General features: G+C 35.7%; 4 protein-coding genes and 1 non-coding gene across 5 annotated transcripts; 1 reads left to right on the top strand and 4 right to left on the bottom strand.

The window, feature by feature from the left end:
• Positions 1-3,134: 3,134 nt before the first annotated feature.
• Positions 3,135-7,743, bottom strand: LOC116108678 (F-box protein SKIP16). Its single transcript, XM_031394920.1, has 5 exons — positions 7,445-7,743; positions 5,851-6,561; positions 4,773-4,991; positions 4,042-4,148; positions 3,135-3,495 (listed from the first exon to the last, which is right to left on the bottom strand). The coding sequence occupies exons 1-5, from the start codon at positions 7,649-7,651 to the stop codon at positions 3,417-3,419; spliced, it is 1,323 nt and encodes a 440-aa protein (XP_031250780.1). The 5' UTR covers positions 7,652-7,743; the 3' UTR covers positions 3,135-3,416.
• Positions 7,744-38,509: 30,766 nt separating this feature from the next.
• On the top strand, positions 38,510-38,616 carry LOC116108694. Its single transcript, XR_004124668.1, has one exon. It is a non-coding gene; the product is annotated as a small nucleolar RNA R71 (small nucleolar RNA).
• Positions 38,617-46,823: 8,207 nt separating this feature from the next.
• Positions 46,824-50,271, bottom strand: LOC116108627 (zinc finger BED domain-containing protein RICESLEEPER 1-like). The gene is made up of 4 exons (XM_031394873.1): positions 50,044-50,271; positions 49,794-49,937; positions 48,754-48,831; positions 46,824-48,531 (listed from the first exon to the last, which is right to left on the bottom strand). Exons 1-4 carry the CDS (start codon positions 50,086-50,088, stop codon positions 47,014-47,016), a joined length of 1,785 nt encoding a protein of 594 aa, XP_031250733.1. The 5' UTR covers positions 50,089-50,271; the 3' UTR covers positions 46,824-47,013.
• A 1,663-nt stretch (positions 50,272-51,934) lies between these two features.
• Positions 51,935-54,606, bottom strand: LOC116108655. Its single transcript, XM_031394899.1, has 5 exons — positions 53,428-54,606; positions 52,687-53,239; positions 52,549-52,594; positions 52,102-52,178; positions 51,935-51,987 (listed from the first exon to the last, which is right to left on the bottom strand). The coding sequence occupies exons 1-5, from the start codon at positions 54,604-54,606 to the stop codon at positions 51,935-51,937; spliced, it is 1,908 nt and encodes a 635-aa protein (XP_031250759.1).
• A 12,304-nt stretch (positions 54,607-66,910) lies between these two features.
• On the bottom strand, positions 66,911-71,770 carry LOC116108628 (F-box protein SKIP16-like). The gene is made up of 5 exons (XM_031394874.1): positions 71,422-71,770; positions 69,863-70,559; positions 68,803-69,006; positions 68,188-68,294; positions 66,911-67,340 (listed from the first exon to the last, which is right to left on the bottom strand). Exons 2-5 carry the CDS (start codon positions 69,974-69,976, stop codon positions 67,328-67,330), a joined length of 438 nt encoding a protein of 145 aa, XP_031250734.1. The 5' UTR covers positions 69,977-70,559; positions 71,422-71,770; the 3' UTR covers positions 66,911-67,327.
• Positions 71,771-72,089: the final 319 nt, after the last annotated feature.

Here is a 72,089-nt window from a genome sequence, read left to right as displayed (position 1 = left end):
CGGCCAACTCTTACTTGATCATTACCGGGGTATACATCGCGTACATGATTTGTTGAGCTAGACAAGCCATCCGTTGAAGAGTTTGTCCACTTGTACAGGCTCAAAAATGGGCAAGGTCAAACGTACTATCTTTCCAAGGTGAGAAAAGTACATTTCAAAGGGCTGGTCGATGTCCTGAAAAAGGTCCCACATTGGAATTCCCAATTCTTCTTCTACCAAGCTGAGACGAGCGGTGTCTTCGCTCTAGAAGCAAGTAAGGCTTTGGTAGCTTGCGTACACAGGGACAAGTTTCGAGCTTTGCTTCATTATCTAACCGAATTACTTTCTATTGCAGTTAACTTCGAGTAGAACTATCTCCCAATGGTGAGCTTGCAAAGGCTGCAACGTTTCAACGATCTTCCTGACAATTCGTGCAACGTCCATGAGCTTCTTACGTTTCCTCACCTAAAGGCGTACGGCTTTTGTAGGGACGAGGCTAGATTTTTAGCGCTTTTGGAAAAAGGTAAGTTGTTGCTTGCTCGCGTTTGATTTCCTTCGCAAATTGATTGCTAACTCGTTTCCCTTTTTCCTTGCAGAAATATGGGTTGAAAAACCCAAAATCCTTAAGAAGAAAACGGCGGCCTCGGTGGTTGCCTAGAAGGCGCCGGCTGCTCCAGTGACAAAACAGCCTGCGGATGCTACCGGCACGAAGCGCAGCGGAGGCGAGCTTGTGAAAGGCCCAAGCGTGAAGAATCCACAATTGCCTCTAAGGCGGTTGGTGGGAAGAGCGCCATCGGGCCCACTGTAAAGCATCGAGTAGCATGATGTCTTAGGGAAGAAGAAGGTGATTGAGCCTTAAGGGCGCTTGGGCAAAGAGGTCGCCACGCAGGCTGGCGGCCTTCAGAAAAGCGTGGCCAAGAAAAATCCCGCCCCTGCCGGTGCGGCAACTACTACAGAGGGGAGTAGACCTGGCTCGTCCAAGCCAAAGGATGGGGAGATGAGCTAAGCGAGCAAGGCTGACGTCGATGCTTTGATCAACCAACTCCTCGACCATATCGGTGTTAGGGCCGTGGTGGCTAGGGATTGCATCACCTCGCGAACATTCGCTGTCATCAGAGACTCGACACCCTCCCAAATATTGGCCTTAACCTGTAGCTACGTGGCTAAGGTACTGGTAGCTCGCTTCCTTTTTTTGAATGATATTTTTGTTTCTTGCTCGCTTCTCACCTTTTCATTTTTAGGTTGCCACAGCGAGCCAACTCTTGTATGAAGAATGTGGCCAAACCTTGGAGGGAACTCACAAGGGATGGATGTTGGCGGAGACGGTAAAGGAGGATGCCTTGGCTAGGGCCGAGGTTGTAGAGAAAGAGAGAGAGGCTAGGCAAGCCGAGCTTGAACGCTTTAAAGAGGAAGTTGCGGCCTTTGAGGTCAAGGAAACAGAGTTCCTTGACAAACTCAATGCGAGCGAGGTTGCTTGGGGTAAAGCTGAAGCCAAGGCAATAAAGGCTGACCAGAGTTTGGCTCAACAACGAGGAGCTAACAAGAAGCTAAACTCTGAGCTTCCTCGGCCTAGAAAGCAGTAGCGAGCTGAAAGGCCAAATTCAAGCAGACTTCGCTCGACCTTACCTAGGAAACGGTAGGTTGGCAAAATCCCGAAACTGAGGCCGAGCAACTCAAGCTTAGGATTGAGGAGCAGAACGAGGCCGTCACTACCCTATCTTGGGAGACATCGATCTTCCTCATGTAGAAATTATGGGAGGCTCATCCGTCAATCGACTTTTCTTTCCTTCCGCGAGCTTATCAGAAATAGGTCGAAAGGATGTAGGTCGAGGCTCAAGAGATGACCTACGTGTACTCGGATGACTCCAAGGATGACGGCGAGGGCTAGGAAAAGGTCGAGGAGGGTGGCGAGAAGGCTAGGCCCAAGCTGGAGGTCGAAGACCTGGTTCCTCTGACCATAGTCCTCCCAAGCGAGGTTCCTAAACAAGAGGTCAAAGACGAACGCCCTGCGCCCCCATCAGCCTGAAAAATCTTAATCTTTTTTTTTTGTTGCTCGAATGTTATTAAACTTTTAGTTAATGAAAGAACATTTTTCGACGTTTCTCTTTCGAATAATGATTGTTTCATTTCTGTAGATTCATTTAATTCGTTCTAATTGGACTTTGGGATCCGAATTTTGCTCCAAGTCATGCGTAGTTCGCTTCTTTAGGAGATTTTCGGATTTTTTGCGAAAAAACCTTTATGCAACGTTTGGCATCAATTTCGGACTCGTCATCCTTTTCGGGCTTTCGTCGCTGGCTTAAGGCCGATTTTTTCTGATGTGTTTTTTCTTAGATTTTTCTAAGTTTAACTTCGTCGACCTTTGATTTTTAATCCCGATTTATGTGAAGAAATCTGATGCGACGATAAACTTCAATTTTAGACTTTACTGTCCCTTTCGAGTTCTTTGGTCGCCATTATTTTTGGGATGATGGTAAGGGTTGTTGACACCAACATCGATGAGATCTAGACGAAATCGAACCGATTTCGACTAAATCTTAAATAGATTTTCTGGGGAGTGGGCTTAAAGAATGATTGAGATTGCATTTGGAGTGTCGCCGCTGCTAACCAGTCGTTAGCTAATTTGTATTGAGGATATGTTTGTTAAATTTCAAACCTATAAGGGTGTATATGTGAATTTTTAAAGTTGTCACCCGATTTGACTAACCAATTAAACTGGTCAACCCAAAACCTAACAACTTTTCCGAGTTTCGCCTAGGATTGGTTATTAAAACATTATCTTATTAGTTAAAATTGTATTTATATAATATTCAAAAATTGTTTTCAATTTATAAACTATAGGAAGCCGTGAAAATTTTAATCATTTTCAAATTTCACACTACTTTTTAAAATTGTGATCGAAAACTATATTCAAAAACATTTCCACCTCATGAGATTTTTGAAAAAAACAAAAAATGTATTTAAATTCTACATCAACCCGCCAAGTTATCGGTATTCCCACTCTTTCTTATTTATTCCTAATCTCAAGCCAATATGCACTTGCCCTTAATCCCAACAAAACACTTCCACAGAAAAAGGCACTAAAAGTGATTCTAAAAGTACTTCAAACAAATCACTTCATGAGATGAAACACAACGAGCAATAACACATTACCTCACAACACTCAATCTGGCAAATCTGAAAAGAAAGTAGAAAAGACCAACATGGTTCCTGAGCAAGGACTCTTCCGCCACTGACTTAGCCCAATCACATTCGCACAATCAATAGAGAAGGCTGTTGGCTGCATACACACCATGTAAACGATGTCTCCTGGACCTTCATTCCATTGAATGTGAGGGCAAAAGTCAGTTTCCAATAGTCCAGTCAAACTGAAATCAAGCCCTGGTAACTGAAATGAGGGTTTACATGTAAACAGGCTATAACCATGTACATGGTTCTCAGAAGATGTAGTCTGGGCGAAGGAGGGAGAACTCTGCCACCTCAGCTTCAAATGGACCACCTTCTGGGTCTGCCAATCTGCAGGAACAGGATATCGACACATTAGGAAATAGCATTAGAGGTTACTAATATTAATACGAACAGACATGAACGGTTCAAATGGAAGCAAAGGAGAAGTAGATTAATGATGAAAATGATAATGACAATATTAATATGATATGATGTTCAAGGTTGAAGGCTGGCATTAACAATATGAAAACTTCAACATGTTGCCTCCCCAGCCCGGCCATTTTAATAGTAGAAGCCGAGGAGCTTAGACATTCTCCTCTTCGCTAGGCCAATAAATGCAAGCGACTAACTCAGGCTCACTTTGACTGAGTAATGGACAAGCCTGAATAAGTTTATTGATTAACATATCATGAACTATTCATTTCTTGAACAGAATTCTCTTCAGAGATACTTTTTCTGAACACAAATATGTGTTCTTTTTAATTGCTTCTGAATGCGGACTGAAAGGTAGCAGTTGGTACATATCAATGGGGCCCCTTTTTTAAAAGTCGGACCAATAATAAAGGTTCAATTGAAGAATGCTGCTTCAACATGTAAAGGATTTATATGAATTACCTGCCAGGGACAAATGTAAATGAACCTTTGACGGAACCTGATGAAGTTGGTAGGGGTGTGCCGCTCTCATAAACAAATTCTTTCTCCCCTGGACGCAGGAGTGGAAACTGCAAACATAAGTGAAGAATGAGATGGCCAAGGCTTCTCATAGAAGCAAATCTTCATTATAGTCAATGTAGGGTTACGGATTTATAATGAAGAAACTGGAGATCTGAAAAACCTGCCAGGAGAATCAGGAAGTGTATGATATTTTCTTTTTCTTTTCTCTCCTATAAACAATAGAATATGTTAAATACTATGATAGGATGTTTGATCTGGCGGTGAGTTGTGTGACTTGAATTACACACAACATTTGTGTATTATGACGGTCCAACCTAAAAAGACATTTATCAAAGGCAGAACTATTTTGAGATGAAAAAGCCCAAATTCTCCTCAGTAAGAAAAAATTCTAACATGACTCTATCACCAGAATGATTTCCTATTGATGTTGAAAAACACCACCTTCCTATGCAGCAAGAACATGTTGACAATGATAACGAAAAAGCACTCGTTTATTGTCAATAAGGCTTCAAACTAAGGGTGGCCATATAATTTAATAAAGCACCAAATAAGATGAAAATATTAATGTAATAATTGAGTCCACTTAAATTTTTTGAAAGAAGAAATACAAGTAACACAGAACTTTCACTGAACATGCACAGGGAAAAAATAACAAGTGAATTGAGTCATACCATTCCAATCACAGCCTCTCCACCAATGTCCGATACTACAACATCATTAGCATGAATAGCCCAGTGCCTCCGGAGCAGCTGGCAGGAGCTGAAATTCATACCACCAATGATGCATCCTTCAGGCATGAGGGACATGCGGATTGAAAAAGCAAACAAGTACTTCTCAGAATGACCTCGAAGGTCAGCCGCCTCCGGAGTAAACACAGAAGACGCACGAACCTGCAGTAGATAATAATTCTTACTAGGTTTATAACAACAAGATGACTTTGAAAATTTTATCTTTATATCACCTATAGAATTTTCATAAAAGAAATACCTTCTATATGCCATAGATTTAATATATAGGAGCTGCTAGAGAGTGCAAATATCCAATGTTGTCCTAGCTTAAATAGTTAAATTGCTAGGATGATAAACACAAAAATTCTAGGCTCAAAGGAACACAACAAATGCAATTCATCCAAAACTCCTCAATTATGCAACATGTGGAATAGATAATATTTACTTATTAAAAAAGCACAATTTTTTTGAAACTTGAAAAGGTGTAACCCTATAAAAACATAGCTAGGATTTGCTTGTTTGACTACAATTTATGGTTCTGATTAGGAAAATTAATTTACGAAATAACTTAAAATGATTCTACACCAATTATAAAATAACATGATCTTATAACAGAGTGTTTTCAAAAGTTCAACAGAATACATATCATCCATCAATTTGGTTGTATATGCACATCAGACTCATTGTGAACGGTATGTACATAATTGCAATGCATGCTGCAGAAAGCAGCAACGACATAGCAGTCTAGAACCAATAAGAGTGCGTTTTTTTAAAAAATTTGCAAACTAGACAAAACTTTTCCATATGAGTAGATACATTACAAGAAGCAGCACCGTCACTAGACATTACACATGATAAAATACACTCTGCTAACTTTAAGAAAAGGTTTCAATTTAGTAAGGTTATTGGATTTCACATGGAATTATCAATGATAAATGTGTCATGGTACACATATTAATATACAGTACAATAAAATCTGAAAGGCAAAAGAGCTACATATGAAAGGCAATGCAGTACATACCTTCACACCATTGGTTATAGCAGTGGAACAGAGGGGAGGTTCCTCAGGAAATAGGTTAATACTTCGGATACCTCCTTTTTCACGAATTTTGATAATCCCATTTTCTAAGCGTCGGGCATGTTCTTCTAACCATAGTAGCATCGCATCCTGCTGCTGATCACTGCTAGCATTTTGCAAATTTATCAGATCATTTGGAACGCATGGAAGCATTTCTCCATCTGGGACAAGATTCGTAGTACCAACATAGAGTTGGCCATTGGTACAGTTGAGGAAGAACAACTTATAACTAGAGGTCAAAGAAGCAGCCACAAGGATATACTTAGATCTGCTGTTAAGAGATATGTCACCTGTAATCTTTCGTGTGTCCATGATTATTCGACTTAAAGGCAACAGGTACACATTAACCAGATGTCCATAAACACAGTAGCCACCAAGAAGACCCAAACCAACTCGACTATCAAAATCTTTAGCTGAGCATTCCTGACCATCACAAAAGCGATACAGAATCCTTGTTGGGACAGGCAATTTCACTTTCAAAATTTTCTCTAACTCTTGGATATCTGCTTCTGATGCACCCCTTCGAAGTGTAGCCTTTGCCTCTGGAAGGTTAATGGTCAACCAGTTTTTAAGTCTATCCCAACATCTTTTAACCCGTTTAACAAGAGGCCATGGATACATATTAAAAGACTCCCGCCATGTCTGGTATGTTGCCTGTGGAGAGAGGTTGAGAGAGCAGTCAGCAAACTGTTACTTCACGACTTAGGGAAAAGTACTAATAAATCCTATAAACTAACGCTTGACCTGAAAGCTTAAGTTGATAGATCTAACAAATCCCATCAGCTTCAAAGCACGCCAACACAACAAAACCACAACAACAAAATTTTCAGAAATTACAATGTCACAATAGTCGCATGGTGACAGTTAATGTTAATTGGTAACAAAATGACATAGTAACATTTATGTAAGCTGATAACACATTGTTGAGTAACCAAACACATTGAGTATCACTAATGACTAGTAATAAGATACTAATGCAATGTCACATGTCAGTAAAAGCTGCTACTCCAGTAACATTACCATGACTTTTTTACTCCCTATAACAAAGTAACACATTGTTGAGCCGCCAATACACATTGAATAATACTAATATCACACTATAGGATACAAATGCAATTTCACAAAGCACTTGAGGTCATTATTCCATTAACGTTACCAGGACTTTTACTCCCATCAGCCAAAGTAAAACATTGTTGAGTACCAATACACATTGAATATTACTAATATCAGAAGATACAAATGAGATGTCACGCGTCAGTAAAAACCATAATGCCGGTAACGTTACTGGGATTTTCACATCTGGTAACATACAAACTCTCCCTAAGAGCACACGCCACATCTACAAACACACAAGCAAAACAGAGAGACCCACATCAACATTTCCACCAAAAATCTCTTCTTTTTTCAATTTCTTTAATTCTCTACCCAAAACCATAAAAATCAAACAAACAAACATGAAACAAACCAATAAAAAACAGAACCCACTAGATATATCACCTATAAAAACAAAAACAATTAAATTAAATCAAAATAAAACCTTAAAGGAAGGAAGAGAGTTGCCATGAAGATCAAAGGGGGCATGAAGACCAAGTTCATCCAAGCAGATTTTGGACCACTGGAGAGACTCTTCAGAAACAGAATTCCTGAACCTTCTGTTAACACAAGCTACCATAGCGGTGTGTTTTGGGTCTAATTTTGATAGAATTTTGTTCAAAACTAGATCTCCAAGACTCTCCAAACCCATTTCTCTATCTCTCTGATTAGGGTTTTGCCTAACTTCTTTCACGGTTTCTAGGCTCTCTATCTATCCGCTTTCTGCTCTCTTCAGGTGGAAATTGTTGTGTTGCAATTCTTCAAGATTTGACTTTGTTTCTTTTTTTTTTTGATAAATCCTTCTAATTTAGGAAAATTATTATTTTCACCCTCTATCCATGGTGAAAAGACAACCTCACCCTTAGTTTTACTAACTTAACAGATGTCTTCTTTTATGAATTTTGTGTTTCCAGAATTCCAGTTTTTGTATCTTTGAAAGTATTGCAAACGATCAAAAAATACCAAGGCAGAAATTGGAAACGCATTCGGCATGGATTAAAAACATACACACACACAAAAAAAATAAATAAATAAATAAAACTCATTCTAAGTATCATTTATTTTGTTAGTCTCGAGAAGCTTGTTCTAATATATCAATTTTTTATTTTTGTTTGTAATCTTTTGTTCAAAGAGAGAAGATAAAATATAATAATTTTTTTTTTTTTTTAAACTGAGACCAACCTTTTCTCTTCTCACAAGACAAAACCATGTCACACTCATTTTCTTCGTTCTTTGTACTCAAATTGTATGGAAAACTTAAACGAACGTAAATTATTTGAATTCCAAAACAAAAAAAAAAATGAAAGTAAAATGGTGAGTTTGTAAACAAACAGACCCCAAGTTACTCTTTTTTCCTACTTATTATAACACTTAACTTTGAAAATTGAGGCTAATATTGTTGGTTCATTAATGGAAATAGAGCGAAATTGTTATTGATTTGGGTTCAAATTTTAAAAGGTTGAGCCAAGTCGAGCGGAACCTAACCATATCGAATACTTGGATATTAGGTCATTGGATGAAACCATCAACTTTTTCATGTTTAGAGGTCATTGTTTTATTAATTTGTGACATCAATAATTGTTGAAGCTTGATTGTTTGATCATACCCATCTTATACATCTTAAAGATTATTACAAATTCCATCATATGCAGCCAAGTAGTCAATATATGATCGTTGTATCTAACCTAATTTGGTAGATTGATAACTATCAATCTAACACACACTGATCGTGTTGTTGGATGTATGATGGTTTTATTGGTTTATCACTTACTAATGATTCATGCTGAAATATTTTTAATAATTCTTATTTGTAATAAACAACTATTCTTTATATATATATATATATATAGTTTATAATTATAATTCTGATTATTATAATTAAATTATATTTTAATTTGATATCTAATAACATAATCAAATATGTTGTTAAAGGGTACAATAGTAAATCTATATTTTATTAATCATTGATATACCTTTTATCAATAAACATTATAGTGATATTAAATAGTCATACATGTATCATGTATATATACTTGAATTAGATTTGTGAATCTCTTGATGTATTTAAATTCTACGTCAAACCGCCGAGTTATGGGTATTACAACTCTTTTTATTATTTATTCCTAATCTCAATCCAATATGCACTTGCCCTTAACCCACCGAAACACTTCCACGGAAAAAGGCATTAAAATTGATTCTAAAATTACTTCATGAGAAACAAGCAGCTTTTAACTAACTAAAAAAACATGCAATAACACATTACTAATACTTCACAATAGTGTTTTAATAACCAACTCAGGGTAAAACTCGACAAAGTGGTCGGGTCTCGAGTTTACCGGTCAAGCTAGTATCCAAAAAAAGTTTGAGATATAACAAAAACACTGCTAAAAATTCTATTAAGTCCCTACAGCTTTGAAACCTTGCAAAAGCAAACCTAACACCACCATTGGCATCGATAAACCAATGCAAATAAGGCTTGCTTCTGGCAATGAAAATACTCCCCTCAGCCTCCTGAACAAACCCATATCACCCCTCCTCCTACTGCTTTGCCAATCGGCTCGCTGATTTTGTTTTACGATTTTCGATTGATTCACTCATCGAAAATCACCTCTATCACCACCATTGCATCCACCGGCATTTCTTCTTTAAAAGCTCTAACATCCCAATAGTCAATTGGTCGCTGGTCACTGTCCCAATTTCTTAGGTTTTTGGTGAATAGAAAATTGATAACCCAGCCCGGTATAGGCCCTGAGTCCCAATTGAACCAGTTCAACTGGCCGGGCCGGGTTGGGTTTAAAAAAAATGCTTTCACAACACTCAATCTGGAAAATCTGAAAAGAAAGTAGAAAAGACCAGCATGGTTCCTAAGCAGAGAGGCTTTCAGCAATGACTTTTTGCATTAGAGGGTACTAAAGCATTTAAAGACACACACGGTTCAAAATGGAAGCACAGGAAAAGTATATAGATTAATGACGAAAATGAAAATGAAAATGGCAATATTAATATGATATGATTTCCAACTTTGAAGCAACAGGTTCAAGTTATTAAATGAAAATAACTTCAACCTGTTGCTTCCCCAACTCGACCATTTTAACAGTAGAAGCCGAGGAGCTTACACATTCTCTTCTTCGCTAGGCCAATAAATGCAAGCGATTAACTCAGGCTCGCTTTGACTGAGTAATGGACAAGCCTGAATAATTTTATTGATTAACATAGCATGAACTAGTCATTACCTGAACAGAATTCTCTTCAGAGATACTTTTTCTGAACACAAATATGTGTTCTTTTTAATTGCTTCTGAACGCGGACTGAAAGGTAGCAGTTGGTACATATCAATGGGGCCCCTTTTAAGTCGGACCAATAATAAAGGTTCAATTGAAGAATGCTGCTTCAACATGTAAAGGATTTATATGAATTACCTGCCAGCGACAAATGTAAATGAACCTTTGACGGAACCTGATAAAGTTGGTAGAGGTGCGCAGCTCTCATAAACAAATTCTTTCTCCCCTGGACGCAGGAGTGGAAACTGCAAACATATAAGAGAAGAATGAGATGGCCAAGTTTTCTCATAGAAGCAAATCTTCATTATAGTCAATGTAGGGTTACGGATTTACAATAAAGAAACTGGAGATCTGAAAAACCTGCCAGGAGAATCAAGAAGTGTTTGATCATTTTATTTTTCTTTTTCTCTCCTATAAACAACTCCAAGTGACATAGGAATTAAAGCCATTGTAAGTTTGTCAGTTACTATCTGCTATTTTAAAAACTTTGATAGGATTTTTAATATGTGGGTGAGTTGTGTGACTTGAATTATACAACACATTTGTGTAATATGACAGTTCAACCTAAAAAGACACTTATCAAAGGCAGAACTGTTTTGCAGATTTGAAAAAGCCCAAATTCTCCTCAGTAAGAAAAAATTCTAACATGACTTGATCACCAGAAAGATTTCCTATTGATGTCGATCACCAAGAACATGTTGACAATGATAACGACAAAGCACTTGTTTATTGTCAATAAGGCTTCAAAATAAGGGTGGCCGTATAATTTAATAAAGCACCAAATAAGATGAAAATATTAATGTAATAATTGAGTCCACTTAAATTTTTTGAAAGAAGAAATAAAAGTGACACAGAACTTCCACTAAACATGCACAGGGAAAAAATAACAAGTGAATTAAGTCGTACCGTTCCAATCACAGCCTCTCCACCAACGTCCGATACTACAACGTCATTAGCACGAATAAGCCAATGCCTCCGGTGTAGCTGGCAGGAGCTGAAATTCATACCACCAATGATGCATCCTTCAGGCATGAGGGACATGTGGATTGAATAAACAAACAAGTGCTTCTCAGAATGACCTCGAATGTCAGCCACCTCTGGAATAAACACAGAAGAGGCACGAACCTGTAGTAGATAATAATTTTTACTAGGTTTATAACAACAAGATGACTTTGAAATTTTTTTTCTTTATATCACCTATAGAATTTTCATAAAAGAAATTACATTCTATATGCCATTAGATTTAATACACGGGAGCTGCTTAAATTGCTAGGATGATAAACACTAAAACTCTGGGCTCAAATGAACACAATAAATGCAATTCATCCAAAAGTCCCCAATCATGTTAGATGTGAAATAGATAATATTTACTTATTAAAAAAGGACCAATTGTTTTTAAAACTTGAAGAGGTGTAACCCTGTAAAAACATAGCTAGGATTTGCTTGTTTGACTACAATTTATGGCTCTGATTAAGAAAATTAATTTACGAAATAACTTAAAATGATTCTACACCACTTATAAAGTAACATGATCTTATAACAGAGTGTTTTCAAAAGTTCAACAGAAATGCATATCATCCATTAATCTGGTTTTATATGCACATCAGGCTCATTGTGAACTGTATGTCATATATATTATGCCTTAATTAAACTAATTACTATGGAAGCAAAAAGATTTCTTAATCAACTGAATTAAATAACACAAATAAAAATTAATTGAAAACGAATGCAAGAAAAACCTAGGCTCCGTTTGGTTCATTATTGGGTAGTTTTGAGAATAATCTTTTGAAAAAAGTTAAATTAGGTGGGTATTACGATGTAAATTTTAAAAATTAACATAAATACCCCATATATTTATTTATTTACTAAACAGCCCTAAATATAATATTCAAAATTAACAAAACAACCCCAATCCACTCATAAATAAGAACAGCCGGCCACCACCGCCGGAGGATGGCCGGAGTTGCCGTATCGGCGTATGACTGACTTGATATTGCCGGTCGTATGTCGATATGGCCTTTTTCATCCAAATCCACCGTGGATCTGGCCATTGACGGCCAGATCTGGCCGCATTTGGTCATCAACGACAGCCAAAGATACGGCCGTCGTTGATGGTCAACGATGACCATATCTTGGCCGTCGTTGACGACTGTCTACGGGCAAAGATCTGGCCATTGACGGCTAGATCTTTGGCTGTAGATCTGACCTTTTCAGTCCAGATCCAACGTGGATCTGGTCGGAAAAGGCTATATCGGCACACTACCTGCAAGATTCAGCCGGTAGTGCGCCATTACACCAGATTCCGGCCAGATTCTGACAGTGGTGGCCGGAATCTGGTAAATTTGGGTTGTTGGGGTGTTTTTGTCAATTTTTAAAAAAAATTTTGGGGGTTGTTTGATGCATGTTTCCTACAACATGCAATATGTAGCAAGTATACTAGTCGCTCAAGTAATAGAGTGATGAGTGAGTATCGTTCCCACGAGGATTGTTAGCTAAGCACTAAGTTTCCTACTGTTCTCAAGTTGGAGTAATTGACTTCTTTTGGATTAATGGGAGCAAATTTCTAACTAAGACTACAAAATAAATTTTAAACTAAAAATTACTAAGAATGAGAAATGAAAAACACGGATAACAATCAATTCAAACAAAAGGGTAGGGTTTTGACTTCATTCGGACTCTATGGGTTAAACCTAAAGAATTAAACTAACTTCATATTCACATGCACTGATTGTAAATCGAACTCTCTAACGTGTCAAACATATCTTCTCAGGCTATGTTTTTCTACTCTTCTCTATTAACCTTCCGCACCCAACAAATTGAAAGTTAATAAATCTAAGTTCTTTAATCACAAGAATCTTAGAATGATTTCACTGATTCTTGGATCTATCTCTAGCATCCAATACTATAATGGTGATTACCCAAGAAGCCTAACATGATTTATTTCTCAATCTCATCATGTTCATCACATATAAAAAGTAAACTCAGAGTAAACACACAATCAAAGCAAAATCATATGAAAAGAAAACAATCAATAACTTAACCCATAAAAATCCGAATTACAATCAAAACCCTAACCCAAAATAGGTTAGTTCATAGCTAAATCAATACTACTAACAAAAGAAAAGAAAATATCGAAGCTCAACATAATGTAAACAAGAGAAAAGAAAAGAAAATCTCCCCAAATGACGAATCCACTGGTTTAATCTCCAATCTTTACCCTTTACAATCCAAAGTAGGATAGGGTATGAATAATAAAAAACACACCTTTTATTGTAATGATAGAAGATCCGGTTATTAATGAGAAACCATATAACGTTAGTATGTGAGGTTACCTGTTGAAGAGTTAAAGATAGGCCATGATTTCATTAACCTGGGTAAGTTGTCCCTGTAATTCTACTAAATCTTGCAAACCTTCATTCCCCTACTAATTTTTACTTTCCTACCTACATAAATTACACAGACATAAAATTACAGAAAGTAAAATTTGTGGAGAAGTGGATACTGAAATCGATTTAACTTGAATGACAAAGAAATACTACTGAAAAAAAAGATGAGGATCAGATTCAATGAATATTGCTTCCATCTCTTTTTGTACAAATGAGTAAATACTATCCTTATAAAGACCCATAAGGCTACAAAGTGACATCAGTAAGAGAAAAAAAATAAAGAAAAAAAAAATGAAAAAAGAAGAGAGAGGAGAGAGAAATTATGAAAATTAAGGATAAGATTGTCTTTTGATATCTCCCTTTATACGTGTCTTTGTAAAATTTGACGCAAAGAGAAGTAGCGATAAAATATAAAAAATATTTATAATAATAAATATATTTTAAAAATATATCCAGAACGCTGATAGTGGGCTTGGTTGAGTTGATCCAGTATGAAGGTTTCGCTTTCCCGAGAATAAAGACACGTCGTTGAGGATTAGGAATCTATTTGTGGACAGATTGTCGGTTTGTGTTGCTAATTCCCCCACCCAATGCCACTTATGGGTGGCCACTTGTGCACTTGACTTGTACTTGATTGTTGAAGGTGACATGATCTATTGTCTGCAACTTATTTATATTTTGTTCCATGCATTATAAGGTATCCATGGTCTGGATTTAAAAATTTTCTGTGGTAAACGTATGCGAATACGTGCTGAAGCTGAGCTATGGCAAACAAAAATCAATTATTTATTAAAGGCACTTATGTTTTGTATGATATTGTCACTGATAGAATGCTTTCATTTCCTACTACAAATGAGCTATTTAATTTAGGTCGAACTTGCGCATACTCAAGATTTATCGAAACGATAAGTTGGTATCTCAAAAGGTTTTGAAACGATAAAATAGATACCTTCTCATGTTCGGTTAGTGATTTCTGTTTATTAATAGTAAAAGACTAAAATACCCTTGACGTTTATTATTTAGTTTTTTAAAATTAAATTTCCAAAAACCCCCTAAGTTTGCTAATTTAACCAACACCCCATATATAAAAGTTTGTTAAATACAAAAACACCCCCACCACCGCAGTGCCAGATTCCGTCACCACTGCTGGAATCTGGCCAGAAAATTGCGTTACGACCAGACCCATTGGATCTGTGTCTTAACGTGTCGATCTGGCATTTTCCGCATCTGGCTGACTGCCGAAAAGGCAGATCTAGGCCAGATCTGGCCGTCGACGCCGCAAATGCAGTTTTGCGGCATGACGGCCAGATCGTGGGATTGGTCAAAGGCCAGATTCGGCTAGATTGGCCGTCGTGCCGCAAAACTCCATTTGTGGCGTCGACGGCCAGATGGCCGATCTGGCCTTTTCAGCCAGATCAGCCACGGATCTGGCCGGAAAAGGCCAGATCGACATGTTAAGACAACAGATCTGAGGGTCTGTGTCGTAACGCAATTTTTCGGCCAGATTCCGCATGGTGGCCGGAATCTGGCACTGGGGTGGTGTGGGTGTTTTTTGTTATTTAACAAATTTTATATATGGGGGTGTTGGTTAAATAGCAAACTTAGGGGGTTTTTTAGAAATTTTAAATTTATAAAAAACTAAAATAATAAACCGTCAAGGGTATTTTAGTCTTTTCACTATAATAAATAGAATCACTAACAGAACAGACGGAGGTACCTATTTGTCATTTCAAACCTTTTAGATACCAACTTGTCGTTTCAATAAACTTTGGGTATGTGTAAGTCGTTCTCCCTTTAATTTAAAGAAAACTTATGAATGAGGAAAACTGAGCGGACCTTTCAACAATATATAATAGTATGGTCAGAGATGCTTATTTCTTCTGCTCTGTTTGCAATGAAGGAAAGAAGTCAACAAGAAGTGATCAAATTCTTTATGTGCTGTTTGCAAATGGATTAGTATGACCCAGAATTATGATTAATCCGGCATGGGTTACATGAATGAGAACCATCAGTTTATCAGATAAATTGATAAGTCAGGCATTCTCGACCTATCAAGCGAAACTGATGGTTTCTGGTCATGACCAACTATAGTAACGTATCATCAAAGAGCATTCCATCCGTACAACTTCCTCAAGAAGTATAAGGTTTTCATAAGGCTGAAAAAAATTAAGTCAAAATGGATTTATTCAAAACAATAAGCAAGATAGCTAAAGCTTTTAGCAATCAATTCAAGAACGGATGAGTTGATGACTTAAGGGTGTTTGCTGAACTTATAAGCTGGTCAAACCAACTGATAAACTTTAAAATCTAGTTGACTTGTTTGTTTATAACTTTTATTGACTTATAGCAAAAAGAAAAAAAAAAAAAAGTGGGGGTGTGATACAGAATTCTGCACCAATAGCGAGATTATGGGTAATCAACGATGAGTGATGTGTGCGTGATATGGTAATCAACGATGAGTGAATGATAATGCCAGATTGTAAATGACAAAGAGAAATTTTAAAGTGGTTTGGCGAGTTAACAGCCTACGTCCACTTGTTTTTTGTATATGTTGTGAGAACTTACAATGTAGTTTTTATCCAGAATTCGTATCCCTTCCTCATCGTTTTAGGGGGTTTATTATAAGATTTACATAAAGGAAATAGCGAAATTAAGGGGATTACAAATGGTTTGAATCATAATTCTGATATCCTTGTGATTGGGATCTATGATCGCGCAGACAACTGTTAATCTAGTCATTCTGCGATATTCGGGATCTGAAGTAATCTGGGTTGATTGATAATTCCTCGAATTGTCCATGACTAGCTTGTGTGGGTTTGACTACGACTCGAACGCTTATGCTGGGTCAATAATCATAGTTGTTGAGATCATTCGGGTCGAGCTATATCTATCTTGGCCTAGTGTTTAATGCTGTTTCGGGCTTGAAAACTATCGCTCGATTTGATGCCAAGCTCAGCTTTAACAGTGAGTCTCTGAGTGCATGCCCGATTGGGTTCCATGATCGACCTTACGTTTGGTCGACGTTCATCACACTTGGACTTTATTACCTGTGCCACCTGTCAAAAAACGAATATAAAAATCAGGGCATAAATGTAATTCTATGTGGTCATGTTGCATTAAATGGACAGTATTTGTCAGTTACGTTTCGTCGCATGTGGGCGATAACAGCTGTTCACGTGTAAAATTGAGGCGTCGTGCGGTGAGGTTATCATGTAATCAATTCGATGGTTCATCAACCTCATGGATGGTGACACGTGGCCACGTCTAAGGGCTGAGATTGCTCAACGAACGAAAGGCTAGGATCAGTTGTAAGTCAATGGTTGAGATTGAACTCTGCCCATTCGTCTTCCATGCAAAAATCACTGCGAATATTGTCAAAACAAACTCTCTGAAAGTTCTCCCTCTTGCTTTTCTTTGCCGTTGCTCTTACGTCTTCGCAGTGGTATTTCTTATGGGTTCTCAGAACTTTCTTTATCTGGTTAGACTTCTTTCTCTTCCTTGCTCATTTTTCTGACTTTTGGCTTAAGGGGGGCGTGTAGTGGCCACATTGGATTTTAAGGTTTAGTAGGGCTTTTGGGGTGCATTTCCAGTGGTCTTAGGTTTTAAGGGATTTAATCGAGGTGGCGCGGTGTCCTTGTAGGTCTATGACTTCGTTGTGTTACGCGAGCTATTTCGGGTCCTGAGTAAAAGCGAATGTGGAATGGTCGCCGAATGTTCAAGCTCTAATGCATGTTCGCTTCTTTTTTCAGCTACCCAAAGTCGAGTTACAACCATGTCCTTGTCTAGCAGTCACACAATAGATGAACGTTTGATTCACCAGTTGACTTGGTAGCATTAGGGATGCGTCCCCCGAGATATCCAAAGAGTTTGTCGCCAAAAGCTTGGACCTCGACACTGTGGGCTTGTTCGACCGTGCTTCGATCCAACTTACTCATTCCCTGCTGTCTCCAACTCACAAGCTACGAAAAGAGCCATAATCCTTGATCACCCTCGAGGATTTGAACGCATCAGAGCGACCTAGCGCCGCATGTCAACTTATGGTCCCGGGAGAACACTCTCGGAAGAATCCTCCAGCGGATGGGTGGCAATTTTTGAGATACCCCGTACCCTTTCATCGATAAAGTGTTAAGACGTTCGAGATCGCTCCTCTGCAACTGACGGCCAACTCTTACTTGATCATTACCGGGGTATACATCGCATACATATTTGTTGAGCTAGACAAGCCATCTGTTGAAGAGTTTGTCCACTTGTACAGGCTCAAAAAGGGGCAAGGTAAACGTACTATCTTCCAAGGTGAGAAAAGTACATTTCAAAGGGCTGTCGATGTCCTGAAAAAGGTCCCACATTGGAATTCTCAATTCTTTTTCTACCAAGCCGAGACGAGCCCAAATATGTGTTCTTTTTAATTGCTTCTGAACGCGGACTGAAAGGTAGCAGTTGGTACATATCAATGGGGCCCCTTTTAAGTCGGACCAATATAAAGGTTCAATTGAAGAACGCTGCTTAAACTGTAAGGATTTATTGAATTACCTGCCAGCGACAAATGTAAATGAACCTTTGACGGAACCTGATAAGTTGGTAGAGGTGCGCAGCTCTGATAAACAAATTCTTTCTCCCTGGACGCAGAGTGGAAACTGCAAACATATAAGAGAAGAATGAGATGGCCAAGTTTTCTCATGAAGCAAATCTTCATTATAGTCAATGTAGGGTTACGGATTTACAATATAGAAACTGGAGATCTGAAAAACCTGCCAGGAGAATCAAGAAGTGTTTGATCATTTATTTTCTTTTTTCTCTCCTATAAACAAATCCCAAGTGACCTAGGAATTAAAGCCATTGTAAGTCTGTCAGTTACTATCTGCTATTTTAAAAACTTTGATAGGATTTTTAATAGTGGGTGAGTTGTGTGACTTGAATTATACAACACATTTGTGTAATAGACAGTTCAACCTAAAAAGACACTTATCAAAGGCAGAACTGTTTCGCAGATTTGAAAAAGCCACAATTCTCCTCAGTAAGAAAAAATTCTAACATGACTTGATCACCAGAAAGATTTCCTATTGATGTCGATCACCAGAACATGTTGAACTGATAACGACAAAGCAATTGTTTATTGTCAATAAGGCTTCAAAATTCCTATAATCATAAATAGCACCAATTTCATCTAACCATGGATAATCATTACCATCCATAAACGGAGGAGTACATATATGTATTGATAAGAAATCACGTGTAATCTTAGCTAGTGTTGGATAAGTTAGAGATTTGACACGCCACCATTCTAGTATATCAAACGCTTCACATGAAGGATACTTGGAATCTCTGAAATAGCAGTTGAATTCTGATTTTACTGTAGCAATATCATTGACGTCTAGCAACTGTGTTGGAGTACTTTAACGATTACTAACACCATGGTTTTCTCAAAGTGCGTGTCTACCTGATCACCATAAATCTCTTTGTAATAATATTTTACAATATCCATTTTGAGTCATGGATCCAAAATTACTGTAATCACTAAAACCAAGATAAAATTGTTCAAATATTCGTCAAAATCTTTTCCACAATCTGATGCAAAGCTTTGAATGTAATCATTATCACTTTTTTCCAACTGAACCAATTTCAAAAAAATGTCACAAAACAATAGGAAATACACATTTGCGGTTTTATATATAGAATCTAACAAGTTACGAGCATCTTTTATCAAATTTGTGAACACTTTCCCACTGTTATACCGTGAAGTTGTCTCATCCCAATGCTCTTTTATAAAATTTATAGACTTGAAATGAGGATCTATATGCTCCAATTCACAAAATGCTTCTTCACATCCCATTACCCACTCAAGCATGTCGTCGAGCTACCAATCTGAAAGAACACTTTGGGAAGTTACTGTTTTGCGCATGGACCGAACTTTTTTTTCCGCATCTTGAAACTTACATCTGATGACGCCCTGAAATAGTGCCAAAGCAGAAATGCTTTCTTTGAAATTTCACCTTGCATAATTCTTCTAACCCAAAAAAGTAAGATAGTATCCGTAATTTTACATCAAGTATATCATTCTTTATGTTGTTTAGCCCATACTTAATAATCTTTAGCACCAAATTAGAACCATTCAATTCTGGATCCATCACACTTTTCTGTTTTGCTTTTTCTGCACCTCCACTTGGATTCTTTGAACTCGAACAACTTTTTAAATGATTTTTGAGATGTGTAGTTTCACTCTTACTTGAACCTACAAAGTCTTTCTTACAGTGATTACATTAGCCCATTCCTTCATACTTCATGAAGTCCTCCCAAACCTTTGATTTCAACCTTCTTCTTTTAGCATTTGATGTGTTGTCTATATTTGGATTCTTCACCATTTCAATCTCTTGATTTAGAGGAGGTCCAAAATAGACCTTTTGTTCTCTTATTTGAGTGATTTCCTGTTAATATACAAACAACTTTATCACCTAATAAGCAATAAAAGCTCAATAAGAGAGACTGAATCTCTGAAACATATTAAAGGCAGCCGAGTCAACTTATATAGCTTGCTAGCAAGGATGGAGACATTGGCCAAGAATTCCAAGGATTAATGAATATAAGTTTTTCTTTATTAATTGAGACATGTATTATACATAAGATTTATCTACTATACATATAATATAAAGATAGAGAAAATGAACCTGTCCACGTTGCAGGTGTTTTCCATTAACATTGGAAGATACATGTACTTCTCCCTTTTGTGTTAAAAGATTCAATCTCCTTCACACATTTAAAAAAAGAAAAAAAACTATGTCATTCCGGATTGGACAAGTAGGGTATTCACAGTAAAAAATTTGAAAGTCTTTACTTTTTATGAGTTAAATAAGGTCCCATTAGTATTAAATCTCATTAACCACTTCATTAATGTAATTTAAATATTTTCTTGAATTACATTTAACTTTTAATTTTAGCTCAATCTAAGGACTCAAATGCTAATATTTGAAAAGAATGTACTTGAATTAAAAACCAAAACCACAAGACCCAATTTTTCTTTCTAAAATTCACATAAGTTGGTTTCTATAATAGGAAATGCAGAGACTTTTTGGGTGTGTTTGTTTTATTATTTTGAGTAGAATTTTTGAAAAAGTTGAGTTGGGTTGTTACTAAGAGGTAAGATTTGAAAATTAACAAAAAATACTCTCTAGGTTGGATTTGGTTATTGTGCGCCAATATAGCCTTTTCTAACCAGATCTATCACATATCTAGTCAGAAAATGCTAGGTCTAAAGCCAGATTTGGTGTCAACGACGGCTAAAGATATGGTTGTCGTTCAAGACTAGATGTGGCCAAATATCTGGCCGTCAATAGCCAGATCTTTGGACATAGATCTAGCCTTTTCCGATCAGATACACGGTGGATTTGATCGAAAAAGGCTAGATCGGCACACTATCAACCAGATCCAGCCGGTAGTGCATCATTACACCAGATTTCGGCCACTTTCCTGTGGTGGTGGTTGGAATCTAGCAAATGCGGGTGGATGGGGGTGTTTTTGTTAATTTCTAAACTTTTTTTTTTTTTTTGGGTGTTTAGTTAATTAACAAAGCTAGGGGGTTTAAAAATAGTTGAATAGAATAAAATAGAATTTTCAGTATAGAGAAACAAATATGTATTTTATGTAGGATAGGGTATGAATAATAAAAGAAACACACCTTTTATTGTAATGATGAGAAGATCCGGTTATTAATAATGAGAAACCATATAACGTTAGTATGTGAGGTTACCTGTTGAAGAGATTAAAGATAGGCCATGATTTCATTAACCTCGGGTCAAGTTGTCCCTGTACCATTCTACTAAATCTTGCAAACACTTCATTCCCTCACTAATTTTTATCTTTCCTACCTACATAAATTACACAGACATAAAATTACAGAAAGATAAAATTTTGTGGAGAAGTGGATACTGAAATCGATTTAACTTGAATGACAAAAGAAATACTTACTTGAAAAAAAAAGATGAGGATCAGATTCAATGAATATTGCTTCCATCTCTTTTTGTACAAATGAGTAAATACTATCCTTATAAAGACCCATACGGCTACAAAGTGACATCAGTAAGAAGAAAAAAAATAAAGAAAAAATGAAAAAAGAAAGAGAGAGAGAGAGAAATTATGAAAATTAAGGATAAAGATTGTCTTTGTATATTCCCTTTATACGTGTCTTTGTAAAATTTGACGCAAAGAGAAGTAGCGATAAAATATAAAAAATATTTTTATATATATAATATTATTTTAAAAATATATCCCAGAACGCTGATAGTGGGCTTGGTTGAGTTGATCCAGTATGAAGGTTTCGCTTTCCCGAGAATAAAGACACGTCGTTGATGATTAGGAATCTATTTGTGGACAGATTGTCGGTTTGGTGTTGCTAATTCCCCCACCCAATGCCACTTATGGTGGCCACTTGTGCACTTGACTTGTACTTGATTGTTTGAAGGTGACATGATCTAATTGTCTGCAACTTATATTATATTTTTGTTCCATGCATTATAAGGTAATCCATTGGTCTGGATTTAAAAATTTTCTGTGGTATAACGTATGCGAATACGTGCTGAAGCTGAGCTATGGCAAACAAAAATCAATTTATTTATTAAAGGCACTTATGTTTTGTAGTGATATTGTCACTGATAGAATGCTTCCATTTCCTACCATACAAATGAGCCTATTTAATTTAGGTCGAACGACTTGCGCATACTCAAGATTTATCGAAACGATAAGTTGGTATCCAAAAGGTTTTGAAACGATAAATAGATACCTTCCATCATGTTCGGTTAGTGATTTCTGTTTATTAATAGTAAAAAGACTAAAATACCCTTGACAGTTTATTATTTTAGTTTTTTATAAATTTAAAAATTTTCAAAAAACCCCCTAAGTTTGCTAATTTAACCAAACACCCCCATATATAAAAAGTTTGTTAAATAACAAAAACACCCCCACAACCCGCAGTGCCAGATTCCAGTCACCACTGCTGGAATCTGGCCAGAAAATTGCGTTACGACACAGACCCATTGGATCTGTGTCTTAACGTGTCGATCTGGCATTTTCCGGCCAGATCCGTGGCTGATCTGGCCGAAAAAGGCAAGATCTACGGCCAGATCTGGCCGTCGACGCCGCAAATGCAGTTTTGCGGCATGACGGCCAGATCCGTGGCTGATATGGTCGGAAAAGGCCAGATCTACGGCTAGATCTGGCCGTCGTGCCGCAAAACTCCATTTGTGGCGTCGACGGCCAGATCTGGCCGTAGATCTGGCCTTTTCCAGCCAGATCAGCCACGGATCTGGCCGGAAAAGGCCAGATCGACATGTTAAGACACAGATCTGATGGGTCTGTGTCGTAACGCAATTTTTCGGCCAGATTCCGACATGGTGGCCGGAATCTGGCACTGCGGGTGGTGTGGGTGTTTTTGTTATTTAACAAACTTTTTATATATGGGGGTGTTTGGTTAAATTAGCAAACTTAGGGGGTTTTTTAGAAATTTTTAAATTTATAAAAAACTAAAATAATAAACTGTCAAGGGTATTTTAGTCTTTTCACTATTAATAAATAGAAATCACTAACAGAACATGACGGAGGGTACCTATTTGTCATTTCAAACCTTTTAGATACCAACTTGTCGTTTCAATAAACTTTGGGTATGTGTAAGTCGTTCTCCCTTTAATTTAATAGATAAACTTATGAATGAGGAAAACTGAGTGACCTTTCAACGAATATATAATAGTTATGGTCAGAGAGTGCTTATTTCTTCTTGCTCTGTTTGCAAATGAAGGAAAGAAGTCAACAAGAAGTGATCAAATTCTTATTGTTCTGTTTGCAAATGGATTATGTACTCCCAGGTGTATTTTTATCATTTAAAAAATGTCTGAGGATTTTTATGTTTTGAGCTAACTTCCCGGCAAGGACCTAACCCCAGCCTAAAATAGTTAGGTAAGAAATAAAATTTACTTTTGTTCATACATGGGCTTTTCTGGTATGAAACGATCTACTTCAAATAGGTTCATTAGTATGACCAAGAATTATGATTAATCCGGCATGGGTTACATGAATGATGAACCCCATCAGTTTATCAGATAAATTGATAAGTCAGGCATTCTCGACCTATCAAGCGAAACTGATGGTTTCTTGGTCATGACCAACTATAGTTAACGTATCATCAAAGAGCATTTCCATCCGTACAACTTCCTCAAGAAGTATAACGTTTTCATAAGGCTGAAAAAAATTAAGTCAAAATGGAATTTATTCAAAACAATAAGCAAGATAGCTAAAGCTTTTAGCAAATCAATTCAAGAACGGATGAGTTGATGAGACTTAAGGGGTGTTTGTCTGAACTTATAAGCTGGTCAAACCAACTGATAAACTTTAAAATCTAGTTGACTTGTTTGTTTATAACTTTTATTGACTTATAAGCAAAAAGAAAAAAAAAAAAAAGTTGGGGGTGTGATACAGAATTCTGCACAATTAGCGAGATTAGGGTAATCAACGATGAGTGATGTGTGCGTGATCATGGGTAATCAACGAATGAGTGAATGATAATGCCAGATTGTAAAAGACAAAGAGAAATTTAAAGGGTTTGGCGAAGTTAACAGCCTAGTCCACTTTGTTTTTGTATATGTTGTGAGAACTTACAATGTAGTTTTTATCCAGAATTCGTATCCCTCTCCTCACGTTTTAGGGGGTTTATATAAAGATTTACATAAAGGAAATAGCGAAATTAAGGGGATTACAAATGGTTTGAATCATAATTCTGATATCCTTGTGATTGGGATATGATCGCGCAATGACAACTGTTAATCTAGTCCTTCCTGCGATATCGGGATCTGAAGTAATCTAGGGATGATTGATTAATTCCTCGAATTGTCCATGACTAGCTTGTGCTGGGTTGAGCTACGACTCGACGAGCTTATGCTGGTCAATCAATCATAGTGTGTTGAGATCATTCGGGTCGAGCTTATATCTCATCTTGGCCCTAGTGTTTAATGCTTGTTTCGGGCTTGAAAACTATCGCTCGATTTGATGCCAAGCTCAGCTTTAACAGTGAGTCTCTGAGTGCATGCCCGATTGGGCTTCATGATCGACCTTACGTTTGGTCGACGTTCATCACACTTGGACTTATTACCTGTGCCACCTGTCAAAACACAGAATATAAAAATCAGGGCATAAATGTAATTTCTATGTGGTCATGTTGCATTAAATGCGACAGTATTTGTCAGTTACGTTTCGTCGCATGTGGGCGTAAAAGCTGTTCACGTTAAAATTGAGGCGTCGTGCGGTGATGGTTATCATTGTAATCAATCGTGGTTCATCATACCTCATGGATGGTTGACACGTGGCCAGTCTAAGGGCTGAGGATTGCTCCACGAACGAAAGGCTAGGATCAGTTGTAAGTCAATGGTTGAGATTGAAATCTGCCATTGTTCTTCCATGCAAAAATCACTTGCGAATATTGTCAAAACAAACTCTCTGAAAGTTCTTCCACCCTTGCTTTTCTTGCCGTTGCTCTTACGTCTTCGCAGTGGTATTTCTTTGGGTTCTCAGACTTTTTTTATTCTGGTTAGACTTCTTTCTCTTCCTGCTTCATTTTTCTGACTTTTGTGCTTAAGGGTGGCTGTGTGTAGTGGCCAAATGGATGTTTTAAGGTTTTAGTAGGGCTTTTGGGGTGCATTTCCAGTGGTTTAGGTTTTAAAGGGATTTAATCGAGGTGGCGCGGGTGTGGTGTCCTGATAGGTCTCATGACTTCGTTGGGTTACGCGAGCTATTTCGGGTGCCTGAGATAAAAGAGAATGTGGATGGTCGCCGAAATGTTCAAGCTCTAATGCATGTTCGCTTCTTTTTTCAGCTACCCAAAGTCGAGTTACAACCATGTCCTTGTCTAGCAGTCACACAATAGATCGAACGTTTGATTCACCAGTTGACTTGGTAGCATTAGGGGATGCGTCCCCGAGATATCCAAAGAGTTTGTCGCCAAAAGCTTGGATCGACACTGTGGGCTTGTTCGACCGTGGCTTCGATCCAACTACTCATTCCCTGCTGTCTCCAAACACAAGCTACGAAAAGAGCCATAATCCTTGATCACCCTGAGGATTTTGAAAGCATCAGAGCGGACCTACGCGCCGCATGTCAACTTAATGGTTCCGGGAGAACACTCTCGAAGAAGAATCCTCCAGCCGGTGGGTGGCAATTTTTGAGATACCCCGTACCCTTTCATCGATAAAGTGTTAAGACGATTCGAGATCGCTCCTCTGCAACTGACGGCCAACTCTACTTGATCATTACCGGGGGGATCATCGCATAATGATTTGTTGAGCTAGACAAGCCATCTGTTGAAGAGTTTGTTCACTTGTACAGGCTCAAAAAAGGGGCAAGGTCAAAGTACTATCTTTCCAAGGTGAGAAAAGTACATTTCAAAGGGCTGGTCGATGTCCTGAAAAAGGTCCCACATTGGAATTCCAATTCTTTTTCTACCACAGCCGAGACGAGCCCAAATAGTGTTCTTTTTAATTGCTTCTGAACGCGGACTGAAAGGTAGCAGTTGGTACATATCAATGGGGCCCCTTTTAAGTCGGACCATAATAAAGGTTCCATTGAAGAACGCTGCTTCAACATGTAAAGGATTTATATGAATTACCTGCCAGCGACAAATGTAAATGAACCTTTGACGGAACCTGATAAAGTGGTAGAGGGGCGCAGCTGATAAACAAATTCTTTCTCCCTGGACGCAGGAGTGGAAACTGCAAACATATAAGAGAAGAATGAGATGCCAAGTTTTCTCATAGAAGCAAATCTTCATTATAGGCAATGTAGGGTTACGGATTTACAATATAGAAACTGGAGATTGAAAAACCTGCCAGGAGAATCAAGAAGTGTTGATCATTTTATTTTTCTTTTTCTCCTATAAACAACTCCAAGTGACATAGGAATTAAAGCCATTGTAAGTCTGTCAGTTACTATCTGCTATTTTAAAAACTTTGATAGGATTTTTAATATGTGGGGAGTTGTGTGACTTGAAATACAACACATTTGTGTAATATGACAGTTCAACCTAAAAAGACACTTATCAAAGGCAGAACGTTCGCAGATTTGAAAAAAGCCCAATTCTCCTCAGTAAGAAAAAATTCTAACATGACTTGATCCCAGAAAGATTTTCTATTGATGTCGATCACAAGAACATGTTGACAATGATAACGACAAAGCACCTGTGTTATTGTCAATAAGGCTTCAAAATAAGGGTGGCCGATAATTAATAAAGCACCAAATAAGATGAAAAATATTAATGTAATAATTGAGTCCACTTAATTTTTTGAAAGAAGAAATAAAAAGTGACACAGAACTCACTAAACTGCACAGGGAAAAAATAACAAGTGAATAATAAGTCGTACCGTTCCAATCACAGCTCTCACCAAGTCCGATACTACAACGTCATTAGCACGAATAAGCAATGCCCGGTGTAGTGGCAGGAGCTGAAATTCATACCACCAATGAGCATCCTTCAGGCATGAGGGACATGTGGGATTGAATAAGCAAACAAGTGCTTCTCAGAATGACCTCGAATGTCAGCCACCTCTGGAATAAACACAGAAGGGAACGAACCTGTACTGATAATAATTTTACTTGGTTTATAACAACAGGATGACTTTGAAATTTTTTTTCTTATATCACCTATAGAATTTTCATATAAAGAAATACTTTCTATATGCCATTAGATTTAATACACGGGAGCTGCTTAAATTGCTAGGATGATAAACACTAAAACTTGGGCTCAAATGAACAAATAAATGCAATCATCCAAAAGTCCCCAATCATGTTAGATGTGAAATAGATAATATTTACTTATTAAAAAAGGACCAATTGTTTTTAAAACTTGAAGAGGTGTAACCCGTAAAAACATAGCTAGGATTGCTTGTTGACTACAATTTATGGCTCTGATAAGAAAATTAATACGAAAAAACTAAATGATTCTACACCACTTATAAAGTAACATGAATTTAAAGAGTGTTTTCAAAAGTTCAACAGAACATATCATCCATTAATCTGGTTTTAATGCAATCAGGCTCATTGTGAATGTATGTCATATATATTATGCCTAATTAAACTAATTACTATGGAAGCAAAAAGATTCTTAATCAACTGAATTAAATAACACAAATAAAAATTAATTGAAAACGAAGCAAGAAAAAACTAGCTCCGTTTGGTTCATTATTGGTAGTTTTGAGAATAATCTTTTGAAAAAAGTTAAATAGGTGGGTTTACGATGTAAATTTTAAAAATTAATAAATACCCCATATATTTATTATTTACTAAACAGCCCTAAATATAATATTCAAAATTAACAAAACAACCCCAATCCACTCATAAATAAGAACAGCGGCCACCACCGCGGAGGATGGCCGGAGTTGCCGTATCGGCGTATGACTGACTTGATATTGCGGTCGTATGTCGATATGGCCTTTTCATCCAAATCCACCGTGGATCTGGCCATTGACGGCCAGATCTGGCCGCATTTGGTCATCAACGACAGCCAAAGATACGGCCGTCGTTGATGGTCAACGATGACAACTTGGCCGTCGTTGACGACTGTCTACGGGCAAAGATCTGGCCATTGACGGCTAGATCTTTGGCTGTAGATCTGACCTTTTCAGTCCAGATCCAACGTGGATTGGTCGGAAAAGGCTATATCGGCACACTACCTGCAAGATTCAGCGGTAGTGCGCCATACACCAGATTCGGCCAGATTCTGACAGTGGTGGCCGGAATCTGGTAAATTTGGGTTGTTGGGGTGTTTTTTTCAATTTTTAAAATTTGTTTTGGGGGTTGTTTGATGCATGTTTCCTACAACATGCAATATGTAGCAAGTATACTAGTCGCTCAAGTAATAGAGTGATGAGTGAGTATCGTCCCACGAGGATTGTTAGCTAAGCACTAAGTTTCCTACGTTCTCAAGTTGGAGTAGACTTCTTTTGGATTAATGGGAGCAAATTTCTAACTAAGACTACACAATAAATTTAAACTAAAAATTACTAAGAATGAGAAATGAAAAACACGGATAACAATCAATTCAAACAAAAGGGTAGGGTTTTGACTTCATTCGGACTCTATGGGTTAAACCTAAAGAATTAAACTAACTTCATATTCACATGCACTGATTGTAAATCGAACTCTCTAACGTGTCAAACATATCTTCTCAGGCTATGTTTTTTTACTTTCTCTATTAACCTTCCGCACCCAACAATTGAAAGTTAATAAATCTAAGTTCTTAATCACAAGATCTTAGAATGATTTCACTGATTCTTGGATCTATCTCTAGCATCCAATACTATAATGGTGATTACCCAAGAAGCCTAACATGATTTATTCTCAATCTCATCATGTTCATCACATATAAAAAGTAAACTCAGAGTAACACACAATCAAAGCAAATCATATGAAAAGAAAAACACAATAACTTAACCCATAAAAATCGAATTACAATCAAAAACCTAAACCAAAATAGGTTAGTTCATAGCTAAATCAATACTACTAACAAAAGAAACGAAAATATCGAAGCTCAACATAATGTAAACAAGGAAAGAAAAGAAAATCTCCCCAAATGACGAATCCACTGGTTTAATCTCCAATTTACCCTTTACAATCCAAATTCGCTCTAAAATCAATCTAAGAAAAATGTAAAAAGCTCTCTCAACTATTCGAAGATGACCCTCAACAAAAAAGACTAAGTTTTTCTTTTATACCTTGCCCAAAATCTTCAGAAAAAAATAAAAAGTAAAACTGTACGTTTTGCAAAAAAATGGAAATTTCAGGCTTCGCTGCGGCGGAAGAAGAAATCTCGCCGCGGCGAAGAAGAAGGAAGCAGAAAATGGTGCGTGACTGGCTCATTTCGCCGCGGCGAAGCTTCTGAAGAATTCTAAAATTACAGAATTGCCCCTTTGCTTGCTTCTTTGGATTCTTCGATCTTCGATGCTCTCCCTTAGGAACAAGCTTCATAGTGCTTTATTCTGCTTCAGAACTCTCCCAACTTCTGAGATCTGCTAACTTTGAGTCCCGAATTTCCAATTCTGTTTTTATTGCTCAAAATGTCCATTTAACCTGAAATATGAAATGTAACGAATAAAGCAACAATTTAGGTCACAATGAACTAGAAAGTATCTAAAATCGACTAAAAAGTCTAATAAAAACAGTATAATCCACAGATTATCAAATACCCCCAAATTAAAGATATGCTCGTCCCCGAGCATAAGGTACAAAACTCATGGAAACAAAAACACAACAAACGACAAAAACACGAAAACACACACAACATAACTGAAAAATGAACAAACACCAACAAGACTCAAACTCAATACGGATTGCCTAGAATTTACACAAGTCTTAAAAGTGTTGAAAAATTATTATCAAAATGTTCAACACTCCAAGAAGTTATAAGCTACATCGACTGTATTCCTTATCGGTCACCGAGTAGGTGATCTCCACTTCAATCCACATTCCAACTTCCCGGATTATTTTATGCAGAAATGTAAAGTTATAAATGGTGGCAGACTCCACAAGCCTAAATATCGAACTACTATCACTAATGAGGACTAGACAACGATAAGAATCAAAAGGTCTTTATAAGCTTGAACGCTAGGCTCGGGTAGTAGGTTCCAAGAAAAAGGATAGGAATAACAAAGTAAGAGAACTCGGTTTTCCTCATGCAAACACTAAAATCAAATCGAACTCCACTCTTCTCGACCACCAATCAAAATGTCCACTAATTTACAAACCTCAAACTTGTATCTTTCTTATTTCGGATACCATAAATGCGGCGGGGGAAATGCGTCTAAGGTGTACGTGGCATTGTTATACCAAAGGTCGCCAGTACTGCTAGGCAGTTTTTAAGGGGGTTCTGGTTTTCAGCCGTATACCCTTAAAATAGGCAACAATGTTTTTTTTTTTTTTTTTTTTTTTTAATGAAAAGAAAAAAAAAAACAATTCAATTGAATGAGGTGAACTACCTCTTTTGTTTTTATTGCCCTTCTCACAACCCCCAAACTATTCTTTTGGCTTATTCGTACAACTCTTCCCGTTCTTTGTGTTTGCACTAAGGCCGAATTCTCCTAAGGGTATGACAAAGTGTTTAGGGTATAAGGATCGGACAATTTTTGGTTTGCCAAGAAAAATAAGCAATACTAATTCAAGAGTCTCAAATTGATGACTAGGGACAATTGCATTAATGGGCGGCTAGAAAGGCTCAAACGTTTCGAAAAATGCCTAAATCATTCCTCAACATGTCTAATCCTAGAATTTCACCTCAAGCACTTCTTACTAGGTCCTGAGTCCACCACTTATAAACTTCATCTAACCACATAAAATGAATCTAAGCATGCCGAAATAAATGAAAATTGTGGTTGAACACTCAATAAACCTCACAATTCAGTCAATAAACATAAACTTGAAGAATGCTTAACATTTCTCAACAATAAAATCTCAGCAATCATATCTCAATATTGATTTATACAATTCATCATCGGCAAAACAATCAAACTAAAGACAAATAACGAAAGTTCAAAAAATTCTTTCCTACCCCCAAACAAAAGATGACATTGTCCCCAATGTCCCCTTACGCATCAATCAGGAATAGAAACTCAAAAAATAACAAAGGTACGAGAAAGTTCCCTGGTTAATCTGTGAAGTGTCGCTCCACAGTGCACACCCGGTCTCAGACTTTTCATCACCCAATCTGTCAAAACAATTGAAACTGTGGTGTCCATTGTGTTAGCAAAAATTCACAAACTAATCTTGAAAATATTACAACCTAATTTTGTCCTTGCACAACTACAAATTAAAGGAAAATGAAACAACTACAACAAACCAACACAAAAATAAGAACTGAGTTTAATGTTTGAAATGAAAAATAAAATCAACTAAAAACAAAATAAACATAACGAAAAACAAAAACAGGTGCTCCGGTGCTCATTCATCGCCTCCCTCGTCTTCCTCTTCTTCTTCTTCTTCTTCCTCTTTCGACTCGGAGCCCATGTACTCATCTGAATCCCAGTCAGCCCATTGGAATGTTGAAGTGTCAACGTTGAGCTTGTCGAAGCTGCTCTTCTGCATTTCAAACATCATCTGGGTCTGATCAGCCAACCAATCCTGCCGTTTTGCCATCCGTTTCATCATCCCCATCATCTACTGCATCATCTCTTTCTGTGTAGTTGTGGAGCTGGAGGATGTGGCAGGGCCTTGTGTGGTTCTCTGCTGTTTTGTCCCTGCTCTTGGTTGCTCAGTTGCTGGACGTTCAAGATGTTTCTGATAATAACCAGAGTCCAGGATTGGGGCAGCATGAATACGTTGCTCATCATCTTGAACCTCAGCTCCAGCCCTAATGCACAAGGCTATAATGAGATGCGGGAAAGTGTAACTTGATCGCCCTGGTTTGGAGGCATGCTATGCTGAATGCTGTTCCAGATCATGTCTCCTATATCGATACTCTTCCCTGTAGCAATAGAGTAAAGCAATAGTGCCTTCTCGTAAGTAACCGTGCTGTAGTGCGTTTTTGGCATCAATTCGCACTAACAAAATACTGCCACAGTCGAGCCATCGGTGTCAACTGAGTTCCCTTGATGGTCTTCTTTTGTTTCTTCGACACTGCCCAATCTGCATCCGGTTTTACAATAACCAGAAGAATGATACTATCCTGAAATTGTGATATCTTAAACTGTACGTACTCATCCTGATCAAGGTTAGGCAAGTTAAAAAAACTCATTAATCACCTTTGCTGAAAACAACACATCAGCCCCTCTCACAAACACTGTACCTTCTTGACAATCCGGGAGGTTGGCATAGAACTCCCTTACTAGTGGCTCTATAGCCGGTTGTGCAGGAGCACTCATAAACAGTTCCCAACGTCTCCCTCTACTCCAGTCCAAGGCCTGACTTGCGGTCAATCCGCGCTCAGGAATAAAACCCTTGTCCTTCCTTTGGATAGCCCCTTCATATCTTTTTCGGGCCTCCTCACTCACAAAGGGGTTGTCCGCTTTCTTTCCTTTTCCCTTGCCCTTGTATGGATGCTTAACCTTGGCCGACATTTTTCAAAATTTATGGCTTACTCAAAAATTCACCCCCAACAATTCAAACCTAAGTGTTTTACACAACCAATTCAATCCTGCAAAAATAAACACACTTCCAAAAATTCACACTTCAACCCCCAAACTATAATTTTTCAAACTTCAACCAAACACTCCAAAAATTCAATACCCACACTCCTCCAAGTCACACAACACCCAAACACTCCTTCCTCTAACACAATCACCCAAATTCCATAACTCAACCACAACCAATTTTTTCAGATCTACAATTTAAAACTTGAAATTGTGCGATAAAAAGCTTAGGGAACTTGAGATCTTACCAATATGAAGGAGTATTCGCTACCAATTATGCCAGAAAAATCCCAGATTGAAAAACCCAAAATTCTTGATCAAAAAATTTTCGTGAAATTTTCGCGAAAATTGTTGTTGAAATGAGTTATTTTGGTGTTTTGGAGGGTTAAGGAGTAAGAAATTTGGTTGGAAAACACTTGGAAGGCAATGGATTGAAGTTTGAAATTTTTTCCCTCAAGTGGATATGAAGAGTCGCGTGAAGAATGAAGAAGAAAGTTGGGTATTTATAGAAAACCATTGTCGCCGCGGCGAAGTTCTTCGTTCAAGAACCCTAATAAAAACCCAGGTTTTGCCACGGCGAAGAAAAATTCTTCGCCGGGGCAAAAACATACAATGGCAACTCGCCTCGGCGAAGATGTCTTAGAAAAATTTCGTCCCACCTTTTTTGCTGGGGTGAAAACTTCCAGGAGCTGCACACATTTTTTTTTGGTTGCTTCGCCCCGGCGAAGTCTGGAGCATTTTGTGTCCTTTCCTTTGCTGAAAACTTCACCTAAAACACCCAAAAACACACCAATTAAAATTCAAACAAACTCTTCATGAATTCAAAAAAATTCAAACAACCAAAATGAAAAACAAATAATTAAAAACACTTGGGTTGCCTCCCAAGAAGCGCTTGTTTATAATCGATAGCTCGACTTTCTCAATCCTTCAAGTTGGGATGTCAAGCCGGATTGGAACGAATTTGCAACTCAGCATCCCATCTATGTAGGGCTTCAATCTCTGTCCATTGACCGTAAAGGTGTCCTTTTCTTCATGTGACACTTCCACCGCTCCATACAGGTGAATTCTTGTCACTGTGAATGGTCCGGACCATCTAGATTTAAGTTTTTCGGGAAAAAGCCTAAGTCTAGAATTGAACAACAACACCTTCTGTCCTACTTCAAAGTCCTTCTTCCGGATATGCTTGTTATGCCACCTTTTTGTTTTCTCCTTGTAAATCCGGGCATTCTCATATGCTTTGAGACGAAACTCATCGAGTTCGTTCAAAGTCAACATCCTTTTTTCTCCAGCAGCTTTCAAGTCCATGTTTAGCTGCTTGACTGCCCAGTACGCTTTATGCTCGAGTTCCACCGGCAAGTGGCACGCTTTCCCATAAACTATCCTAAATGGAGACATATCAATCGGAGTCTTAAAGGCATTTCGATAGGCCCATAATGCATCATCCAGCTTCCGTGACCAATCTTTCCTAGATGCATTAACTGTCTTTTCTAAAATTCCTTTAAGTTCTCTGTTAGACAGTTCTACTTGCCCGCTTGTTTGTAGATGGTAAGGTGTTGCAACCCTATGTGTCACTCTATACTTACTCAATAGCGCATCCATTTGCCTATTGCAAAAGTGGGATCCTCCATCACTAATGATTGCCCGTAGTACCCCAAACCTTGAGAAAATATTCTTTCTCACAAACCTAATCACTACCCTAGCATCATTAGTTGGCAATGCAGCTGCTTCAACCCACTTCGACACGTAATCTACCTCTACCGATATATATGTGTTCCCAAAAGAATTTGGGAACGGACCCATAAAATCATCCCCCACACATAAAAAAGCTCAACCACCAAGATGTTGTTTAACGACATATCATCTCTTTTTGAAATATTACCCATCCGTTGACATTGGTCACATCCCGAATCATCTGGAAAGAATCCTTAAAGAGGGTTAGCCAATAAAACCCCGATTGTAAAACCTTGGTTGCTGTCCTAGCTCCTCCAAAATGGCCACCTACTTCCCTTTGGTGACAATGCCGTAGACTGCTGTCCATCTCCTCCTCCGGGACACATCTCCGTATCATTTGATCAACACAGTGTCTGTATAGAAACGGCTCTTCCCAAAAGTAGTACTTCAAATTTGAGAAGAATTTTCTTTTTTGTTGATACGTCATACCACTTGGGAACACTCTTGATGACAAATAATTAGCAAAATCAGCATATAATGGTGCTTCATCCACTCTCATCAATTTCTCATCCGAAAATGTTTCTCTAATTGGGATTTCCTCCTCAGTTCCCTTGATTGATCTCTCAATTCTCGACAAGTGATCAGCCACCACATTTTCTGACCCTTTCTTGTCTCGTATCTCTAACTCAAACTCTTGCAGTAGTAAGATCCATCTAATCAGCCGAGGTTTCGCTTCTTGATTTGCCAATAGGTGCTTGAGTGCTGAATGGTCCGTGTAGACGATCACCTTTGCACCTAACAAATATGAACGAAACTTGTCAAAAGCAAAATCCACAGCTAACAATTCCTTTTCAGTGGTGGTGTAATTCAATTGTGCATCAATGAGTGTTTTGCTAGCATACTGAATTACATGCAACACTTTGTTTTTCCTCTGTCCTAAAACTACCCCTAAAGCAAAATCACTAGCATCACACATTAATTCGAATGGCAGTCCCCAATCGGGAACTGCAATAATAGGTGCAGTTACTAATAATTTTTTTAGAGTTAGAAAGGCATGCATGCATTCATCATTAAAGTTAAAAACAACATCTTTATTCAACAAATTGCAAAGGGGTTTAGAAATCTTAGAAAAATCCTTGATGAAGCGTCTGTAAAACCCTGCATGCCCCAAGAAACTTCGGACTGCTTTGAAATTTGATGGTGGTGGCAGTTTCTCGATCAGTTCTGTCTTTGCTCGATCAACTTCTATTCTGTCCTTGGAAATCCTATGCCCAAGCACTATTCCCTCCTTGACCATGAAATGACACTTCTCCCAATTCAGCACTAAGTTCGTCTCCTTACATCGCTGCAAAACAAGAGAAAGATTGGTTAAACAATTATCAAAATATGAACCAAAAACTGAGAAGTCATCCATGAAGACTTCTATAAACCGTTCCACCATCTCTCCAAAGATTGACATCATGCATCTCTGAAATGTTGCTGGTGCATTGCATAACCCAAAAGGCATCCTTCGATAACCAAAGGTGCCATAGGGGCAAGTGAAAGTCGTTTTCTCTTGATCCTCAACAGCAATGGCAATCTGGTTATATCCTAAACACCCATCCAGGAAACAGTAATAGGCATGTCCTGTCAACCTCTCCAACATCTGATCAATGAAAGGTAGTGGAAAATGATCCTTCCTTGTCGCCTCATTCAATTTTCGGTAATCAATGCATACTTTCCAGCCCGTCACTGTCCTCGTTGGTATCAATTCATTACTCTAATTCCTTACTACCGTGATACCTCCCTTCTTCGGAACCAGTTGTACCGGGCTCACCCATGGACTGTTGAAAATAAGATAAATAATCCCCGCATCTAGGAGTTTCACCACCTCCTTTCTCACCACTTCCTTCATCGAAGGATTCAATCTCTGTTGTGGTTGCACTCTAGGCTTAATATCATCCTCCATGAGTATCTTATGCATGAAAAATGATGGCGAGATACCTCTAATGTCCGAAATGGTTCATCCAATTGCTAGCCTATGTTCCCTCAACACCCTAATCAACCGCTCTTCCTCCAGTTTACTAAAACCTGAACTAATGATCACCGGAAAGGTTTCTGAGTCTCCAAGATATACATATTTGAGATGGGAAGGTAAAGGTTTCAACTCAAGCTTTGGAGGTTCTTCATTTTTTTCCTTCTCCTTTTCTTTTTCAAAATCAAACTCCTCAAATTCTAAATCTTGACTTTTATCAATCGGTTGAAGTGCTTCTAACATCCTAGCACATTCACTACTAGCTGACTCATCTCCCTCTACTGTTTTTGATTTGGCTATACACGTTTCTAGAGGTAAATGTGGGGTGTTTTCTTTGATAGATTCCACAACCAATTTGTCCACCACATTGACACTAAAACATGAGTCTGATTCAGATGGAAACTTCATCGCCTCAAAGACATTGAAAGTTACGGTTTCATCTTGCACTCTCAATAGTAACTTTCCTTCCTACACATCTATAAGTGCTCTCCCCGTGGCCAAGAATGGTCGGCCCAAAATCAGAGGAATTTCCTGATCCTCTTTCATGTCCAACACCACTAAATATGCTGGAAAAATTATCTTGTCTACCTTCACCAACACATCTTCTACTATTCCCCCCAGGTGTTTTATTGACCTATTCACTAGTTACAACGACATGGTCATTGGCTTCACTTCACCAATTCCCAATCTCCTGAAAACAGAAAAGGGCATCAAATTAATTCTAGCTCCTAAATCACACAAAACACGATCAAAAGTAATATCTTCTATAATGCAAGGAATAGTAAAACTCTCTGGATTTTTGAGCTTCGAGGGTAACTTTTTTTGGAGAATGGCACTGCACTCCTCTATGAGCATCACCGTTTCCTCATCTTCTAACTTCTTTTTTTTAGATAGGATTTCCTTCAAGAACTTCGCGTAGCTCGGCATCTGCTATAATGCATCTGCAAAAGGAATGTTAATATGCAATTTTTTAAAAATTTCAATAAACTTTGAAAATTGCTTATCCTAATTCTTTTTCTTCAGTCTCTGAGGAAAAGGCACAGGTGGGGTGTGATGTGCCAACTCTGGTGGTATCTCGGGGAATGGCAACTTCTCCTTCTTCTTTTGCCTTTCTTCCTTCTTCTTGTTCTCTTCCTCCAAACCGCTTGGTTTCTCTTCAACTACAATCTCTTCATCAACTTCCTCTTCAGATTCTTCCTTTCTAGTTTGCTCAACTTCTTCCAACACTGTCCCACTCCTCAAAATTATGACATTTGCTTGCTCACGTAGGTTAGTCATTGTGTTGCTTGGTAAAGAACCCTAAGGTCTTTCATTTAGCTTTTTGGCCAATTGGGCCATCTGTACCTCAAGATTCCGAATGGATGCCCCTTGATTTCTAAAATTCATCCTCATCTCATTCATGAAACCCGTGGTCTCCTGCATGAATTTTCCAAACATGTCCTCCAACTTTGTCACTCTTGGATCTCCCAGTTGATTATTCACCCCTGGTTGGTTGTTTGGAACTGTCCTCTGGTTCCATTGATTATTTTGTTGGTTCTGATTTCTCTAAGACAGGTTTGGATGATTTCTCCACCCTGGGTTGTATGTATTGGAGTACGGGTTGTTTGGTTGCCTCTGATTTCCTGCCAAGTAGTTCATTTGCTCCGATGATGAAGATGACGAAGCAAATGTGTTCCCCACTTGACACTCGTTGCTCACGTGGTTTCTTACACAAAAATCACACGTTAGTTGAGGTACTTGAAAAGAGTTTATCTGCATACTTCCCAACTGTTTTTGAAGTCTGTAAGTTGGGCTGAGATGGCTGTGAAGGCATCAACTTCATAAAGACCCGTAGATTTTCTTGGTATTGCTCTCTCATTTGGTCTTTGATAGTTGTTGCTTGCCAAAACCTCAAGCAACTCATAAGCCTCCTCTGGTGTCTTATTCTGCAAGGCTCCTCCTGAAGCTGCATCAACCATGGTTTGTACATTACCCATTAATCCATTGTAGAATGTTTGGACTTAGAGCCAAACTGGCAACCCATGGTGTGGACATTTCCTCATTAACTCCTTGTACCTCTCCCAAGCCTCATACAATGACTTGGACTCATCTTGTAGAAATGATGTGATATCATTTCTGAGTTTTGCTGATTTAGCTGGAGGGAAGAATTTGGTAAGGAACTTCTGTGCTAGATCATTCTAAGTTGTGATAGTTCCCGGTGGTAGTGCCATTAACCACCCCTTTGCTTTATCCCCCAATGAGAATGGGAATAACCTTAACCTGATGGCGTCATCTGACACTCCGTTCGACTTAAAGGTGTCACAAATTTCCAAGAAGTTTGCAATATGCTGATTCGGATCTTCCTTCAAATCACCATTAAACCTCACCGACTGCTGGATCATCTGGATGATTGCCGGCTTGATCTCAAAGTTGTTGGCTTGCACCGTAGGCCTAGTAATACTCGACCCACTGCCATTAACCGTGGGAACTGAAAATTCTCTCAGTGTCTTGTTTTCTGGTTCTGCCATTTCAACAACTATTTCTTCTGATTCAACCTCTATCTCCTCTCTTTCTCTTCTCTCTCTGTTAAGTCGTCTGACGGTTCTCTCAATCTCAAGATCAATAGGAACCACTAGTTGACGTCTCGCTCTTCACATAAACTGCATGAAACGAAATGAAGGAAAGTGAGATCACGAACCAACTGAAAATTAAAAACAAGAATAAAACAGATAATGATAAAAACAAAAATAAAAACTCCAATCTAGCTAACTGTAGAAAAACTCAATGTTAACTTAAAACTCAATCCTCGGCAACGGCGTCAAAAACTTGATGCGTGTTTCCTACAACATGCAATATGTAGCAAGTATACTAGTCGCTCAAATAATAGAGTGATGAGTGAGTATCGTTCCCACGAGGATTGTTAGCTAAGCACTAAGTTTCCTACTGTTCTCAAGTTGGAGTAATCGACTTCTTTTGGATTAATGAGAGCAAATTTCTAATTAAGACTACACAATAAATTTTAAACTAAAAATTACTAAGAATGCGAAATGAAAAACACGGATAACTATCAATTCAAACAAAAGGGTAGGGTTTTGACTTCATTCGGACTCTATGGGTTAAACCTAAAGAATTAAACTAACTTCATATTCACATGCATTGATTGTAAATCGAACTCTCTAACGTGTCAAACATACCTTCTCAAGCTATGTTTTCCTACTCTTCTCTATTAACCTTTCGCACCCAACAAATTGAAAGTTAATAAATCTAAGTTATTTAAGCACAAGAATCCTAGAATGATTTCACTGATTCTTGAATCTATCTCTAGCATCCAATACTACAATGGTGATTACCCAAGAAGCCTAACATGATTCATTTCTCAATCTCATCATGTTCATCACATATAAAAAGTAAACTCAGAGTAAACACACAATCAAAGCAAAATCATATGAAAAGAAAACAATCAATAACTTAACCCATAAAAATCCGAATTACAATCAAAACCCTAACCCAAAATAGGTTAGTTCATAGCTAAATCAATACTACTAACAAAAGAAATGAAAATATCGAAGCTCAACATAATGTAAACAAGAGAAAAGAAAAGAAAATCTCCCCAAATGACGAATCCACTGGTTTAATCTCCAATCTTTACCCTTTACAATCCAAATTCGCTCTAAAATCAATATAAGAAAAATGTTAAAAGCTCTCTCAACTGTTAGAAGACAACCCTCAACAAAAAGACTAAGTTTTTCTTTTATACCTTGCCCAAAATCTTTAGAAAAACCTAAAAAGTAAAATTGTGCGTTTTGCAAAAACTAGAAATTTCAGGCTTCGCTGCAGCGAAGAAGAAATCTCGCCGCGGCGAAGAAGGAAGCAGAAATTGGTGCGTGACTGGCTCATTTCGCCTTGGCGAAGCTTCCTGAAGAATTCTGAAATTACAAAATTGCCTCTTTGCTTGCTTCTTTGCTTGATTCTTTGATCTTCGATGCTCTCCCTTAGGAGCAAGCTTTATAGTGCTTTATTCTGCTTCAGAACTCTCCCAACTTTTGAGATCCGCTAACTTCTGAGTCCCGAATTTCCAATTCTGTCTTTATTTGCTCAAAATGTCTATTTTAACCTAAAACACGAAATGTAACGAATTAAGCAACAATTCAGGTCACAATGAACTAGAAAGTATCTAAAATCCGACTAAAAAGTCTAATAAAAACAGTATAATCCACGGATTATCATTGTTTAGTTAAATTAACAAATTTAGGGGAATTAAAGGGAATTGAATAATTTTGAAAACTATTTTGAAAATAGGCAAAATAAAGTTAACTTTTTTGGGAAAACTAGAAAAGTTTTCCTAATATGTGGCCCAAATTGAGCCCTAGGTATCCAATTTCACCATAACAATTTGATTCTCTGCTAATAACTAATTTATTGTCGTCTCAGTCCAATTCCTAAGGTTCAGTCTTCCATCATTATGATATTACCATTTGATGTTTGGGTTTAACCAAGTATTCTTAACCATTAAACTCACTAGGATGTTCAGTAAAGCCTAACAATCAAGAACCCATTAAGAACAAGAAGTATTCAAAATATGAACCAAATAGTATCTAGCCTGATGTTTGCCTCAACACAATCCAATCATTCAAAAGAGCTATTCAAGGTTTGCATATGATGTTCTCCTTACCTTGTCTCAAACAATCAATTGTTTTATATTTTAAAGTTAGCATATGATGTTTAATTACCATACTTATTTCATACAAAACATCAAGATCGAATTAAGTGCAATGAATGAAACTAGAAATATATTGAATCAATAGAACAATAAAATTAATCAAAGCATAAAACCTTCATGTTAGGTTACGTTGGATCCCTAGACAAGTATTTAGTTACACATGATCATAAGAAATCAAACTTCAAACCCTTCAAAAACATGAAGTACAAGAGAAAAGATGAAAACCTTAGGTAGATCTCTTCACCTTGCCTCCAATTCTTTTGTAAGTTGAAGTCTTTCAAAGAAATACCAAAAGACATCCTTTTATAGTTCTAGGGTTGTGGGAAGTAATGGGAAAAATCATATACAAAACAGGAGAATAAAATTCGGATTAATCTTAGCTTGAGTCCTCGTAGAATTAGGATTCCTTGCTGGTACTAAAACAAGAATATATTCCTTTAGAAATCTTGGAATAACAAACTGTAAAATTCTAGGTAAACTAGACTTCCAAAGCTTTACAACAATAAGTGGAACAGCTCCCAGTTCGTTCTGAGGAATTTATGGTAGCTTGGCAAAGTTTCCATTTTTTGTTCGTTTCTCCTAGACAGCCACTGTTGGAAAATTATGAGCCGAAAGACTTCCACTTTTTAGTATGAAAACTTCTGAATCTAATGAAGCCATAGCATATTAATTGTATCTATTTGAATCATATTTCGAATGGTCTAAGAATCATCCAAATCTGAGGTCTTTAGCTCAAGTTATTGTAGCAACACTGAGGCATGTTCCAGAACCCGCGTCTTCTTGTCTTCTATGCACTGATGTAACTTTCAGATCAATTTTTATCCATCTTCTAGATTGAACTGGATCACAACTGAAACATAAACATTATATATCTATCTTTTATCTTTGAAACGCTAGAATCAGGTCAATCGAAGTTTTGTAGCCAAAGTTACACCCATTTTAGTGAAGCATGTTCACTCATAGCATGACACAAAAATCAAGCATCGCAAACAATCTTCAAAAATTCATAACTTCTTCATTTAAGTTTCGATTCTCGAATTGTTTATTCTAACACGATTATGATTCTTTCCTCTTTAATGTCCATGCTTGAAATCCTCATTTTTTAGCACCTAAATACCTGAAAATTCACAAAACATACCGGTGATTCTAGAAAACAAAAGAGATACAGAAATTACGTAAAATTAACCAATTAAACCTAATTCCCTCACAAAATACCTTTAAAATCACTAAGTATGAGTGTGCTTCCAAGCATTCATCAGCTGGTACAATATACAAGTATGTTATGAAATCACAAACCAAGGGAAGCTAGCTATATATTTGTGATATTATCTTACGAATATATTGATTTATACATATGGTAACATGAATGAACAAAAGTAATTAAGTGACAGATAAAAATATGTGCTCTTGATGTTCATTTGTTCTTGATTCATTGATTCATTTGTTCTCGGCGTGTTCTAGATTTTGTCTTGAATACAAACTTTATTTCAATTTTAAAATTTAAAACTTTAATTTTGTATCAAGGGAAGTGATTTTTAGGTCCCATCTAATTCATCTTTACCCCCAATAGCTAAGTACGCCTCTTCTATAATTAAAAAAAAAAAAAAAAAAAATCTCTTCAAACCCCGTTTAATACTGAAAATAACCTACCTTCTAAACCTAATTAGGTTTATTTTTCCCAATTTCAAACTTATGTAGGTTTTTCCCTTACTCATTTTCCCCCCAATTTCCTAATTTCAACTTATTTTCTCTAATGCTTAAGTGTAGTCAATGATCCCCCTACAAAAATGAAATAATTTTTTTTTTATTATTATTAAAAGTGCTTATATTATATATGTTGTGATATTGTCACGGATAGAATGCTTCCATTTCTTGCCTTACAAATGAGCCTAATTAATTTAGTAGGTAAGCTTTTGAATGAGAAAAACTGAGTGACCTTTCAGTGAATATATAGCAATTATGGTCTGTTAGTGCTTATTTGTTCTTGCTCTGTTTGCAAATGAAGGAAAGAAGTCAACAAGAAGTGATCAAATTTTTATTATTTAATATAAAACTTGTTTTAAAATATAAGACTTCAATTGAACCATTTGAATCTGACACAGAAAATATCGATATTTAATATGGAATTTTCTTTTGACACGTATTTGACATTACCAGCCAAGAGAAATTGGACTTAAATTTTGATTAAACAATTGCTCAAACAATATTTGCACAATTAAGTCTCATTTGTATGAACATTGTTCTTATCAGAGTACAATATATACACCTTTGAATTGCGTACTTCCAAGGGTATTTTTACCTTTTAAAAAATGACTGAGGATTTTTACATTTTGGGCTAACGTCCCAACAAGGACCTACCCCCCAATCTAAAATAGTTAGGTAGGAAATAAAATTAATTCTTGTTCATACATGGGCTTTTCTACTGAAAAATGACCCACTTCAAATAGGTTTATTGTTTTTGCCCAGAATATGATTAATCCGGCATGGACTACGTCAGCCCCCAACAGTTTATCTAAACCTATTCAGATGAAAAGTTGGATCAACTGATTTGATTCGATTCCAGGTTGCTCTCATATATTAAAGTTCCAATATATATCATTATTAAAAAAATTTAAAGTATATTATTTTTTTAATTTGCCCCTTCCCCTGAATTCCTAACTCTTCACAAGGAAATTTTTTTTTTTTTTCACATATATTTTTCTATTTTTACTCCAAAATCAGGGGCAGATCCAGCATATTTAAAAAAAAATACTATTATATAGGCCCACAAATAAATACTATTAATATATATACTACAGCCTACCTTCAAATTTTTTGAAAAATAAAACTATTATACATATATTTAGGCTCACAAAAAACTTGCTATATATATATATATATATATTTCAAGCTCAAATCATATTAAAAGTTTAAAACTCTTTCAACTCTTCTTCTCCACAACTCCACATGTTTTTTTATAATTTTATCTCCAAAATTCTTTACTCTCTCATTCTTTTTCTCATGTTATTCGCTCTTAAAGCTTTTGAAAACTAAATTGTTGAAGTTTTCCCAATTTAAGGTACCACAATTAACTCCGTTTTCTGTTTTATCAGTTTTAAGTATGTATATTGCTCATTTCAATTTAATTTATTTTAGAGTTGAATCATACTTGTTTTTTGAAGATTTTTATTATAATTTGAGTGAAAAAGGCTTAGATCTTGTAAGTTTATTTTGTGTTTTGTGTCTAAGAATGTTCTTACTTTCCCAAATTAAACCTTAACTATATTTTAAAAAAAGTTATTCTTCACCCTTCACCCACAATTTTCCTACATTTCAAACGTCACTGTTTAGTTGCTCAAAATTATTAAAGAAATTTAAGTTACTATCTATGTTTATACCAAGAAAATTTCCTATTTTTTTATTAATTTATATTGAAAGTCAACGACTTGATTTAAGTTTTGGTTGACTTTAGCTTAAGCTTAAGTCTGATTAAAGTTATGAAAATTTATATTATAATCTTTCGAAGCCGCCGCCCCCCCCCCCCCCCCCCCCCAAAAAAAAAAAAAAAAAAGATGGATTTGCTTAAGGTTTACTCAACACATTTACTCAAAATTTTGCTTCTTATAGATTTATTCAAATAGAAAAGTATTATGTTATTGTATTATTTCTTTTCAGATTCTTGATATTGTATTATTTCATTTTCTTAAGGTTTGATATTTTTTAAAGTTTTTACTAGTTATTTGACAAATAATGGCGAAGCTGTCGAGGCCCCCCTCGACAAAATCCTGAATCCGTCACTGTCCAAAATAATGGATAAATTTCGTTATTATATAAAACCACCATTAATTTCCCTAACAATAACTCAAAAATACAGGTTTAAATTCATTTTTTTCAATATTCAAAAAGAATTTTAAAAAAGAAATATTTTTGAGATTTTGATGATATTTTGAAAAGGAATGTGTATTTTTTAGTTTAATCAAAAAAATTGAGAGAAAAATTTAATTATATAATCAACTAATTACAAAATGTAACACATATGCCATATATTTGATTACGTATACAATCAACGAATCATAAGATGTCGTATTAATGTATAATGATGTTACGAGGAAAACTCTGCATGATTAAGGTAACCATTTGCATTTAAACATGTACTCCATGAAAATTGAATAATAACATAAACTCATTGTGGATCATGCATACATTTAATTTGTACCACCTAAATTCAAAAAATTAAACATATAAAATGAGCATCATCATAATTTGTAAAAAGTGTTTTCAAATATATTAATCTAAAAAAACAAAAAAATGTATAGTTTCTTATAGATCATGATATAACAAATCGATTTTTTTTACTTTAGTCTTTTATACTATCTAACCACTTATAATTTAAGGATTATATTACACTTACAATCTAATTTCACAAATTGTGTTTTACAACCTTCGGTGGTAACTCCTAGTATTTTACTTTTAATTTGCCACCTAGGAGTTTGTGGGAGAGTTTGACTCTTTAGTTACCTTTTAGTTACTAGGCTGGGTTAGGTTTATTTTGGGCTTACAATTTACTTTATTATGGGTCCTTCCCATTGTTGGGGTTTTCTTTACAACATGAGTTGGTTGGATCCATTTAATATAAGTCCTTATCTTACATCATATATAATCAAATTTAATTAATTTTCGTAGATCAACTTAAATTTGAGAATTTGGGAATTTTGTATAACTTCAGTATAAAACCAGCAATGTTGCCGGCTCACTCATGACTGTGGTATTTGGAAGTATTATTACTAATTTTAGAAAGATTTATTATTATTATTCAATCGTTAGATTATACACACCGATTTTAACATTATTTTCAGTTTTAGCTATATTTATTATTCAATCAAACATTAATCTTTTTAATTCTATGTTAAAATGATAAAATTTATGTGAAGTAAAACTCTTAAAATTTTAAATTTCATTGTGAATTGACTTTTTTTTTTTTAAATAAAAGAGTGTTGATATATTATTTTAAATGTATATTATATACATCTTGGAGTTGAAAATTTTAAATGATACCATTGTTTGATCTTGCCTTTTCTCAATTGAATTCCTTACTCTACCACTTGCTCTTGCAGTGCCTCCATCTCTTTTGTGATTTTGAAGTACTGTACTTTGTAAGTGAATTAGAAAAAAAAAAAAAAAAAGAGAGAAAATTTCCATTACCAAGAATAATTTTGAAATTAATGTGAAAATATTTTATAACAAGACTAGTTAGAAAATTAATGGGATTCAATTCATATAATAACTCTATTTGCTTTCTTCTGTAGCTATTTTTTTTTCTCTTAATAGTGTTAAATTTTTAGATAATTGTTTTCAATTGATAGTCTTTATATAGGTTTTTCTCCTTTGTATACCACTATATGAGATCAAATGATAATGTTAGAATATAATATGACTTAGGATGAAAATTTCAATTATAAAGATTAAAAGATATAAAAAGAAATGAGTTAAAAGATGAAAATTTGAGCAGTTTAATATTTTTCATTTATTTTTATATAAATACGTTGACCCCTTGTTTTAATTTTAGCTCAATGGTTACCATATTAAAAGAACAACAAAATTAAGTAAATGGAAAATAAAATGAGAACATATTATTTATTTTAACAACTTGATTATTTTATTACAGGTAAATTCAACCAAATATTTTTACATCCCAAAGCTCGTTTGAAGTCAGCATCAAGTTCACCAATAATGTGTTCAACTTCAGAAAACAATGAATTATCTACTTCAGAAAACAATGACTTCCCTAAATCACGCATAGGAATATTGAGAGTTATTGATAAGACATCACGTGCAATCTTAACTAGTGTTGATAAATTGGAGATTTGACACGCCACCATTCTAGTATATTAAACGCTTCACCTGGAGGACATTTAGAATCTTGGTAGAATTCTAATTCTGATGTAGCAATACCATTGTTAGTGCTCCCTGCATATTTCTTGTAAATATTTGTGACTTCATCAATGATTTTCTTAAGGTATGTATTTGAATCATTACCATAAATCTCTTTGTAAAAATGTTTTACAATATCCATTTTAAATCGTGGATCCAAAATGACTGTAATAACTAAAACCAAATTAGAATTGTTCCAAAATTTCTCAAAATCTTTTCGAAACACTGATGCAACGCAAAGAATGTAATGATTATCACTTTTTCCCAACTGAACCAATCTCAAAAAAATGTTACAAATCATTGGGAAATACACATTTGCGGTTTTATATGCAGCATCTACCAAGTTGTCAAAATCTTTTCTCAATTCTTTCAACACTTTCCAACCATTGTACATCAAAGTTGCCTCGTCCCAATCCTTTTTTATAAAATTTATAGACTTGAAATGATGATCTGTTTGCTCCAGTTCACAAAATGCTTCTTTACATCCCATTACCCACTCAAGCATATCGTAGTCGAACTGCCCATATGAAGGAACACTTACGAACTTATTTACATTTGATGACATCCTGACGTAGTCCCAAATCTTCAATGCTTTAGCTGAAATATAACTTCGCTCAAATCTTCTCGAAGCCTTAGAGAAATTCCAAAAGAATCCACCTCCAAAATAAAAAATTGACCAAAAATTCCCAACGAAAGGAAATGAACATCGTTCATTGAACCAGTTGTTAATATCCTCGACTTTCTCACATTCAGCATTAAATACTACATCTCCTACCATAGAGCATACTTTTTTGTCTATGTTCCAATCCTCAAGGCAAGACTTCACTCTTTCATAGATTTGATATGCCTCAAATTCATCTTCATCGTCACCTTCCCTTCCTCCCAACAAAATAACCATCCTTCTCAATTCCCAACTATCATCGATAAACCAGCTTGTTAGGAACCATAAGCCTAAAACGTTCTCAATTGTTACATTAAAACGACATGAGAGTTTATGGAAATACCCTTGAAGCTTATCCTTCTCTTGTTCGTAAACATTAAGTATATCATCCTTTATGCTGTTTAGGCCATACTTCATAATTTTTAGCACCAAATCAGAAACATTTGATTTTGGATCTATCACACTTTTCTCCTTTTCTTTATTTACAACTCCAACTGGATTTCTCAAACCTCGGCAACTTTTTAAATGATTGTTGAGATGTGTGGTTCCACTCTTACTTGAGCCAACAAAGTCTTTCTTACAGTGTTTACATTTAGCCCATTCCTTGCCATCTTTTTCATACTTTATGAAGTCCTCCCAAACCTTCGATTTCAACTTTCTTTTTTTAGTACTTGGCGTATTCTCTATATTTGGAATCATCACAATTTCAATCTCTTGATTTGGAGTAGGTCCAAAATAGGCATTTTGTTCTCTTGTTGGAGGGATTTCCTAGTAATATACAAGCATCTCAATCACCTTATAATAAGCAATAAAAGGAAAATAAAACTGAGCTTAATAAGTGACATTGAATCTTTGAAAACATATTCAAGGCAACCAAGTATTCCAAGGATTACTGAAACACATAATTATACTAAAACTAAACAAATTACATAAGATTTATCTGACTTTAATTTCTTTCATACATTTAATTTAAAGAGAGAGAAAAGGAACCTGTCCATGTTGCAAATCCATTCCATTGACATTGGAAGATACAGGTACTTCTCCCAGTTGTGCTAAAGATTCAATCTCCTTCACATATTTTCAAGGAAAAATAGAAAGAAACTATGTCATTTTGGATTGGACAAGCAGAGTATTAACTGTAAAAAATAAACATGGAAGTCTTTTTTCTCATGAGCTAATTAAAGTCCCATTACTATAAAATCCCCTTAACCACTTCATTAATGTAATTTAAATATTTTCTTGAATTAAAAAAATATAATAAATTACTTTTAAAGAAGGCTATTTAACATCATTCAACTAAATATTTACTCTTATTTTTTGGAATACGTAATCATAACTATTCTTGAAAGTAAAATCTTTTCCCAATAGAATATTCTAAATTATTTTCTATTTAAGTGTTAGTTAAAATATAATAAAATATTTTTCTCACTGAAATACTCTAAAAATGAAAAAATGAAAGAAACGGAGAAGCATATTTCATTCCCTTCTATTAAATTTTCTCTATTCTAATTTTTTTTTCAATACTAATAAATGAGATTTTACAAAGGAAATACACTATTGTAAGTGTAAACACAGTAAAAATAATTTACATTATTATATATTATTTTAAATAATAAAGTCATTTAGTATGTAGCACATGGATTAGGATATAAAACAATACTGAAATTTTCTTTCCAGGCCTAAGTTGTCCTTGGACCATCCTCGGTCAGTTCTGTACAATTGTACTCAAAGCCCGTGATTAATAGATATGACTAGGGGAATATTGTTTTGAATTTTTATGTAGAACAGGTAAGAACACTTGTGTGAAACTTCAGATCTGAAGAATTTTAGCCCAATCTGAGGACCCAAATGCTAATATTTGAAAGAAATGTACTTGAATAGACAACCAAAACCACAAGACCCAATTTTTCTTTCCAAAATTCAGATAAACTTGTTTCTGTAATATGAAATGCAGAGACGTTTTATTGTGATGATAAGAAGATCCAGTTATTAATAATGACGTACCATACAACGTAAGTATGTAAGGTTACCTGGACTACTTGTCGTTGAAGGGATTGAAGATATGCCATGATTTCTTGAACCCTTCCAGCACTTTCTGGGGTCAAGTTGTCCTTGTACCGTTTTACTAAATCTTTTAAACAATCCATTCCCTCACTTATTTTCAACTTTCCCACCTGCATACATTAGTAAATTACATTACAGAGACATGAGAGAGATGAAATTTTGTGGACAAGTGGAGATTGAAATCGATTTAACATGAATGAGTAAACAAATACTTACTTGAAAACAAAAATTAGGATCAGATCCAATGGATATCTCTTCCATCTCTTTCCTTACAAATGAGCCTATTGAATCAATATGTAAGTTTTTGAGCGATGAAATTTGAGCAATCCTTCAGTAAGAAGGCGATCAAAGACAGATGAGCAAAGAGAAGTAGCAGTAGTGATCACTAAAGAGATTGTAATAAGTTATCGATATTCTTGACGATGGATTTTCTCACTAAGACCAAGTAACTATATAAAGCCAAAAGAGTTAACCAATCCAGCATGAGTTCTGTAACCGAAGTAAGCGTTAAAGTAAGAAGTAACAAAGTTAGGTACACTCATATTACTCGCCTGATTAATTTACGAACAGTATAATCGCTCCACCTGTCAAACAGCTGTCTTTCCTAATAGGTGTCACATAAAGCTCGCGAGTTTGAGAGTTTGATACGAGGCAGAGAGAGTTCTAAGGTAGCAGTCAGAAAGAAAAAGAAGCAAGTAGAAAGGTCGAGAGAGACAAGCTGCAATGGTGGTTCAGCATACGACTGATAGAATAAACGACATCGGCGTTGGGGCCCAGACAGGAGTTTGAGTTGGACCACGTGGAAGTTTCGTCTTACAGAAGAAGGGCGCTTCGAGATTTGCGACGACTTTAGTTGGTGGTTATTTCTTTGCAGTTTCCTTGTTTTTCTTTACCCTAATATTTCAGTTATAAATAAATTTTATAAAGATATTTATATAAGTAATGTATCAAAAAATAAATAAAATAATAAATTTAATAAGTTTAATCTTTTATTTCACTCATTTATTTATTTTTTATTACTTTGTTTTATAAGTATAAAATTATTGTTTTCTCAAACCTTTGTCAGCCAAAAAAGCCATGAAGGGATGGTGGTGGTTGGGTTTAGATTTTTCTTGGGCGTTGGTGCTGGTCCAGATCCACACGTTTTTTATTTTTCTCTTCACCTGCAAGCAAAGAAAAATTAAAATATTATATTTAAGTAGGTTAACACTTTTTTACCAATTTTTTTTTATAACTTTGGCTTAATATTTTATAATTAATTAATTTATAATTCAACAGATAAAATTTATCATATATTAATCAATTATAAATTAATATATCGTATTTATAAAAAAAAATTATAAAAAAGATTTGTGAATATAATATTACTGAGATCGAAATCACTTACCATCATATTGTGATATTGTCTCAAATAAAAAAACTTTCAATTATTTAAAAATATTAACCAAGTTAAGTGAGATTTACTATTCATCAAGACACTATTTTGACCAATTAGCTAACATATCCAATCATACAATATCTAGTTTTTTAATTATAAACCTTAACTCATTTTTATTCAGTATGCGGAATTGCGGATCATAACAATTTACCGTACATCAATTAAAATACAAAACTAAGATCTCAATAAGTTTAATATAATTATTAAAGATAAATAAAATAAATACTATTATATTTAAATATGGGACAGAATCTTTTTATACAAATTTATGGCCGTTGATCTATCACAATCTAATATTTTAAAAGTTGATGAGGTTACAATGAAATAATCTCTCCCAACTTTTATCATACTGGTGAACAGTAATTTAATGACATCAGCATGATCAAAATACTGTTCACATAATGCATTTCTTTTCCAAATTTTACTCTAAAGTCCAAATCATAAACTCCAAAATAAAAAATACATAGCAAAACATCATCAAACATCATTATATCAATAATACAAGTCAAAATAACAAAATGAATGAAGAAAAATAACATAATAGTTGTTTCAAGTTTTCAACTTTCAAGTCAACAACTCAACATTTCAACATTCTAACAAAAATTGATCTTTACCAAATGGTCTTCAATCAATCAATCCATCATTCCATCCTCAATTAAAATTGACAATTCATACACCACCTGATGGATGATCGTCATCATTATTAACATCGGCGACATCATCTACAAAAAATTCTAGCAAAAAAGGAAAACCATAAATTAAATCTTCCCATTTAAACTAATTGAATATAAACTAGCTAATATCAAATTGAAATTGCTTAAAAAATTGTAAATAACCTTCTGAAGCATCGGTTGAGTCATAATAAGAAGGGTGATCACCAGATTCACCACCATCTATAGGAATAGCTCCTTCTCTATATAATGATTGTTCCAATTCATCATAATTAAGTTCACCAACCTCCTCTTCCTCATCAACTATCCACCATTCAGTTTTATCAATACTCTCATAATCAATAGGATCATATGTAATTTTCTTGTAACAACTCCTGAAATAGCAAAATTAAATATTCAAATCATGACCAATAAAGACATCAATAAAAATAACAAAATGAAGAAGATTTATACCTATTTTGCAAACGCAAGTTATAATGAGTGAAAACCAAATCATTCAACCATGGATGCTCTAATCTGTTCCTCTTTTTAGTATGTATGCGTTAAAAAACACTCCAATTTTGCTCACATCTGGAAGAGGCCAAAGTTTGACTTAGAATTTTGATTGCAAACTTTTGCAAATTTGGAGTACTAAACCCAAATGTCCTCCACCATTCATCTAATTGAGAATAAAAATATAAATTACATAAGAAATAAACACAATTTCATAACTTAAAAATTAGACTTAAAAAGTTAATAACTATTACATACCTGGTCGTGTAGTTTTGCAAGTTTGAAGAGCAAGCTCACGAGAATAGCTTTTTAGACGATCTCGATATAATCTACTCTCCTCCAGTAACGTTGTCTTACTAATTTTGAATGCACTTGCTTTATTGTCACTAGTGTCAAGAAAACCATACATGATCTCAGGTTTTTTGGAAAAAGTATCCTTGTCATATTTAAAAGCAGGATTCAAATAATATGTTGCTACATGAATATCATGGCGCAACATCCTATCCCAACGCATCTTGATAATTGTTGTATAAGGCTTGTACAAATTTTTCTTGTTCTTAAACAGTTTCTTGATTCTCGTCCTCGTTCTGTACATGCTATCATACACATATCCTATTGAAGGCCTCTCATTTGAGTCTACAATCCGGAGCATACGCATCAATGGACTCACAACTTTGGAAACTATACCAATGTCATCCCAGAACTGGTTATCTAGAACTATAGAAATAAAGGCTTTGCCTTTATTAGTTTTTGCATATCGGCACTCCACAAAAGTTCTATCTGTCACTGTAGATTGCAAGTCATGTTTGTGCTAATATAGACTGCTTAATGCAATGAAAGTTGTGGCAAAACGGGTTGCACTTGGGCGTATAATTTCTATCCAACCCTATTCAAGTGATAGACAATAAATGTTAGTACTTGGTAAATTATTAAAAAGTGTACATATATAATATGTCTTGACAATGTAAATTATAAACATATGAAGTAAAGGTATATAACCTGTTTTTTCCTCAGCAAAGCTAGCACAAAGGAATGATTATACACAAACTTTGTAACCTTAGATGCACATGTCGAAAGGTTGACTATATGACTCATCTCAGCTATGTCTTTCAACATCAAATTAATGCAATGTACTGCACAAGGAGACCAAGTAATACTGCTATATTTTTCAAACAACATTCTTCCAGCAGCTTTATAGTTTGCTCCATTGTCAGTGACAAGATAGACAATATTGTTTGGTCCAACCCATAAAGCTATTTCCTCAAACAAGCCAAACAATGTTGCAGCATCCTTTACAACATCTGAAGCATCCACTGATTTCACAAAACACACTCCTTTAGGACAGTACACTAGAAAATTAATCAGCAACCTATGTGAATTATTTGTCCAACCATCAGCCATTAAAGTACATTCAACATTCTCCCAAGTTTTCTTGTAACTATCAACAAGTAATTGCACTTCTTTCTTCGCATCTCTCAATAAATTCACACGCAAATTATGGTAAGTTGGGATTTTATACTCAGGACCAATTGCAGCTGTAGCATCCGCCATAGGCTGGAAATAAATTGAATTAATAACATTAGTTAGGATGCAAGAATCATAAAATAACCTTGCAACAGCCATGTCCACTCTCCACTTAGCTTCTTTTCCGGCTAAAACACTCTTAATTAAGGACTGACACCCAGCCTTAGTCCTTGAAGCAAAATAGTCACCTATCCCAATAGATTTTTTTCTTTTATTGCTTACAGTTGAAGTTGGAGCTGGAGTTGGAGCTGGAGCTAGACATGGAGAAACCTCTTCACACTCTTGATCTTCATCTACCATATCATCCTCAAATTGTTGTACACTAGCTCCATAAGTGTTGGCATTCTTACGAAATTCAACTTTTTGTTTATTCTTGACCCCAATTTCATTTAGTGCTTCTCCAATCTTGAATTTAACATCAAAAGGAACTTTAGGGCACTTTCCGACTTCTCCCTTTACACCTGCTAGATGCAATTTAACTCGATAAATTCCTCCACCTCTGATTATCTTGCCACAGTAAAGACATGTTAATATCTTTTTCCTATTTTCATCCACGCCTTTATTAACATGTGCCCATGCTATATCATTTCTTCCTCGAAAAGTTTGTGAAACATCCATGGATGCAGATTGTTGACAAGACCCAGATGATGACATATTCTCTGCCTTTAATCTTGTTCTCTACCCTGGTGACACAAATAACAAATAAGGATGGATGATCTGTTACAAAGTAAGCAGACTATTTCACCTGACCATCACCACATGTAAAATGAACTCATTTCATTACTTGAAATGGTAGTAAATATCCTTTAACATGTGTGAGAATCTAGCTGAAGATAAGAGTTCCATGATCATTATAATCACACTGCATGAGTTTTTATCAATGACCCACTACACTAACAGGTAAAACTTTAAAGATTCAATCAGTAACTCAAGCTCAATAAGCTATAAATGAAACCGTTAAAAAACTCTAATGAATCAAGCCACGACAGAAATCATATCAAAGTAGCCAAGGAAACAAAATTGAACCAATCTAATTACTCAAATTTAACTCTGAAGTCTGAACACATTAATAAAAAAGTATCCAAATCAATGACTGTTAAGTGTTAACTAACAAATCAAAAACTTGATAAACATTACAAACGGCAATATAAACATTGTAGTCAAAAACTAAAAATGAAAAACAATAATAACAGTAACACTAATGATAAACATAGTTGGAACAGAGACCAAGCCATCACATTAACATTTAACAAATGAAAATACAAATCAATACCTAGTGTTGGTGAAGACGAGCTGGCGTTGATCGTTGGAGAGGTGGAGCTCGACTGTGACGGATGAACAGTTGAACACTGAACAAGTGAACAGAGCAGAACTGCAGAAGAAAAGAAGAGATCGGGACTGGCCACAATTCGTCAGTTCCTGAGCAAGAAGAAGATGACAACGATGGTGTAGCTTCTAGATTGGAAGAATAGAGCAGATCGACGGTGAAGAAGAGTGAAGAAAGGACTGAGAACAGATCGCGAAATGGGAGGAGATTTGCGGAACCCCAACTAACGATGAGCTATATAATTGACAGTGAAGGCTAATGCGACCAGATTCAACGGTGAACTGGTGAAGGGGAGACACTCTAGTGGATGTGAAAAGTTCAGAGTTCAGACGAAAGAGGAGGGAAGTCGCATGAAATGCCAAAATGGGGGGAAATGTTGATATGAGGATACTCTTTAGTTAATAATTTATTAAATTTAATATTTTTATTCTTTAAATTTTGTAATAATGCAATTTGGCAATGATCCGGTTTGTTGTAAAGCTACCGGTTGGACCGTCGGGTGATACAGTACCCCGGTCCAACCACGGGTGAACCTAGGAAGAGTAAGTCTGCCGGTTATAAGGCTCACCCGACCCGGTGCCTGGCCGGGTCTTGATTGAATCAGTTCAACCAGTCGGGCAGGTCGGGTAAACTCAAATTTGTATGAAAAGAAATTATATATATATGTATTTTCGATGATAAGATTAATTTTTGGTTGTGTGAAGACAAAGTTTGAAAGAAAGCATTAACTTTTCATTTGAGATGAAATCTCAATCCGGTATTTGTCATTATGAATGTACATTTGCTTAGTGTGAACAATTGACTTTTAACATGTATAATTATTGTTAGGGCCAAAAATCGTCTTGGGCTTTACGGGGCCCAATAACGAAATAAACATGTCACGGCCCAAGGCCTCAACCCAATCACGATTGGGCCCAAGCTTAAAATCACCTTGCGACCTACCCACTCTATGAGTCGGGCTATCCTATAAGTTAAGCTAAACTGAGTTTCAGCCCATTAGCCTGCAACAGAGTATAAATAGGAAATCAGAATCTCATTCTATTTCCTCTTCTACTAAGATTTCAAATCTTACTCAAACTATTAAACTTGATCTGATAAGGTCAAGAAATCATATCTCTTTCATGATAGGGATTATCTCCCAAAATAGGACTTAGTGTCCTACTAAGATTCCAACTCTTATTTAAACTATTAAACTTGATCTGATAAGGTCAAGAAATCATATCTCTTTCATGATAGGGATTATCTCCCAAAATAGGACTTAGTGTCCTACTAAGATTCCAACTCTTATTTAAACTATTAAACTTAATCTGATAAGGTTAAGAAATCATATCTCTTTTATGATAGGGATTATCTCCCAAAAGAGGACTCAATGTCCTACTAGGATTCCAACCCCTTAGGTTCACTATAAAAACAGAGGCTTGCCCTCTCATTAAGCATGCAATCTCTCACAGTCAATCTACACCACTCAAAACCATCTATTTGCTCCTAAGTTCTTGCTCCCAAGAACCCGACGCCTCCGCCGTAGTCCTAGCCTCCGACAAGACTCCTGGTAATTCTTCTTCTCCTTAATTCTTATTAAATCTCTTTCAGCCTTGCTGACTTGAGCGTCGGAGTGCCTACGGCAAACACCACCTCGGTGTTTTCCGGAAGCTTCACGCTTGCCCTTTCATGTGTGCAGGTCTAACGGATTGTCAGTGACCTCAACCTCACGGGATCACACCCTATTTTCATGACGGTAGATTTTTTGCATCTACAGTTATCATTTTTTTCTCAGCCTGTCTTGTGGTGAGTGTTACTTTTACTTCTTTTAATCGTACTTTAGGGAGATTAATGTCATTTGACTCCTAATTCGATTCAATCAAAACTAAGCGATAGCCATTACACCGTCAAATCAACAGATCTTTCAACCATTGGTTTGTTAATCAGTGTAACCATTTTCCCACGTGGTATGTATAGAGATAGGATTTACTTTTGCTAGTGTGAAAGAGGAATGTATAATCTATATACTCTTTTCACTGATTTTTTTTTTTTTTTCACAATTATGACATAATAGTTTATAAATTATAATTGATCAATCATAATTTATCAGGTAGGACTTAATTGAAATTTATTATAAACTAAAAAATTATAAATTTTCATATAGAGGTTGTAAAAAAAAAAATTATAAAAAAAGTTGGTGGAAACAAAGTTTGAAACAAACCATTAACTTTGCACGGGACCCTCTTTCATTATGAGATCGAATCTCAATTGGATAGTTGTCATTATGAATGTATATTTGCATGGTGTGAACAATTGACTTTTAAGATAAGAGTTAACGACATGTTTTGTGTTGTTTTTGAATCGACTCTGGCATTGAAGATCATAATTCTTGAATTGGCACACTTCCGGATTCGACAAAAGACCCGAGCCAATTCAGCCACCGCCTTCCCTTGAAGCCTAGTAGAGCGCGTCAACGCCTCACAACGCCATAATCAAGCCAAATTGGCCTGAGACGGGGTCACATATAAGTGAGATTCATTTCAGATTTAAATAATTTTTTATTAATTTAAAAGGTAAAAATCTAAAATTTATGAAACCACTTGGAATATGTCGTCTACTCAGTACTCTCTATAACCATTCTGAACTGTTTCCTCATTTATTTTCAATTGGTGGGTCCAAAACCTGTCATAATTAAGAAATAAATTCCTCTCGGCATCAATTTGAAGAGAAATTTTATCATGGAGGACAAGACTTTCGGATAGTCCAATATTCGACATAAACCACTTCTCTATCGAAAACAAAATTAATTATAAATTATCACGTTTATTTTTACAATAACGCTGTACATATAAAATTTGAATTCTAAGGTTATATTTCAAGTAATGTGATAGTTAATTTGATAATTTATAGCACTTATCTATCATTTTTATTTTATAATTAAGGTGATATTATCAAATTAATTGTCAATTAATTGAAATATCAGCTTTGTGAATACAATATTGCTGTTATATTAATGGAGACTGATTTTTTTTTTTTTTTTTTTTGTTTACGTATATGATACATATTAAGAGCATCTCCAATGGTGTTTTTTATTTTGAAGAACATTATAAAGAGCACTTTCATTAATTTTTAAATATAAATAACACAATTTTATTTTAAATCCAATAGACTCTTTAAATTTAATAAAGATGATCTTTATTTTTAATAAAAAGACTTAATGGGAGAGAGAATTAATAAATAAAATGTATAGAAACTTGTAATTTATTAATTAAAATTAAAATAGAGAGTGAAATTTGACTCTTTAAATGTGGAGAGCCAAACTCACTCTCTAATTTCTATTTTAAAGATAAAGAGTCTGTTGGACTCTTATTTTTATGGATAGACTCTTTATAATAAAGAGTTTGGGTCATATAAAGAGTCATTTGGAGATGCTCTAAGACTTGGGTCAAAATTGGGCAGATCCAGTAAGAATTGGGATTGCTAAAAAAGGACCCTACAGGGGAAATCATTATCCTGTTGAGTTGTTCATAAGATAGTATGGGCTGTGTTTGAGGCATTATTTATACTCTATCTTATCTCTATCCTACTCAAAATACTTTGTTCCTTATTCTGAAAATTCAATTCTATTTTATTCAACTATCTTTAAATTTCTTAGATTTGTTAATTTAACAAAACACCCTTAATAATAAAAAATCATAAATTAACAAAAACACCCCATCTATCCACATATTCTCGGTAGCCAACCACCGATTGCCGGCATTTAATGAGTGGATGAAGGTGTTTTTATTATTTTCAAAAATTTTATTATAGGGGGTATTTAACTAAATTAATAAATATAGAGATTACAAAATAATCTTATCAAACACATGTTTAAATTCAAATCTTGCCTTGTAATAATACCCTAACACAATTTTTTCAAAAATATTACTAAAAATAATAATTTGGGCATTTAATATAAAGCGTCACGTCAACCCTTTTCTTCTTTAATTTAACCATTAAATTATTAATATTCCGGGAGATTTTTGTCGCCGCAGGCAATGAATCTCAGGGCTCCGCAGCTTCCTCATTCCTCCTTTGCTCCAACCTCACATCTCTTCAAACCATTCTTGCTTTTCATCTCTCCAATACATGAATCTAACATATTCAAAATTGGGCTTAGCTTAGTCGAATAACGTAGAAAGAGATGGAGCATGTGTAGAGACTACAAGTTTCTTACCGATTCAAACTATTTTTCGAACTTTAAAAAAACATGTTTATAATCAATCAAACGCTTAAATAATAACAAAAAAATTTAGATCACTACAGTTTGGAAATGATTTGATGAAATTGGACAAGCCCAGTACACGTTACTTTGCTTGTGTCACATTAGGCCACTGCGACCAAGGCATGAAGGTCAAGATCACTACAGTTTCCGGCAGCGGCCCTTCAACCCCATCGGCAGGTTCATCTTCGTTTACGCCTTCAACTTCCGGGGCCTCTGCTATCACTCCATTTGCTTCCATTGTTGCGTTACTGGGCATCAGTTTGGTTTATATGTTTATGTTGAATTTTGAGGGGTTAAATTTGTTTCTAAGCTTAAAGACTAGTAATAAAAATATTCCTTTGTTTGATCATGGATTATTGATTGAAATAATATTGGCTAGATTATTTTGTGTCCGGCTTTCGTTTTGGGTTATTTTTCTAATCGATTATTAACTTATTGATTGAAGTGGTCACTTCTTTGGTATCAATAAATTTCTTTAAAATTCATTAGAATTTCAATAAAGGGTGCTTGTGTGATTTTACAAAAAGAAAGGGTGTTTATGTAACTTAAAAAAACAAAGGGATGTTTGCGAATATCCTTTTGATCTAGTGATTCTTTTTACTAATTTATCGAGTGTGCGTTTGGTTCAGAGAATATTGTATTACTGAGAATGTTATATTAATGGATAGATAGATTAACTTGAATATTATTAGAAATGTTTAGGGAAATGTGTTTGGTTGGTTGGAATAAATTGGTGAGTATGTTATATTAATATGTTTGGTTGGAAGGAATAAATTGGTGGATATGTTATTTAAATTATTAAATTGCTTTCCTTTTTAAATATTAATATAATATTTTTTAATTATTATTTTTTTAATCATTTCTTTTAACCCCCACATTTCACATTTAGTTAAAACACCCCAGCAACAAAAAAAAGTTTAAAACTTAACAAAAACACCCTCACCCACCTCAAGCCACTGTTGGAGGCGGTGAAAATGGTCATAATGGGGCATGACAAGCCAAATCTGGCCAACCATGCGTCGAACCAAAAATGGCCAACTTTGGCAAGAAACGGCAAAATCAGTGCAGGACTGGTTAGATCCGACCAGTCATGCACCATTCTAACGTCGACCTGCGACTATTTGGCCACCACCATCAGGTAATTTTTTTAAAATTCAAGGGTATTTATGTCCTAAAATTTTTGTATAAGGATAAAATAGTCCATGAATACATTTGTAAATTGTTTTCAAAATAAGGGCATTAGTGTCCAAAAATTTTAATAGTTAAGGGTAAATTTGTAACAAAAAAAAGATTACTAAGTAATCTTAAAATACCTAAGAAACTGGAAGTAATCAAATTACGTCATATATTACCAATATTAATTACTATTGGTTTTGGAAGATTACTAGAATTTTATGTTATTTGACAACCATACGTGATAATTAAGTAATATAAGATAACATTATCTCAATAATTAGAGATTACCCCCAACCAAACACACCGTGAAAGTACACCACCTATATTATGGGTTAATGTTTGGAAGTACACCACCTGTATTAGAAGGATATTTCAATACCAACTGGATATCAAATTCAGATGAAATAAAATCCACAGTGGTTATATCTTTACACTTAGTGGAGGTGTCATGTCATGAAATTCTTCCAAACAAACTTGCATAGCTCGGTCTACCATGGATTCTGAGCTTATCGCCTTAGAAAAGGCATGTTCTGAGCTTATCGCCTTAGACAAGGCATGTTCTGAGGCTGAGTGGTTATGAAATCTCTTAGTAGATCTTCCCATTGAAACTCACCCTCCTGTTCAGTATCAATCTATTGATATTGTCATGCTGCAATAGCAAGAGCAAAGAGCAAAATTTATAATGGGAAAAGCATACATATCTGGATAAGACAAATGATTATAAAGCAGTTGCTAAAATCTGGGATAGTGAGCCTTGACTTTGTGAAGTCAAAGTTAAATTTGGCCGATAGCCAATCCTCTAACTAAACCACTAAGTAGGAGGTTAATGGAAAACATGTCGTGGGTAATGGGACTTATTTCTAAATCATAAGGCAAGAGTGATGGTAGCCCTACCCATGTGATTGGAGATCCCATGAAGTAGGTTCATAAGGGTAATAACAAATCACTTGTTGTCTTGATAAGTATTATCAAATTTTATATTTATAGAAAGTTCTCCCTATGGTGAGATAATACTAATTGTAGTGAATAAAGTCGAGTAAAATTACTATTAATGAAATCCATAGCCAACATAAAATGATGGCGTGGAAAAAGCTGCAATTCACACATTATGAAAATTCACCTATGTGAGTGTACAATTGGGTGGATTCCTATGAGAACTTAGGCAAGCATCTTTAGAGATTTCATGAAATCTAGATAGGCACAAGGCCATAAAGTGCGAAACCGCAAAACAATATATAATGCAGAATGTTAGGATTTTGTCCTGAGTTATCACAAATTCTAGTTCTAAGGCTAACTAATCAACTATGTAACAAGATGATAATCACAGATTCAGTTCTCTAGTTAACAATCAATCCTCAAACAACAAAGTAATCACAGATTAAAACAGTGAATCATCAAGCATTTAACAAACAGCAGATCAAGAAAAGAGATAAATATCAACACAAGGAATTATAGTGGTTCGGCTGGGTAGCCTACATCCACTCTTCAAGGCGCAAATAGGATGTCATTACTATCACAGTCAAGTAGACAATTTACAGAGTATTGAACAAAGAAAGAAACAGAATGAGCAAGGAAGAATACAACCCGAAGAAACCCTAGCTTTCTTCTCTTTTCCCCTTGCTGTAAATCCATATCAAATGGAATCAATTTATACATCAGTCATCTCCAGGATCAGCCTCCACTTGGAACCCCAAGAATTTCCAGCCGTAGATGAGTAACAGATTTCGTCTCCCATTAGTACATTCTGGAACAAAGGCAGTTAGAGAAGAGAAATGAGGGCTGGATCGAATGAGATGAAAAAACCCTCTTTAGCTCATCATAAAAAGACGTCGCTGCACCCTTTGACTCACCCAGTTTTTAATTGACTCCACCGTGGCAAAACACAAGCCACATCACCACAATTATCCATCTTGGCTTTTGTTTTGACACCCTATTTGGCCTTGGAAATAGGTTCTTGCTCATGTAACATTAAGAAGGCTCATACAGAGCCTTTGTTTGTCAGCAGTAATAGGTTTTGTAAGCATATCTACTGGGCTATGAGAACCATCCACCTTTTCAACCTTTATTTCACCTCTATCAATCATCTCTCTAATTAAGTGGAGTCGAACATCAATGTGTTTAGTCCGTTTGTGAAATACTTGATTTTTGCAAAGATGTATGGCACTTTGACTATTGTTGTAAACTATTACTGCCCTCTGTTCTAAACCTAGCTCAGTCACAAAACCCTTCAGCCACTTTGCTTCTTTTGTTGCCTCTGTTAGTGCCACATACTCGGATTCAGTTGAAGATAATGTAACCATGTGTTGGAGTTTAGACTTCCAACTAAAAATGTTTCCCTATACTGTAAAAACAAAACCTGAAGTTGATTTCCTTTTATCAACATCACCAGCATAATCTGCATCAACAAATCCTTCAACACAGTAGTTTTCTTTCTGATTCCTCCTATACACTATACCTACTGAACTGGTCCCCTTTATGTACCTCAAGATCCATTTCAATGCAAATCAATGGATCTTCCCTGGATTACTCATGAACCTGCTCACAATACTTACTGAATAGGCCAAGTCGGGTCTTGAACATATCATCAAATACATTAAACTGCCCAGCACAACATAAGGGACTGATCACATTTCAAGTTTTTCCTCTTCAGTTTGGGGACTCTAATCTTGAGACATCTTAAAATGCTGACCAAAGGGAGTTTGGACAGCCTTTGCATCCTTCATATTGAACTTCTGCAGAATCTTTTCAGCATAATCTTGCTGAACCAGCTTCAAACTTTCATGAACTCTGTCTCTAACGATTAATATCCCAAGAATCTTTTGAGCCTGACCCAACTCTTTCATCTCAAATTTGGTGTTAAGAATCTTTTTCAACCGAGATAGCTTAGATTGTTCATGACAAGCCATAAGCATATCATCCACATACAAAAGTAGGAAAATGTAAGTCAGTTCATAAACTCTTTTAAAATAGAAACAACTATCATAATTGCATTTGTTAAAACCTATTTCGATCATGAATGAATCAAACTTTTTATACCACTATCGTGGTGACTGTTTCAGACCATACAAGGATTTTTTTTAAGTAGACAAACTTTACCTGCAACATCTCTGTGTCCTTCTGGCTACTCCATCAGAATGGTCTCTTCCAAATCTCCATGTAAGAAAACTATCTTCACGTCCAATTGTTCCAGTTCTAGATTAAATTGAACAACAAATGACAGCAGAATTCTGATAGAGGAATGCTTGACAATTGGGGAAAAAATCTCATTGTAATCTATGCCCTCCACTTGTGTAAACCCCTTTGCAACCAGCCTTGCCTTATACCTTGGTGGCTCAGTTGGATTTAATCCAAATTTTCTTTTAAAAATCCATTTACACTTGACCACTCTACAATTTTTTGGCTTATTTACAAAAATCCAGGTTTCATTCTTTATTAGAGAAGAAAACTCTTCTTCAATTGCTTTAAGCCATTGCAATTTTTTTGGCCCTGACACAGCCTCTTGAAAAGACTTAGGTTCATCACTCATATCATTTTCAACTTGTAAAGCATAAACCACTAGATCAACATACCCTAACCTGCTTGGAGGTTTGATTACCCTTCTAACTCTATCTCTTGATAATTGGTAATTAGACAGCCCTAATTCATCACCATGGTTCAACTGCTCACCTTCAAGTTCACCAGTTTGATCACCCACAGAATTTTCAGAATTATTTTCCTCAGCTTGAATCTCATCAGCTCCACCTTGATTCACAGTTTCATCAACTTTGGAGTTTTGAAGTTCTAGTTCTAAGTAATCTGATGTTGATGAACTGCCCTCTAACTTTTCAGAATCATTTTCAAGGCCAGGTAGGATTTCTTCTCTAAAAACAACATCACTGCTGATGATATATTTCTTAGACTCTAAGTTCCAAAGTTTATAGCCCTTTACCCCATCTGGGTATCCTAAGAAGATACATTTAATGGCTCTAGGTTTTAATTTGTCTTCTCTAACATGGACATAAGCTAGACATCCAAAAACTCTAAGATTTTCTAGTTTTACAGGATGACCAGTCCACTTCTCCAGAGGAACCTTAAAACCTATTGCTGAAGATGGTGTTCTGTTGATTAGGTAGACTGTTGTGTTTGCTGCCTCTGCCTAGAATTTAATTGGCAACTTAGAGCTAGACATGATGCTCCTAATCCTTTCTAAAATGGTTCTATTCATCCTTTCACAAAGACAATTTTGTTGTGGGGTATTCTGTACTGTTTTGTGTCTCACAATTCCATGCATCCTACAGAAACTGTTAAATTCTTCATTTACAAACTCTAGACCATTATCAGTCCTAAGTTTCTTTAACTTATTTCCAGTTTGTGTTTCTACCATGACTTTCCATTCCTTAAACCTAGAGAATGTCTCATCCTTGGTTTTAAGGAAGTAGATTCACACGTACCTAGAAAAATCACCAATAAAACTAATGAAGTATCTACATCCTCCAAGTGAGTAGTGCTTAGATGACCCCCAAACATCTGAGTGAACATACTCAAGTGGTGAACTTGAGTAGTGTTGACCAGATCCAAATTTGACTCTACTCATTTTTCCACACACACAATGTTCACAGAAAGTTAGACTTCCAATCTTATCCCCTCACAGCAGGTTTTGCTAGGCCCTTCTCACTAACATGTGCAAATCTTTGATGCCACAATGAAGTTCTATCTTGAACTTCCGTTGACCGAACAGTAGCAATCCCACTCTCCACTCTACCCTTTAACACATATAACCCATTTCTCTTCTCAGCTTTCATGTCAACTAGAGATCATTTCATGACACCAAGACTACCATTTGTTGCCTTATAGCTAAACCCATTAGAATCTAAGGTTCCTAGTGAGATTATATTCCTTTTCAGGTCAGGGATATATCTAACGTCTATGAGAGTTTTAGTTACACCACTTTGAAAATTTAGCTTAACTGTGCCTATATCTTTTATATGACACACATCATTATTCCTCATCATAACTTTCCTACCATCTAAAGGTTGAAATGAGCTGAACCATTCTCTATTTGGTGTCATGTGGTAGATACATCCTGAGTCAATAATCCACTCCTCACTGGTTTTACCCTCAGAAATAATTAAAACTTCAAAACTTCCATATCCCTCAGATACTACACCAGCACTGCCTCCCTCACTATCTCTTTCAGGTTTCTGCTTGTGCTTTCTCTCAGGACAGTCTCTCCTAAAATGACCCTCCTTATGGAAAAAGAAACATTTTCTATTTCCTGACCTAGATTTAGACCTATTCCTATTTTGCCCCTCCCTTTTTCCAATTCTTCTTATCTGATCTCCCTCTAACATTAAAGCCTTCACCATCACCACTATTTTTATCTCTCATCCTATTCTCACTATCATTGGCAAAAATAGCCTCCACTACCTCTTCTAACTTCAGTGTTTGTCTACCATATTTAAGGGTTTCCACAAAGTTAGAATATGATTTAAGTAAAGCATGCAACAAGATTACTGCTCGATCCTCATCATTAATATCTACAGAATTATTTTCTAGATCGTGAATCACTTTCAAAAAATCATCTTTATTATCTTTCAAAGATTTCTGCTCATCCATTTTAAAACCAAACAACCTCTGCTTTAAAAATAATCTATTAGGGACAATTTTTGGTTGATAGAGAGAATTTAACTTGTTCCAAATTTCAGCAGCTGTCTTCTCCTTCTTGACCTCCCGAATGACTTTGTCACCCAATCCAAGGATCAAGGAGCTTTTGGCTTTGTCTAGCATTTCCTGCTTCTCAGAATCTGTCATGGTCTCTGGTAGTTCAATCTCTTCCTTTAGGGCTAAGGCTAGCCCTTCCTTGATCAGTACTACTTCCATCTTCATTTTCCACAAACCAAAATCATTCTCACCTGTAAACTTTTCAAGTTCGAATTTAGTGGACATGATTAGAGTTTAGCCTAAAAAATTGGTCACGGAATACTCAAAACAAAAAACAAAACACTTTACGAAGCCCTAAACCAAGCTCTGATACTAATCTATTAGGATTTTGTCTTGAGTTATCACAGATTCGAATTCTAAGGCTAACTAATCAACTGTGTAAAAAGATGATAATCACTGATTCAATTCTTTGGTTAACAACCAATCCTCAAACAACAAAGTAATCACAAATTGAAACAGTGAATCATCAAGCATTTAACAAACACAAGATCAAGAAAAGAGATAAAGATCAACACAAGGAATTATAGTGGTTCGTCTGGGTAGCCTACATCCACTCTTCAAGGTGCACATAGGATGTCATTACTATCATAGTCAAGTAGACAATTTACATAGTATTGAACAAAGAAAGAAACAGAATGAGCAAGGAAGAATACAACCCGAAGAAACCCTAGCTTCCTTCTCTTTTCCCCTTGCTGGAAATCCATATCAAATGGAATCAATTTATACATCAGTCATCTCCAAGATCAGCCTCCACTTGGGACCCCAAGAATTTCCAACAGTAGATGAGTAACAGATTTCGTCTCCCATTAGTACATTCTAGAACAAAGGCAGATAGAGAAGAGAAATGAGGGCTAGATCAAATGAGATGAAAAAACCCTCTTTGGCTCATCATAAAGCGACGTCGCTGCACCCTTTGACTCACCCAGTTTTTAATTGACTCCACTGTGACAAAACACAAGCCACATCATCACACAGAAAATTCAGTGTGAGAAACTAAGCCTTTGAATTACATAAAGAAATTTTAGTTCATAAAAACTTAATTTCACCAAATTTCTGTAATCCAAGTTTAATTACTTAGTGACTGATTCATAGTCTAAAAGACACAAATTCATAAATATTAAATTCTATAATAAGTGATGATTTGTTATTTGAAATATGTGGAGGATTGTTATAATAGTATTTCAAAATACAAACAAGTGGTAGTTTCATGGGTGGCTGTTACTTTTAATTCAATAAGTGACAGTTTTTTTTTTTTTTTTTTTATTTGAATTTATGGGTGGCTATTATGACATTAGCAGTTTCAAAGTAATTGTAGCTATTATAATATTAATAAATCGTAGTAATTTAGCTATCACTATATTAATTCTTTGGAGAGTAACATCAGTTGACAATACACTCCAATTATTTTAGCTCCCATTTTCATATTTTGTCAAAACACTTTTTAGCTCTTATGTTTATATCATGTTGTCATTGCTTAGTTACTTCTTTATTACTGTTTTAAACTTTTGTTAGAGTGTGCACTCTAAAAGGAGGTTCGTAATTATATCCTCGAGGTCAGTCTGCTGTTGAGCTTTTTTGTGCCACGAAGATTCTTCCAATAGAAGCAGAATTCTGATCTTAAGGACAGTGCTTTTGCACGCCTTGACGTTGCTGTTTTGCTAATGTTTAATTGTTGTTTGTCCTACTATTTTTTCTGCTATTTTGCTACTGTTTTTCCTGCTGTCTTGCTACTGTTTTTCCTACTGTCTTGCTACTGTTTATAGGTTTTGTAATAAGTCCAACAAATTACCTGCTAGGGACAAATGTAAATGAACCTTTGACGAAACCTGATGAAGTCGGTAGAGATGCGCAGCTCTTATAAACAAATTCTTTCTCCATTGGACACAGCAGCGTAAACTGCAAACATATAAGAGAAAAATGAGATGGCCAAGGCTTCTCATAGAAGCAAATTTTCATTATAGTCAATGTAGGGTTAAGATTTACAATCAAGAAACTGGAGATCTGAAAAACCTGCCAGGAGAATCAGGAAGTGTTTGATCATTTTCTTTTTCTCTTTCTCTCCTATAAACAACTCCAAGTGATATAGGAATTAAATCCATTGTAAATTAGTCAGTTACTATCTGCTAGTGTGTCCAGCGTGTTACTATATCACAATACAATATGTTAAATACTTTGATAGCATGTTTGATTTGGGGGCGAGTTGTGTGACTTGAATTACACAACACATTTGTGTAATATGACAGTAATGCTTCAAAATAAGGGTGGTCGTATAATTTAATAAAGCACAAATAAAATGACAATATTAATGTAATAATTGAGTCCACTTAAATTTTTCGAAAGAAGAAATACTAGGACTTCCACTGAACATGCACAGGGAAAGAATAACAAGTGAATTAAGTCGTACCATTCCAATCACAGCCTCTCCGCCTACGTCACTAGCACAAATAAGCCAGTGCCTCCAGTGCAGCTGGCAGGAGCTAAAATTCATACCACCAATGATGCATCCTTCAGGCATGAGGGACATGTGGATTGAATAAGCAAACAAGTACTTCTTAGAATGACCTCGAAGGTCAGCAGCCTCCGGAATAAACACAGAAGATGCACGAACCTGTAGTAGATAATAATTTTTACTAGGTGTATAACTTTGAAAATTTTTTTCTTTATATCACCTATAGAATTTTCATAAAAGAAATACCTTCCATATGCCATAGATTTAATACACAGGAGCTGCTTGTGAGTGCAAATATCCTATGTTGTTCGAGCTTAAATTGCTAGGATGATAAACACTAACACTCTGGGCTCAAATGAACAAAACAAATGCAATGCATCCAAAACTCCTCAATCATGCAAGATGTGAAATAGATAATATTTACTTATTAAAAAAGCACCAATTGTTTTAGAAACTTGAAGTGGTGTAACCCTGCAAAAACATAGCAAGGATTTGCTTGTTTGACTACAATTTAGGGTTCTGATTAGGAAAATTAATTTACGAAATAACTTAAAATAGTTCTACACCACTTATAAAATAACATGATCTTATAACAGAGTGTTTTCAAAAGGTCAATAGAATGCATATCATCCATCAATTTGGTTGTATACGCACATCAGACTCATTGTGAACTTTTTGTGCAAATATGCAATACATGTTGCAGAAAGCGGTGGCAACATAGCAGTCTAGAACCAATAAGAGTGTATAACTTTAAAAAAAAAAAAAAAAATTCAAACTAGACAAAACTTTTCCATATGTGTAAATACATTACAAGAAGTAGCACCGTGACCAGACATTACACTTGATAAACGACATTCTGCTAAATTTAAGAAAGAAAATGTTTCAATTTAGTAAGGTGCTTGGATTTCACTTGGAATCATCTATGATAAGCATGTTATGCTACACATATTAATATATAGTACAACAAAATCTGAAGGACAAAAGAGCTACATATGAAAGGCAAAGCAGTACATACCTTCACACCATTGGTTATAGCAGTAGAACAGGGGAGGTTCCTCAGGAAATAGGTTAATACTTCGGATATCTCCTTCACAAATTTTGATAATCCCATTTTCTCATTGTTGGGCATGCTCTTCTAACCACAGTAGCATCGCATCCTACTGCTGATCACTACTAGCATTTTGCAAATTTTTCAAATCATTTGGAACGCATGGAAGCATTTCTCTGGGAGAAGATTCCTAGTACCAACATAGAGTTGGCCATTGGTACAGTTGAGGAAGAACAACTTATAACTAGACGTCAAAGAAGCAGCCACAAGGATATACTTAGATCTGCTGTTAAAAGACATGTCACTAATCTCCCGTGTTTCCATGATTATTCGACTCAAAGGCAACAGGTACACATTAACCAAATGTTCATAAAAACAGTAGCATCAATAAGACCCAAACCAACTAGACTATCAAAATCTTAGCTGAGCCTTCTTGACCATCACAAAAGCGATACAGAATCCTTATGGGGACAGGCAATTTCACTTTGAAAATTTTCTCTAACTCTTGGATATCTACTTCTGATGCACCCCTTCGAAGTGTAGCCTTTGCCTCGGGAAGGTTAATGGTCAACCAGTTTTTAAGTCTATCCCAACATCTTTTAACCTGTTAAACAAGAGGCCAGGGATATGTACTAAAAGACACCCTCCATATCTGGTAAGTCGCCTGAGGAGAGAAGTAGAGAGTGCAGTCAGTAAACTGTTACTTCACAATTTCGGGAAAAGTACTAATAAATCCTATAAACTAACGCTTAACCTAAAAGCTTAAGTTGATAGATAAGGCCCTTAAGATATAACAAATCCTGTCAGCTTCAAAGCACGTCAACACAACAATGACCAAAACAAAATTTTTTTTCACGAATGTACAATGTCGCAATGTAACAAAATGACATAGAAACATTAATGTAAGCTGATAACACATTGTTGAGTAACCAATACACATGAGTAACACTAATAACTAATAATAAGATACTATAGCAATGTCACACGTCACTAAAAACCGTACCAGGATTTTTTTACTCACTATAACAAAGTAACACATTGCTGAGCGATCAATACACATTGAATACTACTAATATAACATTATAGGGATACAAATGCAATGTCACAAATCACTTGAAGCCATTATTCCATGAACGTTGTTGGGACTTTTACTTCCATCAACCACAGTAACACATTGTTGGTTACAATACACGTTGAATATCACTAATATCACAAGATACAAACGAGATGTCACACGTCTGTAAAAGCCATTATTGCAGTAACGTTACTGGGATTTTCACATCTGGTAACATACTAACTCGCCCTAAGAGCACACGCCACATCAACAAACACACAGGCAAAACAGAGAGACCCACATCGACATTTCCACCAAAAATCCATTCTTTTTCAATTTCTTCCATTCTCTAACCAAAAACCATAAAAATCAAAACAAATAAACATGAAACAAACCAATAAAAAACAGAACCCACTTGATATATCATCTATAAAAAAATAAAAAAATAAAAAATAAATAAATAAAATAAAACCTTAAAGGAAGGAAGAGAGTTGCCATGAAGATCAAGAGGGACATGAAGACCAAGTTCATCCAAGAAGATTTTGGACCAGAGAGAGTCTTCAAAGGCAGAATTCCTGAACCTTCTGTTAACACAAGCCAGAATAGCGGTGTGTTTTGGGTCTAATTTTGATTAAAATTTGTTCAAAGCTAGATCTCCAACACAACACTCTCCAAACCCATTTCTCAATCTCTCCGATTAGGGTTTTGGGTAACTTCTTTCATGTTGTCTAGGCTCTCTATCTATCTGTATGTGCTCTCTTAGGCGGAAATTGTTGTGTATTGTCGGCAAATACTCAAGATTTGGTTTTCCTTCTTTTATTGATAAGTCCTTGTAGTTTAGAAAAAGTTATTCGCAGCCGGATTCTTACCCTTACTTTTACAAATGAATAAGTTGTTCTTTTTTAGAATTTTGTGTGTCCGGTACTCCGGTTTTTCTATTTTGAAATATCGAAAATGATTGAAAATTACAAAAATAAAAAACACGTTTGATTTGTTTGGCTGAAAACAGTGCTTGAAAACGCAAAATATCGAAGATATTTGTCAAAAAATAACGAATGAAAAATACAAAATTTATCATATAAACAATTGATAAAACACATCAAAATAATACTTATTTGTTCGTCTTGAAAAGTTTGTCTT

The sequence above is a fragment of the Pistacia vera genome, unplaced genomic scaffold (genome assembly GCF_008641045.1).
Source record: "Pistacia vera cultivar Batoury unplaced genomic scaffold, PisVer_v2 Contig567, whole genome shotgun sequence".
In the NCBI taxonomy this organism is placed as follows: Eukaryota; Viridiplantae; Streptophyta; class Magnoliopsida; order Sapindales; family Anacardiaceae; genus Pistacia; species Pistacia vera.
The sequence above is the reverse complement of the archived record's forward strand: the minus strand, read 5'-3'. Positions and strand labels throughout refer to the sequence as shown.

Bases quoted from the DNA above. Each gene is read 5' to 3' on its own strand.
- LOC116108628 (XM_031394874.1), bottom strand. From the start codon at position 69,976: ATGCCCAACAATGAGAAAATGGGATTATCAAAATTTGTGAAGGAGATA. The intron at 69,007-69,862 runs GTATGTACTGCT...TATCTACTACAG, and splicing joins CTATAACCAATGGTGTGAAG to GTTCGTGCATCTTCTGTGTT. The intron at 68,295-68,802 runs GTACGACTTAAT...ATATGTTTGCAG, and splicing joins GAGAGGCTGTGATTGGAATG to TTTACGCTGCTGTGTCCAAT.
- LOC116108678 (XM_031394920.1), bottom strand. From the start codon at position 7,651: ATGGGTTTGGAGAGTCTTGGAGATCTAGTTTTGAACAAAATTCTATCA. The intron at 6,562-7,444 runs GTTTTATTTTGA...CTCTCTCCACAG, and splicing joins ACTCTCTTCCTTCCTTTAAG to GCAACATACCAGACATGGCG. The intron at 3,496-4,041 runs GTAATTCATATA...CTGTTCCTGCAG, and splicing joins TTTACATTTGTCCCTGGCAG to ATTGGCAGACCCAGAAGGTG.
- LOC116108655 (XM_031394899.1), bottom strand. From the start codon at position 54,606: ATGTCATCATCTGGGTCTTGTCAACAATCTGCATCCATGGATGTTTCA. The intron at 52,179-52,548 runs GTTTGCAATCAA...ATCATTATATAG, and splicing joins AGTACTCCAAATTTGCAAAA to AGAAGGAGCTATTCCTATAG. The intron at 51,988-52,101 runs GTTATTTACAAT...AATTTTTTGTAG, and splicing joins CTCAACCGATGCTTCAGAAG to ATGATGTCGCCGATGTTAAT.
- LOC116108627 (XM_031394873.1), bottom strand. From the start codon at position 50,088: ATGGAAGAGATATCCATTGGATCTGATCCTAATTTTTGTTTTCAA. The intron at 49,938-50,043 runs GTAAGTATTTGT...TAATGTATGCAG, and splicing joins ATCCTAATTTTTGTTTTCAA to GTGGGAAAGTTGAAAATAAG. The intron at 48,532-48,753 runs GTTCCTTTTCTC...GTATATTACTAG, and splicing joins TGGATTTGCAACATGGACAG to GAAATCCCTCCAACAAGAGA.